The sequence below is a fragment of the Rutidosis leptorrhynchoides genome, chromosome 9, assembly GCF_046630445.1.
Source record: "Rutidosis leptorrhynchoides isolate AG116_Rl617_1_P2 chromosome 9, CSIRO_AGI_Rlap_v1, whole genome shotgun sequence".
Classification (NCBI taxonomy): Eukaryota; Viridiplantae; Streptophyta; class Magnoliopsida; order Asterales; family Asteraceae; genus Rutidosis; species Rutidosis leptorrhynchoides.
In genome coordinates, this window is record NC_092341.1 from 322,426,441 (window position 1) to 322,498,529 (window position 72,089).

Consider the following 72,089-nt stretch of genomic DNA (forward strand, 5'->3'; position numbering starts at 1 on the left):
TTCAAACGTACAAAAACGTTTTCAGTTTAAAAAGAACTTTATTATTAAAACGTATATAACTTTTATAAATATCTAGAACCACTTTTGACAACTCATTACTTAACTAGTATGATAAAGATAACGATATTTATATTTTATTTTATTAAATATATATAACGATTTAAATTAATATTATATATATTTATAAGCGTATAATACGTACATAGTTTTATACTTTTACTATACTTAAACTTTACCTTTACTTTATTTTTACTTTACTTTAACTTTAATAATTCATACTTTAATAATTCACTTTAATAATTCATACTTTAATAATTCACTTTAATAATTCATACTTTAATAATTCACTTTAATAATTCATACTTTAATAATTTACTTTAATAATTCATACTTTAATAATTCACTTTAATAATTCAAAAATCTATTATAAATAGAATTCAATAGGTTTCATTATTTCATAGAAACTTGAAAATAGTTTTCTCTAAACTCTCTCAATCGATTTACATATATATATTTACTCCGTATTATCTCAAGATATTATTAGTATACATAAAATATTACGACGGAGTACTGTCCGAGTGATTTCGAAGTTTTTTTTCGAGTGGGATAGGATTAAGAAAATTATGGGTTATAGCTATGGAGGTGATTGAGTATGGTTCATGGGTATGCTCGTGAGGTCAATATAGTGTTTATCATCTCCGGTGCGTTTACGTACCTTTCTTGCAATATTGAATCTCAATATTGATATGTGTGTACTCATAATTTAATTTTTACATACTAATAGTGTATCCCTAACTAGTGCTCGAGTATATAGGATTATGCATGCTTGTACTTTTGATATTGCCATTAGATAGGTTATGTTGATTCCTGAATTAGTTACATATACGATTGAGATAAGGAATAAGATATGCATGTCGTTGGAAATCTAGTGAAAAATAGTTGAATTTTGGTTTAAGAATCATTTGAATCCAAGTAACGGTTAGAAAGTTATGAAATAAACAAATTGCATAATTAATTTCGTAATTAAAATTGCTGATGATAATTAGTGAACTAATTTTTTGGGTTATAAAAAGTGGTTATTTGCATTCTACTCGTCGAGTAGATGAATTTTCATATAAAGCACGTCTCGTTTCGTTGAACGGTTGTCAAGTTATGGACAAAAGAAGTTTTGCAAATTTTGATGAAATGTCGAAACGGGAACTGAAATTCTCGCTGATCTGCGTTGTTTCATATATAAAAAAAAATACCACTGAATTCTTTGCTGTAAGGTCTAACAAAAGACTCTGGCCGTTTGTCAATTCGAGTCTCGATGATTTTTCTAAAAATCATCAAAGTTGACGGTTTGGTCACATTTTAAAATTCTAAAAAGAGCTGAAACTTTTTTTTATTTAAAAATGTCAGTTTTGTATCAGTTGTCATGGTCGGCCTGATATGTGTTTACTCTTGTCAAAAATCATGTTATATCTTTGTGGTAACGAGAATTTGGAGGCTTTGACCGTTTGTCAATACGAGTTTTGAGGAATTTTCTAAAAATCTCCAAAGTAGGCTACTCGGTCACTTTTGTAAATTTATTAAGGCTGAAAAATTTACTTTGAAACGCCGAAAACGCGTTGGCAAGTACGAGTTGTCTAGGTTTAGTTTACTTCTGTAATATTTATGCTTAATCTTTTTGGTAATGTGTAACTTTTATCTTTGGCCGTTTATCAATCGGAGTTCCGATAATTTTTCTAAAAATAGCTGAAGTGGCCCGTTTAGTCATGTTTGACCGAAAATCATTTTTGTATAAGTTATTATATATTTGCATGCGACCTCATTTTTACTTTGACCTTTGACTTTTGACTTTAACCTTTGACTTTTGACTTTGAACTTTGACTTTTCCTGTTAACTTTTCAGTTAACTTTTTGTGTTGATTTTCTCAACAAAAAAAAAAAAAAAAAAAAAAAAAAACCTAAAATACTATTTTATGATTATGAAACCATTTGTGTTACGTAGTTTCACACGTCACCTTTTACTAGAATCTTAATTGAGCATGAGTAATATAACATGTTACTATACTGTAGAGTCAGACTCGAGCTATAGGATAGGATTACACTATGACCTGACCTAAATTGCTATACAAATATTGACCAACATATAAATATATATAATTAATATAGGTTCGTGAATCCGAGGCCAACCTTGCACTTGTTCAATGACGTTATATGTATTTTTACTACGAAATACAGTATGGTGAGTTTCATTAATCCCCTTTTAAATGCTTTTGCAATATATATTTTTGGGACTGAGAATACATGCGCTATTTTTATAACTGTTTTACGAAATAGACACAAGTAATCGAAACTACATTATATGGTTGAATGATCGAAACTGAATATGCCCCTTTTTAGTCTGGTAATCTAAGAATTAGGGAACAGACACCCTAATTGACGCGAATTCTAAAGATAGATCTATTGGGCCCAACAAGCCCCATCCAAAGTACCGGATGCTTTAGTACTTCGAAATTTATATCATGTCCGAAGGAGGATCCCGGAATGATGGGGATATTCTTATATGCATATTGTTAATGTCGGTTACCAGGTGTTCACCATATGAATGATTATTTTTGTCTCTATGCATGGGACGTGTGACAACCCGGAAATTTCCAACCAAATTTAAACTTTAATCTTTATATGTTTCTGACACGATAAGCAATATTTGTTAAGTTAAATTGCAAGAATTTTAAACTATGTTCATACATTCATTCAACCTCGACCATGTTCCAACGATTCACGAACCATTAAACGAATATGATTATATATGTATATGTGTATATATATTATAACTTGAAACGTAAACAAAATATTAGATTAAATACTTTATATGATTGTATCTGTTTCAAAATATTTATCAATGGAATTAGAAGATAAGATCAAATGATTGAATTATCAGATATATTGAATTATGATTACAAGTCTCTGTTGAAAGGCCCACGTTGATTTGAGAAATCTTTCCGTTTTAACAATATTCGGAAAATGGTAAAGTGATTTATAAATAAGAACAAATTGTCAATCATTGAGAACTAGACAAAGGATAGTGGAAGATTGAATCTCATAAAGACTCGATTGATCTATTTAGTTTCAAACGTACAAAAACGTTTTCAGTTTAAAAAGAACTTTATTATTAAAACGTATATAACTTTTATAAATATCTAGAACCACTTTTGACAACTCATTACTTAACTAGTATGATAAAGATAACGATATTTATATTTTATTTTATTAAATATATATAACGATTTAAATTAATATTATATATATTTATACGCGTATTATACGTACATAGTTTTATACTTTTACTATACTTAAACTTTACCTTTACTTTATTTTTACTTTACTTTAACTTTAATAATTCACTTTAATAATTCATACTTTAATAATTCACTTTAATAATTCATACTTTAATAATTCACTTTAATAATTCATACTTTAATAATTCACTTTAATAATTCATACTTTAATAATTCACTTTAATAATTCATACTTTAATAAATCACTTTAATAATTCAAAAATCTATTATAAATAGAATTCAATAGGTTTCATTATTTCATAGAAACTTGAAAATATTTTTCTCTAAACTCTCTCAATCGATTTACATATATATATTTACTCCGTATTATTTCAAGATATTATTAGTAAACATAAAATATTACGACGGAGTGCTGTCCGAGTGATTTCGAAATTGTTTTTCGAGTAGGATAGGATTAAGGAAATTATGGGTTATAGCTATGGAGGTGATTGAGTATGGTTCATGGGTATGCTCGTGAGGTCAATATAGTGTTTATCATTTCCGTTGCGTCTACGTACCTTTCCTGCAATATTGAATCTCAATATTGATACGTGAGTACTCATAATTTAACTTTTACATACTAATAGTGTATCCCTGACTAGTGCTCGAGTATTTAGGATTATGCATGCTTGTACTTTTGATATTGCCCTTAGACAGGTTAGGTTGAATATTGAATTAGTTACACTTGCGGTTGAGATAAGGTATAAGATATGCATGTCCTTGGAAAGCTAGCGAAAAATTAAGGACTTTTCCTTTAGATATCGAATGGTTTCGATGAACGGATTAGAAGTTATAATCAATTGAATTTTCTATATTTTTATTAAAAATGATTATTATTATTATCGTCGTTTTTATCGTCGTTCTAGTTTTATCTTATTATTATCATTATTATTATCTTTATCAATAAAAGGGATTTATCATTAAAAATTGTTATTTTTTTATTATTACTATCGTTATTATCGTTAAAGTTATAATTAGTATTATTATTATTATCCAATTATTATTATTATTATTAGTATTATTATTATTATTATTATCATTATTAATATATATATCATTATTTAAAAATGGATATTGTCATTGTTATTATTATTATTACTATATTATTATTAAGATAATTATTAGTATTATCGTTAAAAATGTTATAGTAACTATCATTATTAATATTAGTGTAATTAAAACAAATATTTGTAACACCTAATTATTTTGATTACTATTATTATCTTTATTATGAACACGATATAAAAGACGATTAAATGCTATTAAACGAAACGATTAGGAAATAATGAGTAAGAGTATCATGATGAAATTAAAATATTATAAGATATTGATTTAGATAAAATTATCGTTCTTATTATTTTTATCATTACTATTATTATTAAAAATATCGTTAGTATTAAAACTATCATTTTAACAAAAATTATCATTTTAATAGAAATGTCATTGTTACTATAAAATATCATTATTATTATTATTTTAAATAGAATTATTATTTTAAAGATAATATTAAAAATTATCGTAAATATTAAAGTTATCATAATTAGAATTATCGGTTTATCATAATGTCATCTTAGTAATTATAAATATTGATATTTTTATAATAATAATTATTATTACAAAATAATACAACTTTTACTTACTATCATTATAGATATTATTTTATCAAATAAATATGTGATACAAACATATTTTACTACGTGTAATAACTTACTTTAATAATACCTATCATATTATCTTTATGATATTAAATGAACCCTATAAATTTTATTACTTAATATATATAAAAGTATATTATATTATATAAATTTAATATAAAATTTTATTTATTAATAAATAAATTATATTATTTACTCTAATAAATCTTTTAAAAATATTTAAAAATATAAAACAACGATATTTAAACTATATATTAATCATGTATAGATTTTTGGAAATTATTTTGAGTCAAATTTACTTTTGTTGACTTTTGCATATTAGTCTCGAGCATTAGGATTGTGGTACACTATGACTTGGCTTAATTTGTTAGACAAATATTGACCAACACATAATTATATATAATTAATTTAGGTTCGTGAATCCGAGGCCAACCTTGCACTTGTTCAATGACGTTATATGTATTTTTACTACGAAATACAGTATGGTGAGTTTCATTTGCCTTTTTACCCTTTATATTTTTGGGACTGAGAATACATGCGCTTTTATAAATGTTTGACGAAATAGACACAAGTAATTGAAACTACATTCTATGGTTGAATTATCGAAATCGAATATGCCCCTTTTTATTAAAGTCTGGTAATCTAAGAATTAGGGAACAGACACCCTAATTGACGCGAATCCTAAAGATAGATCTATTAGGCCTAACAAACCCCATCCAAAGTACCGGATGCTTTAGTACTTCGAAATTTATATCATGTTCGAAGGAGGATCCCGGAATGATAGGGGATATTCTTATATGTATCTAGTTAATGTCGGTTACCAGGTGTTCACCATATGAATGATTATTTTTGTCTCTATGCATGGGACGTATATTTATGAGAACTGGAAATGAAATTCTTGTGGTCTATTAAAATGATGGAAATAAATGATTATGATAAACTAATGAACTCACCAACCTTTTGGTTGACACTTTAAAGCATGTTTATTCTCAGGTGTTAAAGAAATCTTCCGCTGTGCATTTGCTCATTTTAAAGATATTACTTGGAGTCTTTCATAGCATATTTCGAAGAACGTTGCATTCGAGTCATTGAGTTCATCTAATATTATTATTAAATCAATTTATAGTTGGATAGTGGATATATGAAATGGTATGCATGCCTGTCAATTTTCGATGTAAAGAAATTTTGTCTTTTAAAAACGAATGCAATGTTTGTAAAATGTATCATATAGAGGTCAAATACCTCGCAATGTAATCAACTATTGTGAATCGTTTATAATGTATATGAACGGGTCATTTCAGGACGTATATTTATGAGAACTGGAAATGAAATTCTTGTGGTCTATTAAAATGATGGAAATAAATGATTATGATAAACTAATGAACTCACCAACCTTTTGGTTGACAATTTAAAGCATGTTTATTCTCAGGTGTTAAAGAAATCTTCCGCTGTGCATTTGCTTATTTTAAAGATATTACTTCGAGTCTTTCATAGCATATTTCGAAGAACGTTGCATTAGAGTCATTGAGTTCATCAAAGATTATTATTAAATCAATTTATAGTTGGATAGTGGATATTATGAAATGGTATGCATGCCTGTCAATTTTCGATGTAAAGAAAGATTGTCTTTTAAAAACGAATGCAATGTTTGTAAAATGTATCATATAGAGGTCAAATACCTCGCAATGTAATCAACTATTGTGAATCGTTTATAATGTATATGAACGGGTCCTTTCAGTTTTGGTCGTTGAAGTATGGGTTTATTGGTATCCAAACTCGCTTTCAAGATATTTTAATCTTTTGAGTTTATGGGTATTCAAACTCACTTATATATATATATATATATATATATATATATATATATATATATATATATATATATATATATATATATATATATATCATATACATATGAGTGACAATGTAAAACAAATGTATATGTTTGAATATGAAACTGTAGGTATACACATGATCATGAATCAAATGTTGAATCCTAGAGCTGCAGGCCTCGAATGGTCATTAATCGTCTCGAGCTTCGACCCGCACTCGGAATCGGTCTTTTTTTCAAGGTAGATATTGTCATTGTATTTTATTGATTTGTTTGATATTAGTTGGTCCTTTGGATGATGATGTGTTTTGTGATTGAAATGTGATCTGTCACGTTTATTTAGCTCATTTAGTGAAAAATCTTATATTTAAATGTCCTTTGATATAGTTAATAATTGTATGTATTAGAGAAAATGTTGCATGGCTTTCTGAAAGTAAGGTAGATGTTGCTTACGTTCGATCTAATTAATTTTAGTTTTATTGATCTTATGTGGTGTGGATCATGATCATGAACATGATTATATTATGTTTTAATCAGTAATAGGTCACAAAATTTTAAAATTTCCAATTTAAATTTATGACACATAAAAACATATGTGCTAATATGCTTATGATGCAATGAGTTTCATAAAACCTGCAACAACTATAACTTATAAAATATATACTGTTATAGATTGAATATGTACTGACAATTTTGACACGTGGAGATTATTTGAGGCACATATTTTTGCAATAATAGGATGTAATGTATATGTAACCTGAACACGGAGAATGAAGAGATAGATAGGTAATGGGGTCAGAAATACAAAAATATTTATTGGAGTTACATTTTCACCTATTTAAAGGGCTAGAAAAAATAACTCGATCTATACACACATTATTAATGTGAAGGTGTTGCATTTGGCGGGTCAGAAACATATCAAAATGGGTTTCGACATAAATGGGTAATATTTTTGCAATCGTCTTCCCTTATGTAATATTTTCTTTATTTTTTTCGTTGAACAAGTTCGTATATGTATTTATTCCTAATGTTCAAATTCATACTAAAGATTGTTTATTTGTAAATACTAGATGCTTGGATCCAATGTTTTGTAGGGCATTTTTTTGATAAATTGCCAGTGGTGACTATCCTTGATAAGTTGATTTATATTTACACTGTATTTGTTTCTTTAGTGGTGGTGGCTATGATTAATTTCCCATAAAAGGTACACTGTAATGTGACTAGAATGAATACGTTCAATTGTTTGACAGAAATTGGGCATATCGTGTTTTTTGTTTTGAAGTTCGTTTGCGAATTTGTAAAGATTGGTGTAATTGGAAAATAAACATGAAGCTACAATTTGCGAACATGTCAATGGTTAGCATGGCATTTTTTTTATACAAACTTATTGTTAGCTTTTATCTAGATTCTTATGTAGATACAATATTCTATGATTGTGTTCGTTACTGAAAACTACACAAATAATATAATGTTTCACATTAAGTATTTTCTAACTAATGCTTGTTTAGTCCCATAAAGTAGCCCCGCGAATTCGCGGGCATTAAGCTAGTTAATTAATAAATTATTAATTGATTGATTGATATCTGATATCCAAAATTTAATTATATTCAATGCAATATACTCTGTATATTATATTATATTGTAATCGTATTATATGTATTATTCAATATTCAACTAATTATGAATCGATTTGCGTGTTGCTGTAGGTACATTTTATTTAGTGAACATAGGTCGTGTTGTTGCGGTGATACGGCCGAAACAGACGGTCGTGTTGTTGCGGTGAACATAGGTTTTATTTGTGCGGTTTTATTCCGACCAAATTTAAACTTAATCTATATATGAAATCGACACGATAAGCAAAGTCTGTAACGTTGAGTCTCAAAAATTTTGAACTGTTTCATATATTCAATTGACCTTCGACCATCCTCGATGATTCACGAACAACTATTTGTAAATAGATACATATATATTTATATATATATATATATATATATATATATATATATATATATATATATATATATATATATATTATATTATATATAATAATTTGAAATTTATTTGAAATAAAATATGATTTAATTTTAGGAAACAAATATGTAAAATGATATGCGATGTAATGGAAACTATATTTATAAATATATAGATATATACATATTTATGTATATAAATATTACTTGTAAATATATAAAGTTATATTAAATTATTTGTTTAAAAATATATAATATATATTTGTTTTAGTAATTAAACTTGGTATTTTAAAACTGTTTATATATAGAAGGAGAACATATTAAAAATAAATAATTTCGAGCTTAATCAGTAAACGTCAGTAACACTCGGTTGACGCTTTGTTAGTTTTAATATAGATATAGTACATGTTCATGAAGGATTAAAATAAAAGTTGGATTGTAAATTGATTACGAAGATTTTAGATTTGTTAAATATATTTTTATTTTTTTTAGTTTAAATATTAGTACTCCATACATATTAATTGGTACAGAAAATAAATAATTATCGAACCTTTTTGATCAGGTTTCAAACAATTAATGAGTGAAATAATTAAATATATTTAATCTAAAAATTTAGGATTTTTAAGAACACTTTTATATTCTAACTGTTTAGCAATGGTCACGATATAGCACAGTCCGTGGAAACGGTCGGTAGAATAGCTCCTACATGAGGCCTCACTATTCGAGAGATGATTGATATTACTGTAATATCTTTGTGTTAGATTAATTATTGGATTTAATTATTATTTTACTAGTTGTCTTTTTTTTTCCCTCTAACTTTAATCCCACATGTTTCAACTAACTTCACCCGTGAATTTAAAAGTAAAATGATGGTTCCTTGTTGTTTTCCTCACAAAACAAAACATATCACATGTTGACATAAAATATACATATACATATACATATATATGGTTATAAATAAAAGAAACTCACCACTACTTTCATTTTAAAAACATTAACCATCATTCAATTTAGATTCTTAAAATCCGTATCATTTTTATTCGCTTTGTAAACATAACACCATCACCTTGAATCTTTACTACCTCATTTGATCACCCAACCCACTTATTCTACTTCTTCATGATATCAACCACCATCATCGACACACACGTTCTTGTGATATTTCTAACTTATCGAACACCCTGCAACATCATTCACCGCTACCATTTTCTACCACAATACCATCGTACCACCATGACCACAACCATTGAATCATCTTCGACTGTTTCATAATTTTTCTGTTGGCCGAAACAAATCAACAAACCAAATAGCCTCGCTGCCCATACAACACCATCGCCACCCTCACACACTCTACTCTCTCTCCCTTCTAACTTTGTTTGAGAAACCATATTAAAGCACCATTTTTGTTGCTATATACTGTACTACTTCTGTCCCGTTTGTTTTCTAATTCAGTTCAAGAATGACCCAAATAAACCCCACATACAACTCACGGATTGCTGCTACTGTTTTATTATCAAACCGCAACCGTAACATCACCAATTTCACGATAGCCTGCTGCTATTACTCGCAGGTTTCCTGTATCCTAATCGCAGTAAACCCAAATACAATATATACGGGATAAAATTTGAAGTAGCAGTCTTTACAATACGTACCTTTTAAAAAAAAACTGATGTTGCGTTTTTTTTTATCTTGTGGCCGACAATTATACAACACATAACCCCACTTGTGCTATTAATGATATATTGATGATAAAGTTGAGTGGATTACGTTCCTTTATAAATTCCAAATGAAAACCTGGTTAGTGAATTTCTTAAATTGGATAGAGATTTATTTGAATGTTGGGCCGTTATTAGTTATTGGGCTGTGACTTTGAGCTTGTGTTTTATTTTTGGCCCGAGAAGTTTAGTGAAGAGATTGTGTTAGCAAACTTTATGGGTTACGATTAATAGGTTGAATAAATGATGATGAAGAAGACGAGTGTGTGAAGATGATAAAATGATACAGTGATGTAGATTTGATGTAATAACGATGGATGAAGCTTGCCGTTTGAAACTATCATGAAGAATGATGACTTGATGGGAGGATGATACAAGAAATGATGATGACGAGGAAACATGAATTATGAAGATGGGAAGAAGACGATGAATAGTTGATAATCGATGATGCCGTGTGTTGATAATTATATTTTGATAATGAGTTACGTATGATGGTTATGTCACAATAATGATACAACTATGATGATGGATCGATTGATGATGATTTTATGAAAAATATAAACCATTATGCATATGTTAATTGAGTTTAAACGCGAAGTAATACAGAAAAACAACAGCAGAGACGTGGTGAGGCGTGTAGTCGTTTAACGAGAGGTCGCGGGTTCGAGTCCCGTTCGGGGCAATTCTTTTTACAAAAAGCTTCAAGGGTATATTTTATTACTTTTATTATAATTATAATTATTATTATTATAATTATTATTATTATTATTATTATTATTATTATTATTATTATTATTAGTATTAGGTTATTATTAGAATTGTTATTATAATGATTGTTATTATAATTATGACACTTAGTATTATTGTTATTATTATTATTATTGTTATTATTTTTATTATTATTTAACTAAAACAAAATATTAAAATTGTGATTATAATTATTATTATCATAAGTATGAGTAATATTGTTAGTAGTATTATTATAAGTTATCAATATAAATATTAGTATCATTATTATTATTAAGAAAGTCATTATTTTTTTAGAATTATTATTATTAGTAAACATTATTATTAAAAATTATTATTTTTATTAAAATTATTATTTTTTTTATTAAAGTTATCATTTTATCATTGATAATAAAAGTATCATTTTTAACTCTATTATCATTATGATTATTTTATCAATTCTAATATTATTTTAGTATAAAAAAAATATATATATATATATTCATATATATACAAAAATGTATTAAATACCTATAACATAACAAAATTAATATTTTATCTAATTTAAATATTCAAAATAAATATATGAAACATATAGATTACTAATATAAAAATGATATAACTAATAAATCCTTATATATATAAATTTGTTCAATTACAACTATGTGTGTTAATATATATACGTGATATAGGTTCGTGAATCCGAGGCCAACCCTATAATTGTTCAATGACGCCATATGTATTTTTACTACAAAATACAGTATGGTGAGTTTCATTTGCTCCCTTTTTAAATGCTTTTGCAATATATATTTTGGGACTGAGAATACATGCGCTGCTTTTATAAATGTTTTACGAAATAGACACAAGTAATCGAAACTACATTATAAGGTTGAATGATCGAAATCGAATATGCCCCTTTTTATTAAGTCTGGTAATCTAAGAATTAGGGAACAGAAACCCTAATTGACGCGAACTCTAAAGATAGATCTATCGGGCCTAACAAGCCTCATCCAAAGTACCGGATGCTTTAGTACTTCGAAATTTATATCATGTCCGAAGGAGGATCCCGGAATGATGGGGATATTCTTATATGCATATTGTGAATGTCGGTTACCAGGTGTTCAATCCATATGAATGATATTTTTGTCTCTATGCATGGGACGTTTATTTATGAGAACTGAAAATGAAAATCTTGTGGTCTATTAAAATGATGGAAATGATTATTTATGTTAAACTAATGAACTCACCAACCTTTTGGTTGACACTTTAAAGCATGTTTATTCTTAGGTACAAAAGAAATCTTCTGCTGTGCATTTGCTCGTTTTATAGATATTACTTGGAGTCATTCATGGCATATTTCGAAAGATGTTGCATTCGAGTCGTCGAGTTCAACAAGATTATTATTAAGTCAATTATAGTTGGATATATTATGAAATGGTATGCATGTCTGTCAACTTTCGATGTAATGAAAGATTGTCTTTTCAAAAGCGAATGCAATGTTTGTAAAATGTATCATATAGAGGTCAAGTACCTCGCGATGTAATCCACTGTTGTGAATCGTTTATAATCGATATGGACTTCGTCCGGATGGATTAGGATGGGTCCTTTCAGTTGGTATCAGAGCGGTGGTCTTAGCGAACCAGGACTTGCATTAGTATGTCTAACTGATAGTTGTTAGGATGCATTAATGAGTCTGGACTTCGACAGTGTCAGCATGTCAAAAGTTTTGCTTATCATTTTTGTTGGAAATCATCTGCTTATCATCCGTAGGAAATTACCTGTTTATCATTCTTAGTCTAGACACATCTTACTGCAATGATTGCATGAATAGTGTATAGACAAGATTCGTATCTTAGCGTATCTGCTAATTCATATCATAGCATATCTGTTACTGTAGACTTTGTCTGACAGCTTCCGTAGATTTCTCCGTAACTTATGAGATTTTAGTATTATATATGCATATGTTAATTATGTATTGCAGGGTACTAATCTACATTCTATAATCTATTTCTTATCGAAAAATATTTCATCTGATAGTACGAGATGAATCCCTCAACCAGTTCGAATTCCTCGGATTCCGACAGCTATTCCGATATGGATATTCACCTAAACTCCGAAAGCAGCGTCACCAGAATGAATCAACCAATCATCCATCCCCAATTCATCTGATGGGTTTGTAGTCGACTTAATCAATGGGGACAAGAAGAAGGAGATTCCTTCCATCAATCGAATTCACCTCTTGGCGATGAACCTGAAGCACTTACTGGCAAACCCATTCGAAACACCATTTTCACACTCATTTCCAGAGTATCTCGCCACGATTATATTCTATCTAAAATTCTAAACCTTATTCATCCGCTCGTTCCGACCGATAATCATCCCGGAAAAATGGAAGAAGTCAACGAACTTCGCACCCGAGTTGTAGCCTTGGAAAATATGGTGCAAAACGTACCAGCTTCAGCAACATCACCGGCACCAACAGTACCACCAACATCAATACCAGTACCACCAACAACCTAAGATTCAACATCCCATACCTCAACATCTCATTCTGTACTTCGAGTATAATCACCGTTTTACATGACATTCTACATCAATTATCTTCGTCCTTCATGGCAATTATGTAATCTCTAATGTTTTAGAGATTATATATTCTTGTTCTAACGGTAAATCAAATGAGTCTAATACCATATTGACTCATTAAATTCATGATTTCATTTGAAGAAAAATATATATGTATATATGTTTTCATAAAGATTGTAATTAAAAATTCTTTCGTACAAACTGTTAATGGTGAAAATATTTTAACGGGTAGGTAATACCCGAGGAATATTTAGATTTCACATTAATAAGTTACACTGTACATTCTTCGAAATCTGATTCAACAGTCATTTATTATCCTACTTACATCCACATATATACGTATCCGTTCACCACAGAATAACCATTCAATTTCATATTTAGATTTTGATCTATCAGAATCCAACAAGTGGCATAATGAAGAAAACATTTGACAAAATAAAATTTGTTAGAAACAAACGAATTAACTATATGAAATTTTGTTAAGAATCCACGCTAACAAAATCCTAGCTAACTGTTCCTAGCTAACTGTTAATTCTGTATTACATTTTATTTATCGCAATTTAATTATCGCAATTTATTTTATCGCAATTTTAATTCTCGCAATTTTATTTATCGTTATTTAATTTTTGTTATTTACTTTACGCATTTTATTTATCGTCATTTAATTTCTGTATTTATTTTACGCACTTTAAATATCGGGACACGTATACAAGGTTTTGACATATCATATCGATTCATTTATATATATTATTTGGAATAACCATAGACACTCTATATGCAGTAATGATCGAGTTCTCTATACAGGGTTGAGGTTGATTCTAAAATAATATATATAATTTGAGTTGTGATCGAGTCTGAGACGTATACGGGTCACGACACGTATTAATTAATTCGAATATTATATATTAAACTATATATGAATTATTGGACTGTTAACTGTGGACTATCGACTGTGGACTAATAATATTGGACAAATGAAAATGAATTAAAATATTGATTATAACCTATGAAACTAAACATTCTTCAAGCTTGCCACCTAATTTCATCTTAAACCTCATTTGTATCCTGACGATTACAATTTGCGTTCAAACCTTTCACGAATCTTGAAAACACCTCAATCGAGAAGATGAACCAACCGCACTTCATCTACGGGAGAAAAGATTGATGCATATAGTTATGTACCTGAAAAACTCTAGAAACCAGAGTCATAGTTTAACACGTATCCGCGTTAAATCTTTTGACATTTATTAGCAAAAATAACTTTGCGATTCCTTTGCAAATTAGCCAATTTTGTCACAGCTCCAGCAAATCAACTTCAATTTTTCATTCGAATAAGCCTTATTATAACCTTGATATATAAGTTGCCTTTCGTTATCGTTACAGGAGAATTTTTTATATTCCACCATATTACCATCAGCGTTTAATCATCTAAAAACACAATTCTCTGAAAACACCTCAGATAGATAATCGACGATTTAGATATGATAGCATTAAATGCAGAGGAAACAGTAAAATCGTAGATGGCCTAAACGGCCACGAGTTTGATAACAAAATAATGGAGTGTTGGGAACGCTCGATAGAAAATTTGGTACTGAAAAACGAATTGAGCTAACCATGAAGGAGACCAAGGACAAATACAAGGACCAAACCCTATATTCAAATGATTCAGGTAATTCTGGATCCGTTGAAATCTTTAGAGAATATCTTGCTCCGAAGTCATGTTAAAATCTTGCGGAAAATCTTTCTCTATCAACCATCGAACTTAGAAATTCCAAAATATCATCATCATTATCTTCGATATTTCTGAGGATATTTTCATAAATATTCTCGTCCGAAATTATATACCTCCTCGTGCTTCCTGTGTATCATTATATTGGAAACATTCAATAGAAAATTTAGTACCGAAAAGCAGATTATGCGAAACTAGGAAGAAAGCCGTGGACAAATCACAAAGAATAAGTTTGACTTCAAAGAATCCAAATGATTCAATGTCTGCTAAAGTCTTTAGTGAATATCTTGCTCCTTACTCTAAACCCTTGCAGATAATAGTTTCTATCATCCTGTGATCTTAGATATTCCGAGTTATTATCGTATCTTTCATTATAAATATCCTCCATATTTCTGGAGATATTTTTATAATTATTCTTATCTGAAATTATTAATCTCTTCGTGCTATCAGTATTACATCATATAGAAACTGTTAGTTTCTATATTCTGTAAACTTTCAAGCTTAAAATATGAATGTTATTGAAGTAATGTTAGGGGACTGAAGCATGAGTTAGTATAATATAATGACACTTGATCAATGTAATTATATTACAGTAAATCATGCTGAGTTTCTAAATGGAACATGATGATTCACAGATTATAACGTCATCATGTGTCATGTTACATAACTCTTTCATTCTGATTAACTTCTGAACATATCAAGAAAATATATTCTTGATAGTTCTATTCTCAATGATTCTGGTAATTTGACAAATCAAATCGTGCTATTAAGTTCTTTCTCGTTTAGAACATTAAGTTCATTCGAAACTCCATACTTACGAATTCTGGACCGTTGCTCACTTTACTAGAAGTAGAGAGGATAATAAAAACGCAAAGAGATCCAAAATATAAGAGAAAATATAAAGCCCAATAATAACACAGAAGTTACGAACCATGGATATTAATACGAATAGCAATATAAAGACACGGTAGAATTAAGAATAGTATCACCCTAAGGTAATAGTAGAAGTAAATAGATTTTTCTGGTGGAAGATTTAAAAGAAGTATGACAGAAATGGTAACTAGAAAAATATCAAAGATTAAAACGGGATTAATCATTTTCACAATCTTTTGGATGTATGATCTAAGAAAGAAAGTATATGAATGGTGAGAATAATGGAACGGAAGAGTTTAATTTATAAACGGGAGTATCAGACAGAATAATCGAGGTAGATCATCGTATTTAAGTATAGAGATCTTAATTTCCTTACTCGCCGAAGAATCAAATCTTTTAGATTTCGAAGATTTTCTTTAAATCACTTGAATTCCGAAATTCAACCCTGACTCTGTCAAAAGTTAAGATGAATCTTTACTTTCCTATTTCACTCTTTGGTGATAGCTTCACTCGTACTCTTCGAATAATCGAATTATTTTATTCTTATTACTCAATGGTAATAAAACTCTATTTATCAACTCATACTCGTCATGAAAACATTTTTATGGTTAGCCATGACCACCTCACTCAAATTTCGGGACGAAATTTCTTTAACGGGTAGGTACTGTGACGACCCGGGAAATTCCGACCAAATTTAAACTTAATCTATATATGAAATCGACACGATAAGCAAAGTCTGTAACGTTGAGTCTCAAAAATTTTGAACTGTTTCATATATTCAATTGACCTTCGACCATCCTCGATGATTCACGAACAACTATTTGTAAATAGATACATATATATTTAAATATATATATATATATATATTATATATAATAATTTGATATTTATTTGAAATAAAATATGATTTAATTTTAGGAAACAAATATGTAAAATGATATGCGATGTAATGGAAACTATATTTATAAATATATAGATATATACATATTTATGTATATAAATATTACTTGTAAATATATAAAGTTATATTAAATTATTTGTTTAAAAATATATAATATATATTTGTTTTAGTAATTAAACTTGGTATTTTAAAACTGTTTATATATAGAAGGAGAACATATTAAAAATAAATAATTTCGAGCTTAATCAGTAAACGCCAGTAACACTCGGTTGACGCTTTGTTAGTTTTAATATAGATATAGTACATGTTCATGAAGGATTAAAATAAAAGTTGGATTGTAAATTGATTACGAAGATTTTAGATTTGTTAAATATATTTTTATTTTTTTTAGTTTAAATATTAGTACTCCGTACATATTAATTGGTACAGAAAATAAATAATTATCGAACCTTTTTGATCAGGTTTCAAACAATTAATAAGTGAAATAATTAAATATATTTAATCTAAAAATTTAGGATTTTTAGGAACACTTTTATATTTTAACTGTTTAGCAATGGTCACGATATAGCACAGTCCGTGAAACGGTCGGTAGAATAGCTCCTACATGAGGCCTCACTATTCGAGAGATGATTGATATTACTGTAATATCTTTGTGTTAGATTAATTATTGGATTTAATTATTATTTTACTAGTTGTCTTTTTTTTTCCCCCTCTAACTTTAATCCCACATGTTTCAACTAACTTCACCCGTGAATTTAAAAGTAAAATGATGGTTCCTTGTTGTTTTCCTCACAAAACAAAACATATCACATGTTGACATAAAATATACATATACATATATATGGTTATAAATAAAAGAAACTCACCACTACTTTCATTTTTAAAACATTAACCATCATTCAATTTAGATTCTTAAAATCTGTATCATTTTTATTCGCTTTGTAAACATAACACCATCACCTTGAATCTTTACTACCCCATTTGATCACCCAACCCACTTATTCTACTTCTTCATGATATCAACCACCATCATCGACACACACGTTCTTGTGATATTTCTAACTTATCGAACACCCTGCAACATCATTCACCGCTACCATTTTCTACCACAATACCATCGTACCACCATGACCACAACCATTGAATCATCTTCGACTGTTTCATAATTTTTCTGTTGGCCGAAACAAATCAACAAACCAAAGAGCCTCGCTGCCCATACAACACCATCGCCACCCTCACACACTCTACTCTCTCTCCCTTCTAACTTTGTTTGAGAAACCATATTAAAGCACCATGTTTTGTTGCTATATACTGTACTACTTCTGTCCCGTTTATTTTCTAATTCAGTTCAAGAATGACCCAAACAAACCCCACATACAACTCACGGATTGCTGCTACTGTTTTATTATCAAACCGCAACCGTAACATCACCAATTTCACGATAGCCTGCTGCTATTACTCGCAGGTTTCCTGTATCCTAATCGCAGTAAACCCAAATACAATATATACGGGATAAAATTTGAAGTAGCAGTCTTTACAATACGTACCTTTTAAAAAAAAAACTGATGTTGCATTTTTTTTTATTATCTTGTGGCCGACAATTATACAACACATAACCCCACTTGTGCTATTAATGATATATTGATGATAAAGTTGAGTGGATTACGTTCCTTTATAAATTCCAAATGAAAACCTGGTTAGTGAATTTCTTAAATTGGATAGAGATTTATTTGAATGTTGGGCCGTTATTAGTTATTGGGCTGTGACTTTGAGCTTGTGTTTTATTTTTGGCCCGAGAAGTTTAGTGAAGAGATTGTGTTAGCAAACTTTAAGGGTTACGATTAATAGGTTGAATAAATGATGATGAAGAAGACGAGTGTGTGAAGATGATAAAATGATACAGTGATGTAGATTTGATGTAATAACGATGGATGAAGCTTGCCGTTTGAAACTGTCATGAAGAATGATGACTTGATGGGAGGATGATACAAGAAATGATGATGATGAGGAAACATGAATTATGAAGATGGGAAGAAGACGATGAATAGTTGATAATCGATGATGCCGTGTGTTGATAATTATATTTTGATAATGAGTTACGTATGATGGTTATGTCACAATAATGATACAACTATGATGATGGATCGATTGATGATGATTTTATGAAAAATATAAACCATTATGTATATGTTAATTGAGTTTAAACGTGAAGTAATACAGAAAAACAACAGCAGAGACGTGGTGAGGCGTGTAGTCGTTTAACGAGAGGTCGCGGGTTCGAGTCCCGTTCGGGGCAATTCTTTTTACAAAAAGCTTCAAGGGTATATTTTATTACTTTTATTATAATTATAATTATAATTATTATTATTATTATTATTAGTATTAGGTTATTATTAGAATTGTTATTATAATGATTGTTATTATAATTATGACACTTAGTATTATTGTTATTATTATTATAATTATTGTTATTATTTTTAACTAAAACAAAATATTAAAATTGTGATTATAATTATTATTATCATAAGTATGAGTAATATTGTTAGTAGTATTATTATAAGTTATCAATATAAATATTAGTATCATTATTATTATTAAGAAAGTCATTATTTTTTTAGAATTATTATTATTAGTAAACATTATTATTAAAAATTATTATTTTTATTAAAATTATTATTTTTTTTTATTAAAGTTATCATTTTATCATTGATAATAAAAGTATCATTTTTAACTCTATTATCATTATGATTATTTTATCAATTCTAATACTATTTTAGTATAAAAATATATATATATATATATATATATATATATATATATATATATATATATATATATATATATATATATATATATTTATATATATACAAAAATGTATTAAATACCTATAACATAACAAAATTAATATTTTATCTAATTTAAATATATAAAATAAATATATGAAACATATAGATTACTAATATAAAAATGATATAACTAATAAATCCTTATATATATAAATTTGTTCAATTACAACTATGTGTGTTAATATATATACGTGATATAGGTTCGTGAATCCGAGGCCAACCCTATAATTGTTCAATGACGTCATATGTATTTTTACTACAAAATACAGTATGGTGAGTTTCATTTGCTCCCTTTTTAAATGCTTTTGCAATATATATTTTGGGACTGAGAATACATGCGCTGCTTTTATAAATGTTTTACGAAACAGACACAAGTAATCGAAACTACATTATAAGGTTGAATGATCGAAATCGAATATGCCCCTTTTTATTAAGTCTGGTAATCTAAGAATTAGGGAACAGAAACCCTAATTAACGCGAACTCTAAAGATAGATCTATCGGGCCTAACAAGCCCCATCCAAAGTACCGGATGCTTTAGTACTTCGAAATTTATATCATGTCCGAAGGAGGATCCCGGAATGATGGGGATATTCTTATATGCATATTGTGAATGTCGGTTACCAGGTGTTCAATCCATATGAATGATATTTTTGTCTCTATGCATGAGACGTTTATTTATGAGAACTGAAAATGAAAATCTTGTGGTCTATTAAAATGATGGAAATGATTATTTATGTTAAACTAATGAACTCACCAACCTTTTGGTTGACACTTTAAAGCATGTTTATTCTCAGGTACAAAAGAAATCTTCCGTTGTGCATTTGCTCATTTTATAGATATTACTTGGAGTCATTCATGGCATATTTCGAAAGATGTTGCATTCGAGTCGTCGAGTTCAACAAGATTATTATTAAGTCAATTATAGTTGGATATATTATGAAATGGTATGCATGTCTGTCAACTTTCGATGTAATGAAAGATTGTCTTTTCAAAAGCGAATGCAATGTTTGTAAAATGTATCATATAGAGGTCAAGTACCTCGCGATGTAATCCACTGTTGTGAATCGTTTATAATCGATATGGACTTCGTCCGGATGGATTATTCTGTAACACCCCAGCTTAACATGACCACAATATTGTCCGCTTTGCCCGCAGGGGCACGGCTTTTTTCTTGGCGACCACACACGATAAGCACTTTCCCAGGAGGTCACCCATCCTGGTAGTGCTCTCGCCCGAGCACGCTTAACTATAACGTACTCGCACTTTTTACTCAGCCTGTGATCCCAAAACGCGTTGTGTCATTTAAGCGTGGGTATTACCTTATAATCCCATGATCACTCATGTATGTGGGCGATGTGGGATTTGCCTAGGGTGTTACATTCACCCCCCCTCAGGGACTCATCGTCCTCGATGAGGTTTGCCCCACCACCCCCAACGGCACATGAGTAGCTCTGATACCATTCTGTAACACCCCAGCTTAACATGACCACAATATTGTCCGCTTTGCCCGCAGGCGCACGGCTTTTTTCTTGGCGACCACACACGATAAGCACTTTCCCAGGAGGTCACCCATCCTGGTAGTGCTCTCGCCCGAGCACGCTTAACTATAACGTACTCGTACTTTTTACTCAGCCTGTGATCCCAAAACGCGTTGTGTCATTTAAGCGTGGGTATTACCTTATAATCCCATGATCACTCATGTATGTGGGCGATGTGGGATTTGCCTAGGGTGTTACACGCAGCACGTCAGAATCAACCACCAAGGGGGTGGGTACTGTTTTAAATTTATATTTAGCGGGGTCTAAATCGTACGACTCCTTAGTATGAGTAAGGGAAGTATGACCTAGAGTCGTATTTTTGAGATATCAGTAGAATCGAACCTATTTTTAAGCCTAAGATAGTTATGAAGGAGTAGTGGTTACTTAATTTTGGGATTTTTCTAATTTATAAGACAGATAAAGTAAATACGATAAAATTCGTAATTCATATAAGGTTAAAGTGAGTGCATACTATGATTTCATCAGTTATTCTGCTGAGATTATGGAATGCTAGCTCATGAATAGGCAGAGGCCTTGTATTCATTACACTGGTCCTAGACGCCCCTGTCATAAGACATGTCACTGGGTACTGCGTTAAGCTTGAAGATTCTGAATAGACGGCAACGTCCCTTACCCCCGACGCCCGTGCAGTCTGACTAAAGGCATACACGTTCAGACGGCTCATCCAATTGAGCGACTCGGTTGGGTGACGTATTAACATTCCACAATGGTCTAAACTTTCTTAAGCATAATAGAGTACATGGTTTACCATATTCGAGAGACGTGATGTGTTTCAATGCTTTCGTTATTGATTGGTTTTAAAAGGTAGTTAGACCCTTAAAAAGAGTTTAACCATAAAGAACACCATGGCCAAGTCAAGCTGACTTCCATGAACACGTTCGGTTATCCTAACGGTCCAATCCTTTATGTGTCTAAACAAACAGTTCCTTAATTAACTAAGAATCCCTCAAGCGGGGTGCAATGCTAAAAGCTGATGAAAGCTTATCCTAACCTCATTAAACACTTATTCATCTACCCGCATTCAATTTAGAGAGAGAGATTGAGTTTTAGAGTGAGAAAGCTTACATTGAGGAAGAAGGAGACCAAATCTCACCCGAGCCCAAGTTTTAAAGTTGTTCCCTACGTCTCTAGCTACGTCTTGATAGTGTTGGTAAGTCTTAATTCGTGTTTTGAGTTTAATTTGATTTATGGCTAGGGTTTGTTCATTTAAGGCTTGTAAGACCCATTTGGGGGTTAAATGGGTGAATTTGGGTTAAATTGATGTAAGGAAACCCTAAGGTTTTGTAATCTAGGGTTTGGTCTTGTAATTTGGTATTTAAAGTGTAATTGTGTTGTTAAATCACTAATACATTTATGTGTTAGTGAAAGTTTTGTTAATGGGTTCAAGTTTGACCAAATTATGAGTTTTTATGATAAAATGGGTTAAATGGGTAATTGTTGACCTAGTTGGGCAAGATGGGTATGAAATACCCTAAGTTGTATTAGTTGGTGTTGTTGGACCTTAATCACTAGCTTTTAGTGATTAATGATGAGTCTTGGCCTCGAATGGGCGGTTTTAGTGTAAATGAGTCATTTAATGCAATTGGGTCATTAAATGCACAAGAGTTAAGTGTTGGTGGTTAGTCCAACTAGTTTGTATGTTGATTATGTAGCGACCCGCCAAAATCGTCATTGACGACGTCGTTACTTAGGTCCCGTTACGTGGTCATAGTCCCTAAATGAGACACGTTTGACCAAAATTATGTCGCATTCATTTGAAACGTACAAGACTTACAAAGTTTAGTTTACCAAACGGCTCGACAACAAGTTTAAGTTTACAAAAGATGTAAAGTATAAATGAAATAACTTGCGACATAATATAAGTTGAAAATCACAGTTGCTATAAATAGCGTAAGTATGTATGCTTTAAGTTTGAATCCAAAAGTGCTATCGCTAGCGTATGCATGTATGCTTGACTCCAAGCAAGTAATCAAAGTGTGCGGAAGTATGTATCAAGTAGCCAAATATGAACCTGACAAACATATAGAAAACTGTCAACGAAAAACGTTGGTGAAATCATAGGTGTATTTGTAAACGTTGTTTTTGAACCACAAGATTTAATATAGTTGATTTTCCAAATCGTTTGCATTCCAAAAGTACATTTGCGAGCACCCAATTATCAAGGCTTAACTTTCCATCCATAGAACCCCATCACAATAGTGTTAGAACATACACTGTTTCTCGAAAATATATTTCATCCGTGTAACGGTAGCAAACCGTCCGAATGAGGGTTTGTCAAACCCATATGGCCATACAACATAAGTTCTCGCTTATACCCGGCAAGTGTAACTAATGATAATCGAATTGAGGATTTTTGTTCAAACTCGTTGTGGAATGTTTGTTTCTTCGTACTTGTGTTCAAAGCATAAAAGTAAGTAGTACAAGATATAACAAAGTATATGTTTCTCAGCCCACGATTTAAAAGAATAAAAGTTGTTGAAAAGGTGGGACTATGATCTCACATTGAGTGCACGAGTATAAAGGTACTTCATAAAGTAAACGTGTGCATGAAAGTTGTTTAGCCTTGACCTAAACAAGTAAGTTGTATCAATTACCGGTTATGACACAAGGTCGGGCGAAATGTGTTCAATTAGTCATATGGCTCGTTACGACTCGATTATATAGCATGTGAATCACGTTGTCAAGTTTCATGCAAGAATCAAGTATAAAATAAGATTAGAACGATTGCATAAGTGTTTTGTTAAGTTTGACTAAAAGTCAAACTTGGTCAAAGTCAACGAGGTCGGGTCGGGTATCCGACAATTTTTCTGAGGTTTTTAATCATATATAAGCATGTTGGCCAAGTTTCATGTTGATCGGGGGTGCGTAGCATAGTTAGAATTAAAAGAAAACGGGTATTTTTGGACAGCCGGGGCCCGGAGCTGCGCTCCAGGACCCTGAGCGGCGCTCAGTATGTCTGTTCAGCAAGTCTGACAGTTTTTGAACACTCAAGCATGAATCCAACTTCAAACAACCATAACTTATGAACCGTAAACATTCAAAAACACGTATCTTATATCGTTGGAAAGGTAATTTGACGAGGAATACAATTAAACACATTTCATCAATCAAATCCATCATTATCAACAATGAAAACCTCAATAAATGATCATTATTTAACGTTTCAAGCTCAAAAATGCAAACGGTGATTCGGGAATCCAATTTACGCATACGATACGCCGTTTCGAAGGTAATTAAACATACATTGCAACTAAATACTTACTAACAACATGTCATAGAATTCAATGTATCAAAAGTTCATTTCAAATTTCATCAAACCCTAACCAAAATCAAGAATTCAATCATTTTGTAAATGAAGCTTTTCTAAATCAACCTACATACCAAAACGAAGCTAATGATGCTAGTAACACATTTAATACATGAACTTTAACATTTAAACAACATTTAATCATCCAAAATCAAAGATTAAACTAATCCATTTAAAGTGTTCATGCTAGTTACTCCAAAACAACAAATCGAGCAAACAAATCATATATTCATGTTAGACTTGAGCCATAGACACTAACTAACACCATTTCAAGTTCATAAATCGAATTAGAGAAATCTAGAGTTTTTAGAAACCTTACCCCAAGTAGTGAAATTGGTACCAAAACGTAGAGGATGAATAGAGGATTCCAAAAGTACGATTCGTTTTGTTGTAAACTTCCTTGAAATGATTTAGATGATGATTTTGTGATGAAGTTGAAAAGAATGCAAGTTTGGAAGAGATAAAAGAAAGAAAATGAAAAAGAAAATGAAATGAGGAAAATGGTGGGAGGTGGGTGACTAGTTGTCCAAGTTTGGTCAAGTGACGAGATTAGTCCCTCAAGTTTGTAGTCGGGTGCGGGAATTAACCAAACGAATTAATTTAAATACGCGAGAATAAATGGGAGATGTTATAATCGAATAACGGAAATATTGAGAACGTTAGTTAACGAAAGATACGAATTTAGATAACGAAAGATATTATCTAAAAAAATACGGTGTTAAAAATAAATTTAACGGAAAAACGCGGGATGTTACAATTGAGTACTTGTTGTATTAGGTACTTTTCTTTGAAGCTTACGGAAGTATTTAATCATCACCGACGTGTTAAGGTGTGTGGAATAATTATATATGTATGTATATGATTTATTTGCTTGTGGGGTATGAGTTTAAGTTCGATGTTGACGATACCATATCCTAGAGTATATTGTTTGTTTTGATGAGGGTTAAAGTTCGATGTTGACGATACCTCATGTATGGATTTAAAGTTCGATGTTGACGAAGCCATACCACTATTGTAGTGACATTTGATGAGGGTTTAAGTTCGATGTTGACGATACCACATTAATTCTTTCGATGAGGGTTTAAGTTCGATGTTGACGATACCTCATATGTGGGTTTAAGTTCGATGTTGACGATACCACATTATTTGGGACATATGGGAATTAAGTTCGATGTTGACGATACCATTCGTTGGGCTAGCCTTGAAATCTTGAATACTAATGGATGTTGTGAACATCAATGTTGGTGTGTTGTAGTGTATCATATTATATTGTTCGTGTTATATGTTATTGTTATACTAGCTTGTGTTATCGGAGATTTAGCGTTATACTTTGCGATGGTATGCTATTATATTGCTAGTATGTATGCGGAAATTGTGTAAGTGATTGCAAGTGAGTAAGTTATATATGTATATGTATAATTATTGCATTCACTAAGCGTTAGCTTACCCCTATCGTTGTTTACATTTTTAGGTACAAGTATGGAGAAGCGAAAAGGGGTTGCCGGGAATTAGATATTCCCATGATGATTATGTAGGCATAGCTTTTGAAAGACGGCCTATTGTTTTGGGTAGTTTAGCCCCAAACCATGCTCGTGTGTTGTTTGGTTTAAAACTATCATTTTGAGGTCGAACTTGTAATGCTTTTGTTTAAAGGCCTTCGTGCCTATCGTGTAACTTTAAACTTGTTGAATGTTTAAACGATTCGTATAAACCGGTCGACATCATGTAACCATTTAAAATGGCGTGTGAATGGTTTAATTATTTATAAAAAAAAAATTTGTCGGGTTAAATACGGGTTGGGATGTTTCATCCCCTCCTCACAAAAAAAAAAAAAAAAAAAAAAAAAAAAAATGCCACCATTTTTCCCTGGGCCGAACTTATAGGTTACAGTTGCGCTCTTCGGTTTTTCTTTAAACACCAAAACAAATCAAAGATGCCTGGAACAACGATGGATCCTGAACTTCCGGTGGAGCCACAATCTCTGAAAAAACTCAGTTTTAAATCTCTAAAACGTTCTCTCGATCTTTTTTCTCCTACTCATTCTCAGTTGCCTCCTCCAGATCCCAACAGGTTTCCTCTTCTTTCTAAACCCTAATTTCAAATTTTCAGTCTACCTACATAATTATTTATATCCATTTATTATTATTATTATTATTATTATTCTGACGTAATCGTTCGTTACTTGTTATCCTACAGCAAGAAGATACGCTTAAGCCACAAGGTTAGCCGTTAGCCTCACATTCCCTTTTTTATATGTGATTATTCGTTTAGTCGATGATTCTAGGGTTTTATCTTACTGTTATTGATTCAAATTCAGTTACATTTTATCTTACTAATCATCTTTTTATGTGTATGTGCTATAATGATGATCGATGATTAGTTACATGTTGAATACGGTGGAATAAAAACCGGTTCCAATCAGCCTGTGAAGCATTCACTGCATAATTCAATTGCGCCTTCGAGCTCAAATGCGCTTGTACTAGCAGGTATGCTTAAAGTTTTGTTATGATTATTAGAAATTAAGTTCTATGGTAAGTGTGTGTAAGCTTGATTGCATGCATTGAATTGTTGATTTATGTTAAAAAAAACTTATGATGTCTGAAAGATTATTGGGCTTCATGAAGTACTAATACGCTCATAAAGTTATGCTAATTTTACTCATAGGGGAATCATACACTTACCAAACGTCTCCATGGATATATAGTTCAGGTTGTGTATTGTGTAATGTGTACGTTGATACAGAACTGGGGAGTGTATTGTAGCACACTAGCACCCATTGATGATTAGTTGCTCTCTAATTAATTTGGCTGTTCACACACAGTGAATTTGGTAGATTATTAGCCTGTAAAGTTGTTAGTCTAAGAAAAAAGTTGAGTTCCAAATACGGTTACCCGTGGGCCATGGCAATTTGAGTTTATCTGCTTTGCCTGAGCAGAAATCATTGTTACTTTTGGAAGCATGATACGTGAAATTACAATCCCACCTATTATGAATGTTCTGAAAAATATGCTTACGTAAATGATGGATTGACTCAAGTAACCTCTTACTTTAAAGTTATGAGTTATGACTCTTTTTTGGGATCAATGTTTGAATTTTCTGATATGCATACAACTTTGGATGTCAAAGGATAAGCGATGTTAAGAAGTTTACTTTCCATAATCCCTACTGAATAAAACATAAGTTAAGCTAAATCAAAGTGTTACCATGAACAAGTAATATTATGATAGTGATAGTAAAGACTAATAAATAACTGAAGCCTTAAAAAATATCAATTTGACGAGTAGAATCATCATATCTTGACATGTTCTAAACTCTGTGTAGGAACTGGAAGTTCTAAAAAAGCTGGTACACAGAGCGATTTAATTACTACTCCTGCTCAACAAAAGAACCTGTAAGCATTAAAACACTCATTCCAATGTTCATGAACCCAATAAAATTGTCTTTGCTCCCAGCATTGTGTTACTACATATTTTTTTTTTGCTTTAGTTTTATTAATCCATAAACTGATTATATAATGTGTTTTACTGTTTTACAGTGGATATGGTAATTTGACTGGCAAGAGTACTGCTGTTGTTCCTGTTCATGGGACTTCAGAAAGGTTGGGATTTCCTTTGACTCCTACATATAACAAGGACCATGTCTTTTTATTTAATCGATTCATGCAAGATCATATTTTACAGTTGACTAGAATATATTTTTTACTCACTATTATTGTAATGATGATGAGAACAATGTACATTGTTGCATGTTGACCTATTTGACTTTTTTTTTTGGCAGGAATCTTTCAACTGCAGCCCTTATGGAAAAAATCCCTAGTAGGTGGCCACGTCCTGTATGGCATGCTCCGTGGAAAAATTACAGAGTGAGAATCTTGATCTACTTTGTAGTTATGAGCTTTCTTTGTATCATATTAAATAAGAATTTCATATATACATACTTGAGTGACAATAGAATCTAGGTCAAAAATGGGCTGTACGTCTGTAAAAAATTCCACTTACACATGATGAATAAAATGGATTAATTCCTCGATAAAAAATTGATTTTTTTAGGATGAATAAACCGTCTATTCCCACTATTATTTGGTTCTTGGCATCTGATCATAATTGAAGTAGTTTTAATATTACTATTTTTTTATAATCTTATGCTTGTGTCTATGATTTTTTTCTTCTACATTGTTAGGACCACTAACATTTTTCTATTTGAAACATTGTTTATAAATACTAATAATGTGAATTAATATTATGTGTGCAGGTCATTAGTGGCCATTTGGGATGGGTGAGATCTATCGCATTTGATCCTAGTAATGAGTGGTTCTGTACAGGCTCTGCTGATCGAACGATTAAGGTAATTATCTGATTGTTTTATTATTATTATTATTAACAGATATGGAACTACACAATAAGCAAATTGTGGTAAGTTATTTATTGTATGTGATAAGTTATTTTCTCTTGTTATTCTGCTGCATATCTTGCATAAAAGGAGTCTGTATCAGTTTTATTTACACTATGTTAGAATCCTAGTTTGGGCTTAATGTATCTTGCCAACAATGGAATACATAAAACGCTATATTCAACATTTAGTGGATATAAAATAGAACGAATTTGCTTTATATCTGTATGTACAAGATGGAAGATGTATTTTCCGAATACTTATCTATCCACATTAAATGGATATGTAGTATCTACAATTGAATTTCAGTATATCATTGACATCCCAAATTACACTACTATATATACAGATACTTGGTACAGTTCTCCAAGTATGTTTAGTTTATGTATAGTGTATAAATGGGAACCTATAGTTTACTTTATAATGAGTTCACAACGTATTCATGTATCTGTCTTATTTAAATTTTCACATAATGATAATTATTTCTTATGGACAGATTTGGGATGTTGGAACTGGAGAATTAAGGTTGACACTAACTGGGCATATAGAACAAGTTCGAGGTTCGATTTCTAAATTAAGCAGTTATATACTTATATCTGCTGATTGGTAATACATACCTATTTAGTATTCAGCAACCATATTGTTTTTTATTCGACCCATTGACTTGTGTGTGTCTTGGCTTGGCTATCTGTAATTTTTTATTTCTAGCAGTTTAAACAGGTAAAGTAATTGAATTGCTAAAAGTAATAGGCCAAAGGGGGTAATTATCACCCTTAGTGTATTTGTAATGCATAAGAATTCTTAGATTGTAAATCGTTATATTCAAGCTACTTTATTTTTGAAAAGTATATTAATATTTATTTTCCCTTCTATATTGTCCTTAATTTTGTACACTTTTCTTACAAAATATCCAAATCTGTGTATTGCAGGTCTTGCTGTTAGCACCAGGCATACTTACATGTTCTCTGCTGGTGATGACAAACTAGTTAAATGTTGGGACCTAGAACAGAACAAGGTTTTTTATTAACCAACTTCAAAACTATTTTTGTTTTTCTTTTCTGTATATGCGAGTAACATGGAGTAAGAAAGATTTCTAAAATCTAGGTTTTGTATTGAAAGGTTATTCGGTCATATCATGGCCATCTTAGTGGTGTATACTGCTTGGCCCTTCATCCCACTATCGATGTTTTGCTAACAGGGGGTCGTGATTCTGTTTGCCGGGTATGAAATTCTGGATTCATTAATATGTGAAGTTATGAATTTGTGAACTTTTGAAGTTAACATTTCGACACAATGACAATTTCAGGTATGGGACATTCGCAGCAAGATGCAAATTCATTCTTTATCAGGACATGATAATACAGTGTGTTCAGTTTTTACTCGACCCACAGTAAGCAATCCTATTAGGCTGAATGGTTTCTAATTTCTGTTTGTTGGCCATTTTAATCATATTTGGTTTACATGCAAAAAAGTAGTTTTAATCAAAATGGGTCAAATGGGTTGCCCAATGTGCACTTCCAATGCTTAAACAGTCCCCAATAATCTTTTTCTCTAAAATTTACATGCTTTATTGAGATAATATAATGTTCGTACTCAAGTTTGAGATAATATTTTCTCTAAAATTTACCTCCATTTTTTGCTTCGCACATAACTTTTGACTATTCTGACCCGCCAACAAAGTATACTATCCGCCCCTAGTAATTTTAAAATACTAAAATGGTAAATATATTATTCAGGATCCTCAAGTTGTAACTGGCTCCCATGATTCAACGATAAAGTTCTGGGATCTTAGATACGGTAATATATATTTTTTTAATTTCTTGTTGAATATTAATACTACAATTTTTGATTGCAAGTTTGTATTCATCATTATGATCTTGATTTAAACTGGTCACTATGTTTAGGTAAAACAATGGCTACTCTCACTCATCACAAGAAATCTGTCCGTGCATTGGCCCAGCATCCTACCGAGTATGTAACTCTTCTTTATATACATTTATTATTAACCACCTAAACTATACATTAGATCATTTATCATCTCATATTTTGAATAATTTCTTTTTCTTTAATTTGACATTTTCTAATTGTGTTGCAGGGATAGCTTTGCTTCTGCATCAGCCGACAACACAAAAAAGTTCAGCCTTCCAAAAGGAGAGTTTTTGCACAACATGCTGTGAGTTTTCACCCTGTCAAGTCCAGTTTATACCATTTACCATTAAAATTTCATTTCAGAGAGTGTTTTTTCATATTTAGTGTTTATGGTTCATTAATCAAATAGTTGTTTGATTAGCAAGCACATGTTAAGTTTGCCTAAAAATATATTTGCTATGAAGAAAAAAACTCAAATGAAACGAACATAAAGTGTTTTTTTTTTTCCTGGATAAAGAATAGTTTAAACTTGATCAATTGAATCATAGAGTTATATAGGGCAACATTTTACCATACCCATGAAATCCACAACATACTTGTAGTAATGATATGTAATACATACATTACCCATTAAGAATCGAGTATATCTACCTGCCATATCCGTTTAAAATTCTTTTATGAGGTTATTAATGCAAGGGTGTATTTCTCTAAGACATATTGCAAATACGTCAGTAATTACTTGTGAAAGAAAGTGTAAAATGAAGACGCATTACTCAAAATAATTGTCCTTTTAGGTTTATTATATTATATTATATTTAATATTTATATCATATATTTTCTCTTGTTTGTCATGTGCAGTTCGCAACAGAAGACCATAATCAATGCAATGACGGTCAATCAAGACGGCGTCTTGGCTACTGGAGGTGAGGGTTTCTTCAATATTATGTCCGCACACCAACAACTATTATGCTTATTACAAACAAAAAAGTTTACTTGTATTAATTATAATATTATTATTATTATTATTATATTATTCAGTAAGTAATTAACGATGAACTATTTGATGATAGGTGATAATGGGAGTCTGTGGTTTTGGGATTGGAAAAGTGGTCATAGCTTCCAACAATCCCAAACAATCGTGCAACCTGGTATGTTCCTTATTTATTTATCCATTCAAATACCAAACATCTACTTTTGCATGTATATAGAGGTGTCAGTTCCTGCCCATTCATTTTTATGGAATGGGTTGGTTTAGGATATGTTTTATCGACGGGTCGAAATAGGAAAATAAAGTTTATTGAATTATATAGTAGGCATGAGAAGCTTCTTATCATTTTTATTAAAAGTAGTTAGAGGCTGGTTGGTTACTAATTCGTATTTGAAACACGTGTTTGATTAATGTTTTAATTAGGGTCATTGGACAGCGAGGCTGGAATTTATGCACTAGCTTACGACCAAACAGGCTCTAGGCTGGTTACATGTGAAGCAGACAAAACAATTAAAATGTGGAAAGAAGACCAAAATGCTACCCCTGAAACTCACCCTGTCAACTTCAAGCCCCCGAAAGATATTCGTAGGTTTTGAATCAAGTTATTAGTAGGTGATCGATCTCACTTCTTTACAAAGTATATTTTGGTTGTAATTTTCGTTTTTTGTTAATTTTATTGTAATTGTAATGTTGAGCTGATTATAGATAGTACTTGAAATATAGTGGCATTCTGTTTTTATCTTTTATTTTGATTTTGATAAAATAACTTGATCAGTGGTTTTTTTTTTTTTTTTTTTTTTTGACAAGCACGGGCTTGTTTCTTTTCAACTTAATGACCCTTTTTACGTACAGATTAGCTTTAAATGTAGACAGGAAAATTCATGTTTCTTTTGCACTTTATGCAAAGCTAAGCTGCTCAGGTCTGAATATGAAACCGCTCTAAAGTGGGAGGTGATCCTGACCATTATACCTTCTTATTAGAACACATGCAAGTTCATTATTTCAAGAGAAAATTGCGCGGATAGTCCCTGTGGTTTGTAGCACCCAGCGTGGATAGACAAAGTTGGTGATTTGAGGAAGGATAGTCATTCTGATGTGTTTCTTGTGCAAGGATAGTCCAAATGACTAACGTCCGTCAACTTTTCTGTTAAATTTGATCATGTGCAAAGCATGTGAGGGTAATTTCGTCCTTTCATTTATTATGACTTTGTTGTTAATCTTCCTCCTCAATTATCTCAATCTTCAACTTTTTTCCACCAAAACCCTAAATTAATAACTCCAAATCAAAACCCTATATTTATAACCCCAAATCAAAACCCCAAATTCATAAACTCAATAAATCTAATAAGGTTTTCAGTTCTTCTTCATTTATACACGATAACATAGATATAAGAAGCAAACTCGAGCCATAGACGTTTATAATCACTGTGCTTACCAAAATCAAATTAAATAATCAAGTCAGTACCTCTATCTCATTTTGATTTACGCTAGCTTTGTTTCATCCAAAACAAAAACCCCAACTCTTTTTCCCCTTTTGATGAAAATAAAATTAATCGCAACTCTTTTTTTCCTTTATATACGGATCTGATAGATTAAGCCTCCGGCCACCTGCAACTTCGATTGAACCTAGATGAAGGTGACAGTGGCGGATGAAGGTGAAAGTGGCGGAGCTTACAAACCTTGCCGGAAGTTTCGAAACCGGAAGGTGGCGGTGGCGGTGGCAGAGCCTGTAAACCGGAAGTTTAATTAGGGTTTTAATTGTGGTTTAGTAACCCATATTCATAAACCCTTTAAAGAATCACGAAGGAGATGGTGAAACTGGTGACGAAGACGGAGATGGTGACTGACAGTGGGGATCGAGAGAGGTGATGGAGTTGCAATTTCACGATGTATGATGATAGATATGATGTTCTTGATCTTGTTTTCAACTTATAATTTGAGATTTCCTGTATATTGTGTGGGATGAAGTTATAATTCGAGGTTCCCTGTATTTATATATAAATATAATTTGTTTTTTAATTTATAGTTTGATTATAGATATAAATATGATATGATGTTCCATGTATAATATAATATAATTTGTGTGAATTCATATTTATTAAATGTATTTTCAATTTGGGGATGAAGGTGAAGGTATGGATGAAGTTGGGATGAAGGTTGGGATGAAGATGATTGTAAAATGACATATTTACCTTCATGTGCTTGTCACATGACTAACTTTAATGGAAAAAATTCACGGAGTTAGTGAATTGGACTATCCTCGCTCCACTTGCAAACCACAGAGACTATCCAACCCCAAATCACCAACTTTGTCTATCCACGCTGAGTGCTACAAACCACAGGAACTATCCGCGCAATTTTCTCTTATTTCAATTAGACCCTAAAATAAAGTATAATGTGTTTTCCATTGATAATGTGATTTACGTTTGATGGGTTGACATATATATATATATATATATATATATATATATATATATATATATATATAGGAGCAGGATCAATGGGGAAAGTAACCAATTGGGGGGAAGCAAAATTTTTTTTTTTCGTTTTTTTTGGAATTTTTTTTTCCGGCATCAAGATCACACGAAAATATGAATATTTAGAAGAGACACTTCGTGATAAATGTTATTATTTAGGCGGGAAAACGATCGACAAAAATAACATTCAAGATAATATTGTTCGTGAAGAATATGAACGTTTTTTTCTCTCCATGTTTTGTAAAGTAAAATTTAGCCCGATTTAGAGTTTAGGGTTTAGGGTTTGGTGTTTTGGGTTTATTCCATAAACCTAAAACACCAAACCCTAAACCCTAAACCCTAAACTCTAAACCGTTCGTGTTAAAAACTCAATCTAAATCCTAAATCTAAACCATAAACCCTAAATTTTTAAACCCTAATATCTAAACCCTATAAACCCTAATATCTAAACCCTATAAACCCTAATATCTAAACCCTAATATCTAAACCTCAATAGCTAAAACCTCAACATACGCTCGAAAAATACGATAATTGTTATATATTACTTCTTCGAGCGTTTTCCCGCCAAAATAAAAACATTTATCCCAAAGTGTCTATACTAAATATTCATATTTTCATCCATCTATAATGTTCGTGAACAAAGTTTTTTCAAAAACTTTATATATATATATATATATATATATATATATATATATATATATATATATATATATATATATATATATATATATATATATATATATATATATATATATATATATATATATATATATATATAGTGGTATATATATATCAGCAAATTTTGTACAAAACATTTATCAGCAAAATCTTTTTTTTCTTCTTCAGTTTTTTGAAAAACTTTGTACACGAACATTATAGATTGGATGAAAATATGAACATTTAATAAAGACACTTTGTGATAAATGTTTTTATTTTGGTGGGAAAACGCTCGAAGAAGTAATATATAACAATTATCGTGTTTTTCGAGCGTATGTTGAGGTTTTAGATATTAGGTTTTAGATATTAGGGTTTATATATTAGAGTTTATAGGGTTTAGAAATTTAGGGTTTAGGGTTTTGATTTGGGGTTTAGATTCAGGATTTAGATTGAGTTTTTAACACGAACGGTTTAAAGTTTAGGGTTTAGAGTTTAGAGTTTAGGGGCAGTCAGTCCCCATTGATCCTGCCCATATATATATATATATTGGACCAATCCATGCACTAAATGGGGTACAAACTGGATAAGTGAATATGGGCCGCACATTTTAGAAATTTTAATTTTATACTAAAAAAAACCCGGAGGGGTATTTTGGTCATTTTCATAATTTAATTTTCGTATTTCTTTTTTTTTAATCAGCATCTGAAAATCCTTCGCCCTCAATTTTCATAAACCCTAAATCAATCTTAGAGCCCGTAGTTCTGAATCGGTTCTTAAATTCAACAACTTGTGATGTCCAGAATAGTGTTGATGATCGGAGAACCACCGGTAAAAACTCTAGTATGGAATTCAGATCTTCGCGGTTCTCCATTTTATGAGTTGATTGTGCTAGAATTTTTAACGGCTTTCAACTTCAGAACTACGGCGTATTAACCGATTCAAATTAAACGATTGATGAATCAATCGATCGATTGAATCTTAGATCAATCAATTAGGTATAAAAAGTTGAATTTAAGTTCTGAATTTAAGAAATATTAATTTTCTCTATGTTTAGACTGTTGTAACATGTATTAATCTAGAGTTCATTGCAGTAGAATTAGTAGTTAGTTAGATGATGTTGATCACATCTTTTTGAACAACTTGAGAATATGAATCCCGAGCTTAAATCGATTGAAGCACGATTGCAATCTTTCCTTATTCAACTTCATTCAGAAGTAGGAGTGCTTGATAGAATCGTTCACAGAAATAAAAACCAGCATCGAAGAAGCTCGTATTTCCAGTACCTATCGAAGGTATAGTTATTTTGTTTGGTAATTGGTGAACCAACGCCCTGGTTTTGGTGAATTGCAGATAGGTTTCATGCCTGTTTTTTGTTTCTTGTTAATTGTTATGTAGGTGAGTAGAGACTGTAAGCTTCTTCAGTCGACCAATGTGGTTGAACTCGTTAACTCGTGTTTTCTTGTTATTAACGGGAATCGACCAAAGCAAAAGGTGCAACTATTAGAAAGGTATTAGCACTCAGGTACTCGCTTGCCCTTTTTTGTTATAATAATAAATCATCATATGAAATGTGGTTGCATCTTACTTTGTGTTTGAATGTGGATCCAATTTAGTTTCTGAATTCAAGTTAATTTAATTATGTATTAATGTTTTGTAGTTTGAAGAGAAGAAAATGTGATGGTGGCAAATATAACTTTCTGATGCGACTTCAGGGTGTTGCACGCCTACTTTCACAGGTGATTTTTACAATTGTATACATTTGCATTGTATATGTCCCATAATTGTTACTTGAAGTTAAACACATATACATTTGCATTGTATATGTCCCATAATTTTCATCAGTCCATGAAGCCACCGTCAGCCGCCCCAACCGGAAACGAACATCAAATCGGTATGCCGTGATATTTGATTCTACAAATTATATGTATTTCAATCAATTTGTAGCTTAATTTAGGTTAAACTTCAATTTCTCGTACCTTCATTTTTGCGTTAATTTCATATATGTATACGTACTCCTTAGATCTTGGAATATAATTAAAGTTATTATTTGTGTATTTCTTGGTCTTCTATAAATTTGAGATTGATTGATTTTAGGTCTTTTCACCTGAAGTTAAGGCTCTTATCTTTGCTCTTGTTTATACATGAAGGAGACTTCTCTTTTTTATAGTAATGCAATTAGGTTTTAGTTTATGCTACTGATTAAAGCAAGTTGCCTTTTTAATGCACAGAAGCAAATAAGGTGATTACGGAATTGATATTTATTGTACGTCGTAGTACAAATGAACTTTAATAAGCCAAGAAGTCAGCCAAAGCCTACCCGGTCTTATGCTTTAGGAGGTAATGTTTTACATATTCATTCATTAATTTCATTAAACCTATGCAATATATGATTTTAATTCTTATAATGTAATTTATTCAGGAAATGTTTTCCTTTCTTATTGCAAACACATTAAATTTATTCTATTGCTTATATGGACAAAGTATCCTGTATTTGAAGTTATTGGTGGTTGTAGGTGTGGATCATACAGAGCCAATCAAGAAAAAAGGATTTGTAAGAAAGATTGCATTGGCTACAACCCTTATAGTATTGTGCATTTTCATGCTCAAACAATCCCCTAGTTTTAGAACCCCTAGCCCAGTAAGTTTAAGTGATCCTTTTTTTTTTTTTATTTAATTAAATGTCTATGAATTTTATCCATCTTGTTATTTTCAGTTTAACGATTTGATTGGTAGCTATCGTGATGTTTCTATTTTATAGTTCTCACAGCACGAAACAGGAATAATTCACGTTTTAGTAACTGGAGGTGCTGGCTATATTGGTTCTCATGCTACATTACGCCTTTTGAAAGACTCTTATCGAGTGACTATAGTGGTAAAAAATATTTTTTACTATATGTTTTTTATGATATTAGCATGTTGTTTTACGTGTTAGTGATGTAATTTGGAAAAATGTTGTTATAGGACAATCTTTCTCGTGGAAGCATAGGTGCGGTTAAAGTCTTGATCTTCAAGACTTATTTCCAGAACCTGGGAGACTTTAATTCATTTACGCTGATTTGGGAGATGCAAAAGCCGTATCCTTTTAAACATTGAAACCTATCATTTGTTGTGCTGAAAAATTACCAGGTCTAGTGGCATATGAAATTATGAAACTGCTGTTCACTTTATTATGTTTCTCTCATGTTGTTAACTTTAACTTTCAACTATTGGCTTTTACTTTTCACATCTAAAATTGAACTTGTAGATGTTAGCACAGATGAGGTCGTCTATGATGTCCAAACTCTTTTACTAATACGCCACCACCTTTGTAATTTTGTTGGTTTCGATGTTTATTTTATTTGTTTTGATATGTGTTCAAATGTCACTCTTAAAGAAGTGTTCCCTGTCCTGATTTTTATTTGTTTACATTTTTATTTGTACATGAAGTCATTAGTCATCCTAGATTTTATTATTGTGTGCTTTGTTTTTTTTTCTGGATTTTTATGTGCTTTGCATTTTGTATGATAGTAGATAGATGATATGACGAGAAAGCAGCTGCTGAGACTAATTGATGAAATATATGGTTAACTTGTAGAGATTTAGTTGGTGAAATTTGAAATTGGAGTTTAAATTATAAGGTTGTGGTGTAAGGAACAGTGTTACCGAGATGAGGGCAGACATGTTCAAGATTCTTGTCATGTATACCTCGAGTAGCTGCTGCGACGATAGGAATTTGCTGATCAGGTATGCATTGATTGTTGTTTTCGTTATTGATCCATGATTTTTGGGTCTTCCTTTTCATACATGATCCCTCTATAACAGTTTTTATCAATCAAATATTGCCAAATAGATTTTAAACTTACCATTGATCAACATGGAGATACTGAATGGTACAGAGAGATGCTACCATGTAGATGATTAATGATGCTTGTGAAAACTGGGGATTCTTTGATGTATGATATGTTACATTTTTTTTAGAACGGGTATGATATGTTACATGAATATGTGAATAATCAGACCATCACCATATATGTATTTAATATTTTTTTTTCTTTCTAATCTTGTTTATGATTTATGTACATGTTTTGGCTTAAGAAAAGGAGACGGGTGGTATGTCTGCAAAAGGAACTGGATCAGCTGCATAGTACTCGTAATCAATAGCCTGACGGACTATAATCATCTTTGCCGTCATATCATGGTTGATTCTCTCACAATGATCAAACACATTGACGGACTATAATCATCTTTGCCGTCATATCGGGTATTTTTTTATCATTCATTGGGTATTTTTTATCATTCATCAGCTACTTTTATCGTTCATTTGGCATTTTTATCATTCATCGATTATTTTTGTCATTCATCGGGTATTTTTTTTTTTTTATCATTCATCAGCTTTTTTTTATCATTCATCGGGTATTTTAATGAATGATAAATGCTTGATGAATGATACTATTTTTTGATAAATGAGAAGTGTATGATGAATGATAGCATTATGATGACTGATAACCGTTTTTTGATAAAAGATAAGTGTTTTTTATATGAATGACAACAATTATATGAATGATAATTGTTTGATGATTGGGCATTTGATCTAGTGGTATGATTCTCGCTTTCGATGCGGGAGGTCCCGAGTTCGATTCTCGCAATGCCCCATTCTTTTTTATAAAACTAATCATGATAATGGTTTGATGAATGATAATTGTTTGATGAATTATAACATTTTGATGCATGATAATTGTTTTGTGATGAATGATAACTGTTTTGTGATGAATTATAATTAATGATAAATATTTGATGAATGATGATTGTCTGATGAATGATAACTATTTGATGATTGATAATTGTTTTCGGATGAATGATAAATGTTTTTCGATGAATGATAAATTTTTTCGATGAATGGTAAATATTTGATGAATGATATTTGTTTTTATATGAATGATAGATATTTATGATGAATGATAAATATTTGATGAATGATAATTGTCTTATGAATGATAACTATTTGATGAATGATAATTGTTTTTCGATGAATGATAATTTTTTTTCGATGAATGATAAATTATTTTCGATGAATGACAAATATTTTCTATGAATGATAAATGTTTTTCGATGAATGATAAATGTTTTTTGATGAATAATAAATGTTTATCGATGAATGATAATTATTTTTCGATGAATGATAAATGTTTATGATGAATGATAATTTTTATGATAAATGATCATTGTTTTCTGATGAATGATCATTGTTTTCTCACGAATGATAAATGTTTATAATGAATGATAAATGTTTTTCGATGAATGTTATCATTTTTTTATGAATGATAATTGTTTGATGATTGATAATTCTTTTTTGATGAATGATAATTTTTTTTTCTGATGAATGGTTGGTGGTGGTGGGTGGTTGGGTGTGGGTGGTGGTGATAGTGGTGGGTGGTGGTGGGTGATAGTGGTGGGTGGTGGTGGGTGGTTAGTGGTGGTGGCTGGTGCTGGTGTGTAACATCCCGTTTTCTTCATATGTGTCTTAAGGTACTTAGTTAATCGTTCGAACGTTTATATTTCGCTTGTTTATGTGATTAAACGATATAAAGTGTTAACTCGATGTATACGAGGTATATTCATATGTATATGATTGAGAATGTATGTATGCATGTATAAGTATATGCATGGGTTTTGATGGTGTTAAGTCATGTGAGACTTAAAGACGAAGTTTAAACGTGTGTAGGAAGCGTGAACGAGGTGTACAAGTCGAATAAATCATTGTTGTATTAAGTTGTCAAAATGACCAGTCACAGGCCATTGCCGCGCCGCGGAGATCTTGGGCGCGTCGCGACAAACAAAGCAAATCAAAGTCAGGAGTGAATTAACGCATCTCGAAAATCCAGTGTATTTTCGCGCCGCGACAATTGAGGTCGCGACGCGACAAAGCTGCAGATCTGATCCGTTTTTCACATTTAAAAAGGGGTGGTCCAAGGGTATTTTTGTCTTTTCACATATGGATCTGATTGGAGCATTAAACCTCAACCACTTATCTCATTTAATTCATTTCCTTTTTCCTTTTCTTTCCATTTTCTCTTCCAAAACATAAAACCCATTTGGATTAAAAGTGAGATTCGAAGGTGAAGACTTGTGATTCGATCTTTGGAGCAAATAGGAAATTTGTTCTCCTCGTTCTTAGCTACGAATTGATAGTATTGGTAAGTCTTAACTCCATGTTTTGAGTTTTAGTTAAATTATGGCTAGGGTTTTGCCATTTGAGTCTTGTGAGACCCATTTGGGAGTTAAATGGGTGAATTTGGGTTATATTGATGTAAGGAAACCCTAATAACTATAATCTAGGGTTTGGTTATGTAAATCGAGATTAGTAAGTGTTAGATGGTGTTGTTAGTCACTAATACACTTGTAAATGATGAAAGAATTTTTAATGGGTGATGTTGACTAAAATTGCAAGTGTAAGTATCAAAACGAGTCAAATGTGTAATAGTTGACCTAATTGGGTGAAATGGGTATGGAATGCCCATTGTTCGGGTTAGTTGGTGTTAGTAGACTTACATCACTTGTTCCTAGTGATTTATGACAAGTCTTAGCCATTAATGGGCGGTTTTGGTGTAGTTGAGCCATTTAATGCAAATTAGGTCATTAAATGCTCAAGTGTGAGTATTGTGGTTAATTTCACTAGTTGTGTATTGAATATGTACTTAATGTATTAGGTACCTTGCTCGAAGCATACAGAAGTGTTAAATCATCACCGACGTGTTAAGGTGAGTGGAATAATTATATATGTAGGTATATGATTTATTTGCTTGTGGGATATGGGTTTAAGTTCGATGTTGACGATACCATATCCTAGAGTATATTGTTTATTTGGATGAGGGTTAAAGTTCGATGTTGACGATACCTCATGTATGGATTTAAAGTTCGATGTTGACGAAGCCATACCACTATTGTAGTGACGTTAGTTGATGAGGGTTTAAGTTCGATGTTGACGATACCTCATATGTGGGTTTAAGTTCGATGTTGACGATACCACATTTATTGGGACGAATGGGGATTAAGTTCGATGTTGATGATACCATTTGTAGGGCTAGCCTTGGGATTTGAGTATTAACGGATGTTATGAACATCAATGTTTGTGTATTGTGTTATAGTATATTATATTGCGCGTGATTATATGATATTGCTATACTAGCGTGTGCTATCGGAGGTTTAGCGTTATACTTTAAGATGGTATGCTAATTGTAATGCTAGTATGTATGCGGAATTGTGTAAGTGTTTGCAAGTGAGTAAGTTATATATGTATATGTATAATTATTGCATTCACTAAGCTTTGCTTACCCCTCTCGTTGTTTATTTTTTTTAGGTACGAACGCGGATAAGGGGAAAGGGGTTGCCGGGAATTAGATATTCCAATATTGATGCTTGTGGAAGTCTTTTTTTGGAAGTCGACCTAGCGATTTGGGTAGTTTAGCCCCAAACCATGCTCGAGTGTCGTTTGGTTTAAAACTACCAATTATGGGCCGAACTTGTATTACTTTTGATTAAGGGTCTTCGTGCCCGTGATGTAAACTTTAAAAATGTTGTACGTTCAAGTGGGTTGTGTGAAATGGTTTACGTTATGTAACCAATTAATTTGGGCGTAAATGGTTGTTTAATTTTAATTTTTTTTTAACCCGGTTGATTACGGGTTGGGTTGTTTCAAGTGGTATCAGAGCATGGTCTAAGGGATTTAGGCGACTTGAGATAGGTGCCTAGACTTAGACTTTATTGTGGATGCGCGTTATGCGGGACTTGTAGGAGATGGGTCGGACCTGGGATTTGGTTAGTGCCTAGGTTTAGGTGGACTAACTATGCGCTAATTGTTTTGTGTTGTGTTTTGCAATCATCAAGCAAGATAGACGTTGTACTAGCGAGTTAATGCGACGTGCTCGCGTAACAATGATTAGCTACCATTGTTACGGGTTCAAATCGTGTCAAACAAGCGATGTACGATGATTGTTGAGCAAGATGGGGCGGTGTGGTGTTCATGTATATTGTGTCATGTCTTATCGTTCGTTATTTAATTTACTTCGTTTTATAGAATGAAGATGAGAAATGGACATGATACCAATGAAGGAGGCACGAGCGAGGACGTTGAACTCACGGCCAAGGTTGAGGCCATCTTTAAAAGGCTAAAAACGGAATTTCTTGACGATGTTCGAAAGGTTTTTCAAGAATCGATTGATGGGCAAGTAACCGAAATGATAAATGAGCGAATGAATGCCGCGATCGAGGAGGCATTAGAAGCTAGAAACATTCATCCTCGTGGCGAAGGGGTGATGGTAACAGTGGGAATGAGAGGCGGGGCTTCCATTACAAAAATTTCAAGGATGCTCAACCCCCGATGTTTAATGGGGTGCGAGATCCGTTGAAAAGCACATGTTGGATTTCCGATATCGAGGGAGCTTTCCGTACCGCGGAATGTCCTCCCGAGAAGAAGGCGAGGTATGGTTCTAGCATGTTACGAGAAGAGGCGAAGTTGTGGTGGGATGATAAAATCCAATTATATGGTGAAGAGCAATGCATGAGCTTGACGTGGGAGGAGTTTGAGAAAGAATTCTTCATAGAATACCGAACTTCTTCCGACCTTGATAGAATCCGGGACGAGTTGCACAATTTGCGACAAGGTTCAATGGACTTGGTTACTCTCAAGTCTACCTTCTTGGCAAAGACTCGTTTTTGTCCGGAATATGTTGGCAACGATCACAAGTTGATGAAGGATTTCTACCGTACCATGAATGATGAGATTAAGGGTAAGATTAGTCGAGGAGCAGCTAAGTCTTTTGAAGAGTTATTTGAATTGGCTCGGGGTTTTGAGCCGGAGGTTCCAAGAAAAAGCGATTTCACTTTTTCTAAAAGAAAATTTGAAGGATCAAGTCATTCGAACTTTTCAAACAAGAAGTCAAAGAAAGGTTCCGAAAGTGTAAATAGTGTGAAGAAAGGAGGTTTCGGGAGCTTTATCCCTACTTGCTACAATTGTGGGGTACGAGGTCATTTGGCTTGTGATTGTACAAAGCCTCCTTCAACAAACAAGCTCACTTGTTTTAATTGCAACAAAGAAGGGCACCGAAAGTCAGAGTGTCTCGACTTGAACACCGATCATGTTAAACGGTTGGAGAAAGTGGCGGGCACGGCTAGGGGTCGCAACTATTTGATGACGAATGAGGAGGCCAAGCAATCCAACGAAGTCGTTTCAGGTACTTTCATGGTTAACTCTAATCCGGCACGGATCCTATTTGATAATGGTGCTAATTTATCGTTTGTTTCTCCAAGATTTGTGCCTAAGTTAAATAAACCGCTAGTTAAGTTAAGTCGTCCGGTAGAAGTTGAAATAGCGGATGGCAAGACGGCGCTAGTGGTTGATGTGTGTAAAAATTGTAATGTTGTGTTTGGTGCCGAAAGTTTTAAAATCGATCTCATTCCGATGACTTTGGGTGATTTTGATATCGTCGTTGGTATGTTTTAGCTCTATCGTTATAGAGCCGATATTGCATGCCATGATAAGTTTATTCGGGTAAAGACCCCGAGTGGGGGAGAGTTAATTATTCACGGTGATAAACGAAGAAGACTTGTGTCGATATGCACTTTTGCACGGGCACGTCGTTTTCTTGTTAGTGGTGGCATGGCTTTTCTTGCCCATGTTGTTGATACTCGTGATGAGCCTCCACCCATTCGTGAAATTCCGGTAGTGAATGAATTTGAAGACGTTTTTCCGGAAGAGTTACCGTGTGTTCCGGCGGAAAGACAAGTTGAATTTCGCATTGAGTTGGTTCCGTAGGCTACCCCAATTGCTAAAACTCCTTATCATTTAGCACCAACGGAAATGCAAGAGTTGTTAAATCAAACCCAAGAGTTGCTTGAGAAGGGTTTCATTCGACCGAGTGCTTCGCCATGGGGCGCTCCGGGTTTATTTGTGAAGAAGAAGGATGGTAGTATGCGGATGTGCATAGATTATCGGGAGTTGAATAAAGTGACGATCAAGAATCGTTATCCATTGCCTCGGATTGACGATTTGTTTGACCAACTCCAAGGTGCAACGTATTTCTCTAAAATCGACCTACGTTCCGGCTATCACCAAATGCGGGTCCGTGAGGAAGACATTAAGAAAACGGCTTTCCGAACGCATTACAGGCATTTTGAGTTTGTAGTTATGCCTTTTAGTCTTACGAATGTACCGACGGTATTCATGGATCTTATGAACCGAGTGTGCCAACCTATGTTGGACAAGTCGGTAATTGTGTTCATTGACGACATACTTGTCTATTCGAAGAGTATGAAGGAACATGAACATCATTTGCGGGGTGTGTTGAAGACGTTACGAAAGGAGAAGTTGTATGCTAAATTCTCCAAATGTGAATTTTGGCTAAGGGAAGTTCAATTCCTTGGCCATATTGTGAACGGAAATGGTATTCAAGTAGATCCGGGGAAGATTGAGACGGTAAAGAGTTGGGGACGACCGACTATGCCTACGGAAATCCGGAGTTTTCTCAGATTGGCCGATTATTATCGTCGGTTTATCCAAGACTTTTCTAAGATTGCTTCTCCATTGACGAAATTGACAAGAAAGAATGTTAGATTTAATTGGGAGAACGAGCAAGAAATTGCTTTTCAATTGTTAAAAGAGAAGTTATGCCAAGCTCCGGTGTTAGTATTGCCGGAAGGTGTAGAAGACATGACGGTTTATTATGATGCATCTTTAAATGGGCTCGTGTGTGTTCTAATGCAAAGAGGTAAAGTCATCGCTTATGCCTCTCGACAATTAAAGGAACACGAAACGAGATATCCGACTCATGATCTTGAGTTGGCGGCGGTTGTGCACGCGCTGAAAATTTGGCGCCATTACTTGTATGGTGTTAAGTGTACGATTTATTCGGATCATAAAAGTTTGAAACATCTTTTTGATCAACGAGATTTGAATTATCGTCAACGTAGATGGATGGACGTGGTGAAAGATTACGATTGTGAGATACTTTATCATCCGGGCAAGGCGAATGTGGTCGCGGATGCGTTGAGTCGAAAGAGTCAACATCCGGCGATACGAGTAGGATCGTTACGCATGGTTATTAATAACGATTTTCTTGTAAAGCTTGGTGAGATTCAAATCGAAGCTTTTGTTAACAACAAACATGAGGAGCGAATCGTGGGCCAAACAGAGTTCATTACCTTAGGCCCGCATGGTTTGTTATCCTTTCAAGGATGAGTGTGGGTGCCTAAAATGGGTGATAATCGACGAGTGCTACTTGATGAAGCGCATAAGTCAAAGTATTCCATTCACCCGGGCGCAACGAAAATGTATCTTGATTTACGAAAGGAGTATTGGTGGCCGGGCATGAAACGTGATGTTGTTAAGTATGTTGAACAATGCGTCACGTGTTTGCAAGTTAAGGCCGAACACCAAAAGCCGTATGGTATGTTACAACCGTTAGAAATCCCGAAATGGAAATGAGAGCACATTACCATGGATTTCATTACAAAGTTACCAAGGACGGCGAGAACCTAATTTGATTCGATTTGGGTGATAGTTGATCGGTTGACGAAGAGTGCCTTGTTTCTTCTCATTCGGGAAGCGATATCATCGGAGACTTTGGCTAAATTGTTCATCAAGGAAGTGATATCAAGGCATGGGATTCCTATATCTATTATTTCTGATAGAGATACCCGTTTTACATCTCGGTTTTGGGAAAAGTTTCATGAAGATATGGGTACACAATTGAAATTGAGCACGGCGTATCATCCTCAAACGGACGGTCAAACCGAACGTACGAATCAAACATTGGAGGATATGTTACGGGCGTGTATTATCGATTTCGGTGGTAGTTGGGATGAGCACTTGCCTTTGGTGGAATTCTCGTACAATAATAGCTATCATGCTAGTATTGGAATGCCACCGTATGAGATGCTTTATGGGCGAAGGTGTCGAACTCCCATTTGTTAGGGTGAAGTGGGTCAAAGAGAAATCGGGAGTACCGATTTGGTTTTAGAGACGAATAGCAAGATCGATATGATTCGGGCTCATTTGAAAAAGGCTCAAGATAGACAAAAGTCGTATGCCTATTGCTATACTCGATGAAAATGTAAAGAGGTTGAGACATAAAGAGGTGAGAACTTTTAAAGTTCAATGGAGTCGTAGTAAAGGTTCCGAGTTTACATGGGAACCCGAAGAGTTTGTATTGGTGTATCTTCCGGCTTGTCATGCGGCTTGGATCGCGAGGACGCGCTCCGATTCAAGTGGGGGAGAGTTGTAACATCCCGTTTTCTTCATACGTGTCTTAAGGTACTTAGTTAATCGTTCGAACGTTTATATTTCGCTTGTTTATGTGATTAAACGATATAAAGTGTTAACTCGATGTATACGAGGTATATTCATATGTATATGATTGAGAATGTATGCATGTATAAGTATATGCATGGGTTTTGATGGTGTTAAGTCATGTGAGACTTAAAGACGAAGTTTAAACGTGTGTAGGAAGCGTGAACGAGGTGTACAAGTCGAATAAATCATTGTTGTATTAAGTTGTCAAAATGGCCAGTCACAGGCCATTGCCGCGCTGCGGAGATCTTGGGCGCGCCGCGACAAACAAAGCAAATCAAAGTCAGGAGTGAATTAACACATCTCGAAAATCCAGTGTATTGCCGCGCCGCGACAATTGAGGTCGCGATGCGACAAAGCTGCTGATCTGATCCGTTTTTCCCATTTAAAAAGGGGTGGTCCAAGGGTATTTTCGTATTTTCGCATATGGATCTGATTGGAGCATTAAACCTCAACCACTTATCTCATTTAATTCATTTCCTTTTTCCTTTTCTTTCCATTTTCTCTTCCAAAACATAAAACCCATTTGGATTAAAAGCTAGATTCGAAGGTGAAGACTTGTGATTCGATCTTTGGAGCAAATAGGAAATTTGTTCTCCTCGTTCTTAGCTACGACTTGATAGTATTGGTAAGTCTTAACTCCATGTTTTGAGTTTTAGTTAAATTATGGCTAGGGTTTTGGCCATTTGAGTCTTGTGAGACCCATTTGGGAGTTAAATGGGTGAATTTGGGTTATATTGATGTAAGGAAACCCTAGTAACTATAATCTAGGGTTTGATTATGTAAATCGAGATTAGTAAGTGTTGGTGTTGTTAGTCACTAATACACTTGTAAATGATGAAAGAATTGTTAATGGGTGATGTTGACTAAAATTGCAAGTGTAAGTGTCAAAATGAGTCAAATGTGTAATAGTCTACCTAATTGGGTAAAATGGGTATGGAATGCCCATTGTTCGTGTTAGTTGGTGTTAGTAGACTTACATCACTTGTTCCTAGTGATTTATGACAAGTCTTAGCCATTAATGGGCGGTTTGGTGTAGTTGAGCCATTTAATGCAAATCAGGTCATTAAATGCTCAAGTGTGAGTATTGTGGTTAATTCCACTAGTTGTATATTGAATGTGTACTTAATGTATTAGGTACCTTGCTCGAAGCATACGGAAGTGTTAAATCACCACCGACGTGTTAAGGTGAGTGGAATAATTATATATGTAGGTATATGATTTATTTGCTTGTGAGATATGGGTTTAAGTTCGATGTTGACGATACATATCTTAGAGTATATTGTTTATTTGGATGAGGGTTAAAGTTCGATGTTGACGATACCTCATGTATGGATTTAAAGTTCGATGTTGAAGAAGCCATACCACTATTGTAGTGACGTTAGTTGATGAGGGTTTAAGTTCGATGTTGACGATACCTCATATGTGGGTTTAAGTTCGATGTTGACGATACCACATTTATTGGGACGAATGGGGATTAAGTTCGATGTTGACGATACCATTCGTAGGGCTAGCCTTGGGATTTGAGTATTAACGGATGTTATGAACATCAATGTTTGTGTATTGTGTTATAGTATATTATATTGCACGTGATTATATGATATTGCTATACTAGCGTGTGCTATCGGAGGTTTAGCGTTATACTTTAAGATGGTATGCGAATTGTAATGCTAGTATGTATGCGGAATTGTGTAAGTGTTTGCAAGTGAGTAAATTATATATGTATATGTATATGTATATGTATAATTATTGCATTCACTAAGCTTTGCTTACCCCTCTCGTTGTTTATTTTTTTTAGGTACGAACGCGGATAAGGGGAAAGGGGTTGCCGGAAATTAGATATTCCAATATTGATGTTCGTGGAAGTCTTTTTTTGGAAGTCGACCTAGCGATTTGGGTAGTTTAGCCCCAAACCATGCTCGAGTGTCGTTTGGTTTAAAACTACCAATTATGGGTCGAACTTGTATTACTTTTGATTAAGGGTCTTCGTGCCCGTGATGTAAACTTTAAACATGTTGTACGTTCAAGTGGGTTGTGTGAAATGGTTTACGTTATGTAACCAATTAATTTGGGCGTAAATGGTTGTTTCATTTTAAATTTTTTTTTTAACCCGGTTGATTACGGGTTGGGTTGTTTCATGGTAGTTGTGGTGGGTGGTAGTGGGGATAGTGCTGGTTGTTGGTGGTGGTTAGTGGTGGTTGGTGGTGGTGGTGGTTGGTGGTGGTGGCTGGTAGTGGTGGTGGCTGGTGGTGGTGCATGGTGGCGGTGGTGGTGGTGGTTAGTGGTGGTTGGTGGTGGTGGTGGATGGTGGTGATGGGTGGTGGTGGTTGGTGGTGGTGGTCGGTGGTGATGGGTGGTGGTGGTTCGTAGTGGTGGTTGGTGGTGGTGGTGGGTGGTGGTTGGTGGTGGTGGTGGCTAGTGTTGATGGTTAGTGGTGGTGGGTGGTGGTGGTTAGTGGTGGTGGTGGTTAGTGATGATGGTTAGTGGTGGTGGTGAGTGGTGGTGATGGTAGGTGGTGGTGGTTGGCGGTGGTTGGTGGTGGTGGTGAGTGGTGGTGATGGTAGTGGTGGTGGGTGGTGGGTAGTGGTGGTGGTGGTTGGTTGTGGGTGGTAGTGGTGGGTGGTGGTTGGTGGTGGTGGATGATGGTGGTGGGTGGTGGTTGGTGGTGGCGGTGGTGGTTGGTGGTGGTGGATAGTGGTGGTTGGTGGTGATGGTGGTGGTGGGTGGTGGTTGGTGGGTGGTGGTGGGTAAGGGTGGTGGTGGCTGGTGGTGGTGCATGGTGGCGGTGGTGGTGGCGGTTAATGGTGGTCGGTGGTGATGGGTGGTCGGTGGTGATGGGTGGTGGTGGTGGTGGTGGCGGGTAGTGGTCGTTGGTGGTGGTCGGTGGTGATGGGTGGTGGTTGTTGGTGGTGGTGGTGGTTCGTAGTGGTGGTTGGTGGTGGTTGTGGGTGGTGGTTGGTGGTGGTGGTAGTTAGTGTTGATGGTTAGTGGTGGTGGGTGGTTAGTGGTGGTGGTTAGTTGTGGTGGTTAGTGGTGGTGGTGGTGGTTAGTGATGATGGTTAGTGGTGGTGGGTGGTGGCGGTTGGGTGGTGGTGGTGGTGGTGGTGGTGTGGGTGGTGGTGGCTGGTGGTGGTGGTGGTGTGTGGGTGGTGGTGGTGGGTGGTGAGTGGTGGTGGTAGTGGTGGTTGGTGGTGGTGGTGGTTGTTGGTGGTGGGTGGTGGTGGTAGTTAGTGGTGGCGGGTGGTTGGTGGTGGTGGGTAGTGTTTGATGGTGGTGATTGCTGGTGGGGGGTGGTGGTGGTAGGTGGTGGTGGGTGGTGATGGTTGATGGTGGGTGGTGGATGGTGGTGGTGGTTGGTACCACCCAGCGCCATCACCACCGCTACCACCATCCACCCACCACCAACCACCACCAACCACCACCAACCACCCACCACCACCACCACCACCAACCACCACCACATACCACCAACCACCATAACCACGCACCAACAACCATCACCACGCACCTCCAACCACTACCACCGCCAACCACCGCCATCCACCACCCTACCACCACCCACCACCACCGCCACCACCACCACCCACCACTACCCACCACCAACCACCCACCACCACCAACCACCACCACCCACCACCAACCACCACCAACCTCCACCACCATCAACCACCACGAACCTCCACCACCAACCTCCACCACTACCTACCACCACCACCACCACTTACCACCACTAACTACCACCACCCACCAACCACCACCAACCACCACCCACCAACCACCAACCACCAAGCACCACCACCCGCCACCATCACCCACCACCACCCCTACCACTACCAACCACCACCACCACCATTCACCACCACCCACCACTACCAACCACCACCACCAACCAACAACCACCACCACCCTCAACCACCAACTAAATGAAATTATGTAGTCGTCGCAGATTATTTCTTCAACATAAATGAAATTATGAATCAATACTTCATTATTCATCTTTATTGATTTTTCCTCGGTGAATGATATTAGTGTCTGTGGAATTCTTGCGAACTTCGCAAGATACGAATGATGTTTTCTTAGAAAGTTTTGAGTACATTGAAGATGAAAGAGTAAAATCAAACATATAATTAAATAATACACTTGGTTTATTATGAAATGGAATTCATTGAATTGAAACAGGGATTGTAGTTAACGATGGTTAAGTTGTCAACGAAGGATGTACATCATTGCATATTAGTAATATGAATTAACTGAGTAGTATCTACCCTTCTTCAATTCATATATAATAGCTTAGTACGAAAAGATTTATTTTGATCTCAATATATATATATATATATATATATATATATATATATATAAATATATATATATATAATATACATATAATTTCTTCAGAGGGAATGAGTTAATACTCCATAACTCGTTGATACAATATACACGCTGATGATTTGTGATGATGTTGGTGATTATGGAATTGACGGAGTATGTAGTGCTACAGGTTTTGCCGGTGTTGGTGATACTAACGGTACTGTTGATGCTGCTGGTAAAACAAGTCTAGCTTGTAATCGTGCACCATCCCTTGTCAGGGTTTTTTACTCTTTCTCTTATCATCTCGGTCTGCACATCTGATTTATGGTTAAGGATAGAATATATAATCTCTAAGACTTTGGAGATTACATAATCGCCAGATAACATTTCTCCAATGAAGTCATAGATTAATACTTCATCGGTTATTGTTGTTGGTACTCCTTGGTATCTATGGTGCGTATGACGTTGATGCTCGAGGCACAGATTGTGATGTTGAAGTGTGGGATGCGGATGTTGCTGTTGGTGGTTGTGATGGTACTGTTGCTGCCTGTGCTGCTGCTGGTGCTTGTAGCTTTTGCACCATATTCTTCAAAGCCACTACCCGAGCGCGAAGCTCGTTGACTTCTTCTATTACACCGGGATGATTGTCGGTTCGGACGAGCGGATGAATAAGATCTAGAATTTGAGATAGTATATAATCGTGACGAGATACACTAGAAATGAGAGAGAAAATGATATTACGAACAGGTTCTCTGGTAAGTGCTTCAGGTTCTTCGCCAAGAGGGGAATGTGGTGGATGGAAGAGATCACCTTCTTTTTGTCTCCAATGACTAAGTAGGCTACGAACCCATCTCCAATTCATCCAGAATAGGTGATGGCTGATTGGTTGATCCATTCCGGTTACACTGTCTTCGGAGTTCAGGTGAATATCCATATCGAAATAGCTGTCGGAGTTTAAGGAATTTGAACTAGATACGAGATCCATCTTGTATAATTAGGGAGATGATTTTTGATATGAAATAGATTTTAGATTGGTACACTTCAATATATAATTTACATATGTATATATTGAAATGTCCCGTTCTTATTGATTAAAAACGTTCCATATTAATTGATTTCGTTGCGAGGTTTTGACCTCTATATGAGACGTTTTTCAAAGACTACATTCATTTTAAAACAAACCATAACCTTTATTTCATCAATAAAGGTTTAAAAAGCTTTACGTAGATTATCAAATAATGATAATCTAAAATATCCTGTTTACACACGACTATTACATAATGGTTTACAATACAAATATGTTACAACGAAATAAGTTTCTTGAATGCAGTTTTTACACAATATCATACAAGCATGGACTCCAAATCTTGTCCTTATTTAAGTATGCGACAGCGGAAGCTCTTAATAATCACCTGAGAATAAACATGCTTAAAACGTCAACAAAAAAATGTTGGTGAGTTATAGGTTTAACCTATATATATCAAATCGTAACAATAGACCACAAGATTTCATATTTCAATATACATCCCATACATAGAGATAAAAATCATTCATATGGTGAACACCTGGTAACCGACATTAACAAGATGCATATATAAGAATATCCCCATCATTCCGGGATACCCTTCGGATATGATATAAATTTCGAAGTACTAAAGCATCCGGTACTTTGGATGGGGTTTGTTAGGCCCAATAGATCTATCTTTAGGATTCGCGTCAATTAGGGTGTCTGTTCCATAATTCTTAGATTACCAGACTTAATAAAAAGGGGCATATTCGATTTCGATAATTCAACCATAGAATGTAGTTTCACGTACTTGTGTCTATTTTGTAAATCATTTATAAAACCTGCATGTATTCTCATCCCAAAAATATTAGATTTTAAAAGTGGGACTATAACTCACTTTCACAGATTTTTACTTCGTCGGGAAGTAAGACTTGGCCACTGGTCGATTCACGAACCTATAACAAATATGTACATATATATCAAAGTATGTTCAAAATATATTTACAACACTTTTAATACATTTTGATGTTTTAAGTTTATTAAGTCAGCTGTCCTCGTTAGTAACCTACAACTAGTTGTCCAACGTTAGATGTACAGAAAAAAATTGATATATATTATCTTGAATCAATCCACGACCCAGTGTATACACGTCTCAGGCTAGATCACAACTCAAAGTATATATATTTTTGGAATCAACCTCAACCCTGTATAGCTAACTCCCACATTACTGCATATAGAGTGTCTATGGTAGTTCCAAATAATATATACACATGGGTCGATATGATATGTCAAAACATTTGCATACGTGTCTATGGTATCCCAAGATTACATAATATATTAGAATACATGTATAATACAATATAAGTTAGCTAGAATATGATTAATATAGATTTGTTACCAATTTTCACGTTGCTACAACAAGAAAAATTATCCAATCTTGTTTTACCCATAACTTCTTCATTTTAAATCCGATTTGAGCGAATCAAATTGCTATGGTTTCATATTGAACTCTATTTTATAAATCTAAACAGAAAAAGTATAGGTTTATAGTCGGAAATATAAGTTACAAGTCGTTTTTGTAAAGGTAGTCATTTCAGTCGAAAGAACGACGTCTAGATGACCATTTTAGAAAACATACTTCCACTTTGAGTTTAACCATGATTTTTGGATATAGTTTCATGTTCATAAGAAAAATCATTTTCCCAGAAGAACAACTTTTAAATCAAAGTTTATCATAGTTTTTAATTAACTAACCCAAAACAGCCCGCGGTGTTACTACGACGGCGTAAATCCGGTTTTACGGTGTTTTTCGTGTTTCCAGGTTTTAAATCATTAAGTTAGCATATCATATAGATATAGAACATGTGTTTAGTTGATTTTAAAAGTCAAGTTAGAAGGATTAACGTTTGTTTGCGAACAATTTTAGAATTAACTAAACTATGTTCTAGTGATTACAAGTTTAAACCTTCGAATAAGATAGCTTTATATGTATGAATCGAATGATGTTATGAACATCATTACTACCTCAAGTTTTCTGGATAAAGCTACTGGAAATGAGAAAAATGGATCTAGCTTCAAAGGATCCTTGGATGGCTTGAAAGTTCTTGAAGCAGAATCATGACACGAAAACAGTTCAAGTAAGATTTTCACTCGAAATAAGATTGTTATAGTTATAGAAATTGAATCAAAGTTTGAATATGAGTATTACCTTGTATTAGAAAGATATCTCACTGTAAATAAGAAAGATTTCTTGAGGTTGGATGATCACTCTATAAGATTGGAAGTAAGCTAGCAAACTTGGAAGTATTCTTGATTTTATGAAACTAGAACTTGTAGAATTTATGAAGAACACTTAGAAATTGAAGATAGAACTTGAGAGAGATCAATTAGATGAAGAAAATTGAAGAATGAAAGTGTTTGTAGGTGTTTTTGGTCGTTGGTGTATGGATTAGATATAAAGGATATGTAATTTTGTTTTCATGTAAATAAGTCATGAATGATTACTCATATTTTTGTAATTTTATGAGATATTTCATGCTAGTTGCCAAATGATGATTCCCTCATGTGTTAGGTGACTCACATGGGCTGCTAAGAGCTGATCATTGTAAGCATTTTTGTTAAGTAGAAGTATTTTGATAAGTGTCTTGAAGTCTTTCAAAAGTGTATGAATACATATTAAAACACTACATGTATATACATTTTAACTGAGTCGTTAAGTCATCGTTAGTCGTTACATGTAAGTGTTGTTTTGAAACCTTTAGGTTAATGATCTTGTTAAATGTTGTTAACCCAATGTTTATAATATCAAATGAGATTTTAAATTATTATATTATCATAATATTATGATGTACGAATATCTCTTAATATGATATATATACATTAAATGTCGTTACAACGATAATCGTTACATATATGTCTCGTTTCAAAATCATTAAGTTAGTAGTCTTGTTTTTACATATGTAGTTCATTATTAATATACTTAATGATATGTTTACTTATCATAATATGATGTTAACTATATATAACCATATATATGTCATCATATATTTTTTACAAGTTTTAACGTTCGTGAATCACCGGTCAACTTGGGTGGTCAATTGTCTATATGAAACCTATTTCAATTAATCAAGTCTTAACAAGTTTGATTGCTTAACATGTTGGAAACAATTAATCATGTAAATAACAATTTCATTTAATATATATATAAACATGGAAAAGTTCGGGTCACTACATATATAATATCAAAATTCCATAAATCACGGAGGTATTTTCGGAAGATGTCAGGTAAGGTTTAAAGTAATAGATATGCTAAGATATAAATTCGTCTGTACACTATGTATGCAATAAATGCAGGAAACGTGTCTAGACTTAAGATTGATAAGCGTTTAATTTCTAACAAGAAATGATAAGCAAAACTTTTTGACATGCAGTTAAGGTCGAAGTCCAGACTCACTAATGCATCTTAATAACTATCCGTTAGACACACTAATGCAAGCCCTGGTTTGCTAAGACCACCGCTCTGATACCACATGAGACGACCCGTCCTAATCCATAAGGATGAATACAATAACATATGGTTACATTGCGAGGTATTTGACCTCTATATGATACATTTTACAAACATTGCTTTCGTTTTAAAAAGACAAACTTTCATTACATCGAAAGTTGATAGGCATGCATACCATTTCATAATATCTGAACTATAAATGATCTAATCTGTCATTTACTTAATAATAATCTTTATTGAACTCAACGACCTGAATGCAACGTCTTTTGAAATATGCCATGAATGACTCCAAGTAATATCTTTAAAATGAGCAAATGCACAGAGGAAGATTTCTTTCAAACCTGAGAATAAACATGCTTAAAAGTGTCAACCAAAAGGTTGGTGAGTTCATTAGTTTATCATAATCATTAATTTCCATCATTTTAATAGACTACAAGATTTCAGATATTTAATTGTACACGTAACCCGAGTACAAGATAACACGCATAACCTGCGAATTAAAAATTATTCATATGGTGAATGCTTGATAACCGAACTGACATGATGCATATAGAATATCCCCCACATACAGGCATTTCGCAAACTGCATGCTATATACCGGCTGTTGCAATCAGTATATATCGTCGAAGTACTAAAACATTCGTAACCCGAATGGGACTTGTCAAGGTCTAAAGATCTATTTTTAGGATCCGCATCAATTAGGGGCCATTTCCCTAATTCTTAGGCTACCAAGCTAAAAGGGGCGATATTCGATTTCGATAATCCAACCATAGAATGTAGTTTCGATTACTTGTGTCTATTTCGTCAAACATTTATAAAAGCATGGCATGTATTCTCAGTCCCAAAAATATATATTGCAAAAGCATTTAAAAAGGGAGCAAATGAAACTCACAATACTATATTTCGTAGCAATTTTGCATATGACGGCACTGAACAAGTGCAGGGTTGGCCTCGGATTCACGAACCTATATTAAGTATATATATTTATATGTTGGTCAATATCTATCTAACAATTTAGGTCGAGTCGTAGTGTGTCACAATCCTAATGCTCGAGATTATCATGCAAAAGTCAATAAAAGTCAACTTGACCCAAAATGACTTCCAAGATTTATACATGTTTATTAAATAACTTAAATATAGTCGTCTTATATATTTAAATATATTTATTTGATTTTATTAAATTAAATACTAAAAGTCATTTATAAATAAAATTTATATTAAAATTTATATATGATAAAAATATACTTTTATATATCTCAAGTAATGAAATTTATATAATTTGTTCAATATCATAAAAATATAGTGGTATGTATTATTAATGTAATTATATTACGTGTGGTAAAAATATCTTTGTATCATATATTTATTTGATAACATAATATTAATAATAATAATAATAATAATGAGTAATAGTTATATTTATTTTGTAATAATAATAATTATTATTATTCTTCATATTTTAAGCAATTAATATTTATATAGAATATTTCTTAAATTATTTCATCATTTATTATATGGTATTAACGATAAAAATTTATGTTAATATATGGTAAAAATATATTTTATATATTAAATATTATAAATTGTATATCGTTCACATGATATCATTTTAAATGATAAAAACGTAGTAATATGTATCATAAATATATATTTGTATCAAGTATTTATTTGATTAAATAATATAATATTGATAATAATAATAATAATAATAATGAATCACATATTATTGTATAATAATAATACTACTAATTATTTTAATAGTAATAATAATAATATTACTATCAATGATGATGATAATAATAACTATAAAATTTATAACAATAATATTAATAATAATAATAATATTAATTATAATAATACTAACTTTATTAATGATAATAATAATATTAGTAATAATAATTCTATAATAATTTATATATATCAACTTCATATCTATATGTTATATATTGAAAATAATAATATTAATAATACTAATTTTAATTTTTAACAATAATATTGATAATAATAATTTTGATAATAAATAATAATCTCATATAGTAATACTAATATCATAATAATAATAATATTATTAATAATGATAAAAATAATGAAAACGATATTTTTATCTAAGTCATAATCTTAACAATATTTTAACTGAATCATGATACTCATACTCATTATTTCCTAATCGATTTGTTTAATAGATTTTAGTCCTGCATTAATAATAATGATAATAATAATAGTAATCATAATAATTAGATGATACTAATAATAGTTTTAATGATAATGATACTAATAATAAATATTATAATAATATTAATGATAATACTAATAATAATATTAATAATAATAATAATAATAATAATAATAATAATAATAATATTAACAATAACCTTAATAATAATAACGATAGTAATAATAATAATAACAATTTTTAATGATAATATCTATACTAATAATGATAATGATAATAATAATATTAATAATTATTAGATAATAATAATAACGACGATAGTAATAATAATAATCATTTTAACAATAATACTAAAATTCAGTTGGCCATATCTTTTAATCCGTTCATCGAAACCATACGCTTTCTAAATGAAAAGTTATTAATTTTTCGTCAGCTTTCCAACGACACGCATATCATATACCTTATCTCAGTAGCATATGTATTAAATTCATGATTCATCATAACTATCTAATGACAATATTTAGCATACAAGCATGCATAATCCTATATACTCGAGCACTAGTCAGGGATACACTATTACTATATAAAAGATAAGATGTGAATTCTCACGTATCAATATTGTGATTCAATATTGCAGGAAGTATATAGACACAACGGAAATGATAAACGCTAGGTTGACCTCACGAGCAATTCCCCCGAACCATACCCATAACCTCCATAGCTTTAACCCATAATTTCCTTAGTTTTATTCCGCTCGTAAAACCCGTTTTGAAATACTAATTGTGATGACCCGAAAATTTCCGACCAAATTTAAACTTAATCTTTATATGTTTTCGACACGATAAGCAAAGTCTATATTATTGAGTCTCAAAAAATTTGAACTGTGCAATTGACCTTTAACCATCCCCGACGATTCACGAACAAATGTTTGTAAATAAATATGTATAGGTATATACATATATAAATGTAAGTATATATATACATATGAAATTTGATAAGCATAATTTGTTATATCAATTTTGATAGTACTACTCTTATTATTGTATTAATATTAATATTAATATTATTATTATATTATTAATATTACATAATATATATATATATATATATATATAATCGAAACATGTAACTTGTATTACTAGTATCATTAATAAATATTATGATTAAGAATCATTATTATTACTATTATAGTTATCATTATTATTATTTATTATTAAATTTATTATTATTATTATAATAGAACTTATTAATATTATCATTAAAATTGTTACTATTATATATATATATATATATATATATATATATATATATATATATATATATATATATATATATATATATATATATATATATATATATATAATCGAAACATGTAACTTGTATTACTAGTATCATTAATAAATATTATGATTAAGAATAATTATTATTACTATTATAGTTATCATTATTATTATTTATTATTAAATTTATTATTATAATTATAATAGAACTTATTAATATTATCATTAAAATTGTTACTATTATTAATATCAGTATTGACAAAATTATTAATAATTACTCTTATAATTTCGATTTATATCATTATTGTTATTATTTTTTTTACTATTATTATTAATAATAAAGGTATAGGTATTAGTATTAGTATTATTATTATTATTATTATTATTATTATTATTATTATTATTATTATTATTATTATTATTATTATTATTATTATTATTATTATTAGTATTAATGTTATATATATAAAAATAGAATAAGATCGAATTCAGTTTTCAGTTTCTATCAATCTTTAATCCTGTCTCTGATTGGGTCGAATTCAATTCAGAAAAAAAAACAAACAAAATTCTTTAACAAACGAATTCACCTTTTATTTATTTATTTTATTTATTTACCTATTACTGATTTATTCTAATCTATCTATTTTTTTATATACGATTATATAAATCAAAAAGGGGAAAGCAGTTTTCACGTAAACATCAATCTGTACCTAATTTTGCTTACTGTATGTGATTTGTACTGAATGATTCCAGTCGATATATGTTACCAAAAACAATCCAAATTCAGTTTGCAATCGCATTCAACCTTTATCATTATAATTATTTATTTTGTTGTCTGATGAAAAGAAATTCGACAACCTTTATGCTATAATACAAGTAATTAACCTATGTATTGGAAACACATATTCAGTCTCACATATCCATTATCAATTACCAACTAAAAAAAAACCTTTATACCGATTTAAATTCAAGCAGAAGAAAACAGGAACCCAGTCCCGTCCCCTGTTTTGCTTTCGTTTTTCAAATTTAATGATTTTGAAATCAATTTCAAAAATTGTTAATGAGGTTTTGTTAGGAATTCCATAGGTAAACTATCTGAAATGTTTCAATTTCCAATTCTTCATATCGAGTCCCAATTTCAGAGTCAAACTTTTGGGTCAAAAAGTCAAGTGAATTAATTTTGGCAAAATTCTAATTCATATTATTGTTTTAAGTTAAATTGATGATGAGGAAAGTTTTCAGGAACAATTTAAAACCTATTTCATTTAGAAGTCGTGGTCTAAAACATCTCAGAATCTGAGATTGATGTTTGAGTTTTGTATCGTGTATATTTACTGTTTTATTTTCTTTCTTGATCATCTGGTATCCGTTAATGAATAAAAGTAGTTATCAAATGATGTGTTTCGTTTAAAAGTCCAAAAAATTTGTTATGCGAAGGGTCGTAAACTAGAATCGACCCCTGGTCTTGTTAATTGAAATTTTGAGATGAAAAGGAAAGGGAAACTGTTAATTCGTAGTTAAATATAATTGAAACCCAATATAAATGAGAAAAGAAAGGACAGACGGATGGTTAGGCATTAGGATGTGGAATGAGAGGTTGCGGGTTCGAGCCCGACTAGTGGCATTTTTTTTTATCCAAGCATTTAAAGGTAGTTCTTTATTAAAATTATTGTTATTATTATTATATTTATTATTAGCAATATTATTATTATTATTGTTATTGTTATTGTTATGGATATTATTATTATTATTGTTGTTATTATTATCATTAGAGTTATAATTATTACTAATATTATCATTTAAATTTTTATTATTAACTAATATCATTAAGTATTACTACCATTATTATTAATATTAACATTGTTATGATCATTAGGAATATTATTAAGTGTTATAAATATACAGATTAAAGATTTTGGAATAATAATATTATTTTGTCATTATTATTATTTGTAATATCATATTTATTGTTAACATAAGTACTATTATTACTAATATATATCATTATCATTATTAGTAGTGTTATTATTAAAAATTTATTACTTTTACAACTATATTATTATTAAAAGAATCATTAATAATAAAAATATCATTTTATCATTTTTATATTCAGATATTATCACTATTATCTTTACTTTAGTAGTATTATAATTATTAATTTTACAAACAAAAGAGATTTATATATCAAAAGTATATTATATACTATATTTTTATATGATATATTATTAATTATAATAAGAACTAAATTACATATAGGATGTAAAAATATTTTAAAGTATTATAAGTAAACACATATATAAATATAAGTATTAAATTTTGTATATTATATATACATAACAATAAGTTACCATTTAAAAATTTTATTATAATAAATATATATACAACTTTGTTCGATTACAAGTATATGTTTTAATACATATATGAATGATATAGGTTCGTGAATCCGAGGCCAACCCTGCATTATTCAATATAGTCATATGTATTTTTACTACAAAATACATTAGGTGAGTTTCATTTGCCTTTTTACACTTTATATTTTTGGGCTGAGAATACATGCGCAATTTTTATAAATGTTTTACGAAATAGACACAAGTAATCGAAACTACATTATATGGTTGAATGATCGAAGCCGAATATGCCTCTTTTTGCTTGGTAGCCTAAGAATTAGGGAACATCACTAATTTTGAGAATTAGTGCACGCCTAATTGACGCGAATCCTAAAGATAGATCTATTGGGCCTAACGAACCCCATCCAAAGTACCGGATACTTTAGTACTTCGATGTTGTTTTATCATGTTCGAAGGATTTCCCGGAATGATAGGGGATATTCTTATATGAATCTTGTTAATGTTGGTTACCAGGTGTTCAATCCATATGAATGATTTTTGTCTCTATGCATGAGACGTATATTTATGAGAACTGAAACTGAAATTCTTGTGGTCTATTAAAATGATAGAAATGATTATTTATGTTAAACTAATGAACTCACCAACCTTTTGGTTGACACTTTAAAGCATGTTTATTCTCAGGTATGAAAGAAATCTTCCGCTGTGCATTTGCTCATTTTAGGGATATTACTTGGAGTCATTAATGGCATATTTCAAAAGACGTTGCATTCGAGTCGTTGAGTTCATCAAGAATATTATTAAGTCGTTTATAGTTTGGATATATTATGAGATAGCATGCATGTCTGTCAACTTTCAATGTAAAGAAAGTTTGTCTTTTAAAAAACGAATGCAATGTTTGTAAAATGTATCATATAGAGGTCAAATTCTCCGCGATGTAATCAACTATTGTGAATCGTTTATAATCGGTATGGACTTCGTTCAGATGGATTAGGACGGATCTCTACACTAATATAGACTGAAATTGGAACCCACTGCTCCGCGATCGTGGTACTTTTCAAGCATACACCTCCGCAATCGCGAAGGTTCCTATCCCAGTTCATCCATGATTAAAAACGTGGGCGGCCGACAGTTTTTATATTATTATATATATAATATATTTAATTTATATAATTACTTATATATTATATTATATTTACTTGCATAGTTAAAAAGCGTATTTAATGAAGTAACATTAGATTCAAAATTATATGTGTTATACATAATTACATTGTGAGTGAAATAATAGGCCTTTAAACATTACGTACCATGCTAAGTCATGCATACAAAAAAAGAATTATATGAAAGAAATTTAAAACGGTCAAAATCGAGAAAAGGCAAAATTGAAGGCTTTCGAGGTCTCGTTTATAAAAATATTTAGGACAAACCACCTAAGACAGTTTGCCAACGGATAGATCTCGAAAAAATACACGGTTTAAAAAAACGGTGACCAAATGGGATCTACGAGTCAAGAGATATGATAGATCTATCATTTTAGCCAAAGACACAAAACACCAAGCACCACAAACCGTCGGTGGTGTTTGGTGCAAGGTGCGAATTTGCGAGGAAAGATGTCTTTTTCGGAGTCTAGATGACCTCAAATGGCAAGCACGTTCAGAGAGTCTTGATCGTTCGACCGTTTTAGGCTGATCTCGAGAATTTCAGCACGATCTGAAACCAAAGGTTATGCGCCGCCAAATGTAACTCCATCTGGCGGCGCATATTAATGTTTTAAAAAGCGTGTTTAAAGAAGTGACAATATATTCAAAATTATATGCGTTATACATTATTCCAAGGTGATTGAAATAATAGGCTTTAAAACTAAATATACCATGCTAAGTCATGCATACAAAAAGGAATAATAGGATCTAAATTGAAAACGTTCAAAGAGAACATTAAAAATGAGTAAAATGTTTTTTTCCGTCATCCTGATGACCTCGAATGGCAAGACACTTTCTGAGAGTCTTGATGTTAGGGTCGTTTTAGGGTGATCTCGAGAATTTCAGCACAATCTGAAACCAAAGGTTATGCGCCGCCAAATGTTACTGCATTTGGCGGCGCGTATTAGTGATTTAAAAAGCGTATTTAATGAAGTGAAATTAGATTCAAAATTATATGTGTTATACATAATTACATTGTGAGTGAAATAATAGGACTTTAAATAATACGTACCATGCTAAGTCATGCATTTAAAAAAGGAATTATATGAAAGAAATTCAAAACGGTCAAAATCGAAAAAGGCAAATTGAAGGCTTTCGAGGTCTCGTTACGAAAAATATTTGGGACAAACCGTCCACGGCAGTTTGCCAATGGATAGATCTCAAAAAAATACACGGTTTAAAAAAACGGTGACTAAATTGGAGCTACGAGTCAAAAGATAGGATAAATCTATCATTTTAGCCAAAGACACAAAACAAAAAGCACCACGAATCGTCGGTGGTGTTTGGTGCGTGGTGTGAATTTGCGAGGAAAGATGTCTTTTTCAGAATCTAGATGATCTCAAATGACAAGAACGTTCAGAGAGTCTTGCTCGTTAGGATGTTTTAGGGTGATCTCAAGAATTTTAGTACGATCTGAAACTGAAGGTTATGCGTCGCCAAATGGTACTCCATCGGGCGGCGCATATTAATGTTTCAAAAAGCGAGTTTAATGAAGTGACATTAGATTCAAAATTATATGCGTTATACATTATTACATTGCGATTGAAATAATAGGCCTTAAAACTAAATATACCATGCTAAGTCATGCATACAAAAAGGAATAATACCATATAAATTAAAAACGTTTAAAGAGAACATTAAAAATGAGTAAAATGTAATTTTTCGGCATCCTGACGACCTCGAATGGCAAGCCACTTTCTGAGAGTCTTGATGTTAGGGTCGTTTTAGGGTGATTTCGAGAATTTCAGCACAATCTGAAACCAAAGGTTATGCGCCGCCAAAAGTTACTCCATTTGGCGGCGCGTATTAGTGATTTAAAAAGAGTATTTAATGAAGTGACATTAGATTCAAAATTATATGTATTATACATAATTACATTATGAGTGAAATAATATGCCTTTAAATAATACGTACCATGCTAAGTCATTCATACAAAAAAGAATTATATGAAAGAAATTCAAAACAGACAAAATCGAAAAAAGGCAAATTTGAAGGCTTTCGAGGTCTCGTTTCAAAAAATATTTGGGACAAACCGCCTACGGCAGTTTGTTAACGGATAGATCTCGAAAAAATACACGATTTAAAAAAAACGGTGAATAAATCGGAGCTACGAGTCAAAAGATACGATAGATCTATCATTTTAGCCAAAGACACAAAACACCAAGCATCACTAACTGTTGGTGGTGTTTGGTGCGTGGTGCGAATTTGTGAGGAAAGATGTCTTTTTCGAAGTCTAGATGACCTCAAATGGCAAGCACGTTCATAGAGTCTTGCTCGTTCGTCCGTTTTAGGGTGATCTCGAGAATTTCAGCACGATCTGAAACCGAAGGTTATGCGCCGCCAAATTGTACTCCATCTGAAGGCGCATATTAATGTTTTAAAAAGCGTGTTTAAAGAATTGACATTAGATTCAAAATTATATGCGTTTTACATTATTACATTGCAAGTGAAATAAAATGTCTTAAAACTATATATACCATGCTAAGTCATGCATACAAAACGGAATAATACGATATAAATTGAAGACGTTCACAGAGATCATTAAAAATGAATAAAATGTCTTTTTTCATCATCCTAACGACCTTGAATGGCAAGACACTATCCGAGAGTCTTGATGTGAGGGTCGTTTTAGGGTGATCTCGAGAATTCTCAGCACAATCTGAAACCAAAGGTTTTGCGCTGCAAAATGTTACTCCATTTGGCTGCGCGTATTAGTGATTTAAAAAGCGTATTTAATGAAGTGACATTAGATTCAAAATTATATGTGTTATACATAATTATATTGTGAGTGAAATAATAGGCCTTTAAACAATGCGTACCATGCTAAGTCATGCATACAAAAATGGAATTATATGAAAGAAATTCAAAATCGATAAAAGGCAAAATTGAAGGCTTTCGAGGTCTCGTTTATAAAAATATTTGGGACAAACCGCCTACGGCAATTTTCAAACGGATAGATCTCGAAAAAATACACAGTTTAATAAAACGGTGAACAAATCGAATCTACGAGTCAAAAGATACGATAGATCTATCATTTTAGCCAAAGACACAAAACAACAAGCACCACGAACCATCAGTGGTGTTTGGTGCGTGGTGCGAATTTGCGAGGAAAGATGTCTTTTTCGGAGTCTAGATGACCTCAAATGGCAAGCACGTTCAGATAGTCTTGCTCGTTCGGCCGTTTTATGGTGATCTCGAGAATTTCAGCACGATCTGAATCGAAGGTTATACGCCGCCAAATGGTACTCTGTAGTGACCCGAACTTTTCCATGTTTATATATATTAATTGAGATTGATATTTACATGATTAAATGTTTCCAACATATTAAGCAATCAAACTTGTTATGACTTGATTAATTGAAATAGGTTTCATATAGACAATTGACTACCCAAGTTGACCGGTGATTCACGAACGTTAAAACTTGTAAAAGCTATATGATGACATATATATGGTTATATATATAGTTAACATGATATTATGATAAGTAAACATATCATTAAGTATATTAACAATGAACTACATATGTAAAAAAAAGACTACTAACTTAATGATTTTGAAACGAGACATATATGTAACGATTATCGTTGTAACGACATTTAATGTATATATATATCATATTAAGAGATATTCGTACATCATAATATCATGATAATATAATAATTTAAAATCTCTTTTGATATTATAAACATTGGGTTAACAACATTTAACAAGATCGTTAACCTAAAGGTTTCAAAACAACATTTACATGTAACGACTAACGATGACTTAACGACTCAGTTAAAATGTATATACATGTAGTGTTTTAATATGTATTCATACACTTTTTAAAGACTTCAAGACACTTATCAAAATACTTCTACTTAACAAAAATGCTTACAATTACATCCTCGTTCAGTTTCATCAACAATTCTACTCGTATGCACCCGTATTCGTACTCGTACAATACACAGCTTTTAGATGTATGTACTATTGGTATATACACTCCAATGATCAGCTCTTAGCAGCCCATGTGAGTCACCTAACACATGTGGGAACCATCATTTGGCAACTAGCATGAAATATCTCATTAAATTACAAAAATATGAGTAATCATTCATGACTTATTTACATGAAAACAAAATTACATATCCTTTATATCTAATCCATACACCAACGACCAAAAACACCTAAAAACACTTTCATTCTTCAATTTTCTTCATCTAATTGATCTCTCTCAAGTTCTATCTTCAAGTTCTAAGTGTTCTTCATAAATTTCAAAAGTACTAGTTTCATAAAATCAAGAATACTTTCAAGTTTGCTAGCTCACTTCCAATCTTGTAAGGTGATCATCCAACCTCAAGAAATCTTTGTTTCTTACAGTAGGTTATCATTCTAATACAAGGTAATAATCATATTCAAACTTTGGTTCAATTTCTATAACTATAACAATCTTATTTCAAGTGATGATCTTACTTGAACTTGTTTTCGTGTCATGATTCTGCTTCAAGAACTTCGAGCCATCCAAGGATCCATTGAAGCTAGATCTATTTTTATCTTTTCCAGTAGGTTTATCCAAGGAACTTAAGGTAGTAATGATGTTCATAACATCATTCGATTCATACATATAAAGCTATCTTATTCGAAGGTTTAAACTTGTAATCACTAGAACATAGTTTAGTTAATTCTAAACTTGTTCGCAAACAAAAGTTAATCCTTCTAACTTGACTTTTAAAATCAACTAAACACATGTTCTATATCTGTATGATATGCTAACTTAATGATTTAAAACCTGGAAACACGAAAAACACCGTAAAACCGGATTTACGCCGTCGTAGTAACACCGCGGGCTGTTTTGGGTTAGTTAATTAAAAACTATGATAAACTTTGATTTAAAAGTTGTTATTCTAAGAAAATGATTTTTATTATGAACATGAAACTATATCCAAAAAAATTATGGTTAAACTCAAAGTGGAAGTATGTTTTCTAAAATGGTCATCTAGACGTCGTTCTTTCGACTGAAATGACTACCTTTACAAAAACGACTTGTAACTTATTTTTCCGACTATAAACCTATACTTTTTCTGTTTATATTCATAAAATAGAGTTCAATATGAAACCATAGCAATTTGATTCACTCAAAACGGATTTAAAATGAAGAAGTTATGGGTAAAACAAGATTGGATAATTTTTCTCATTTTAGCTACGTGAAAATTGGTAACAAATCTATTCCAACCATAACTTAATCAACTTGTATTATATATTATGTAATATTGAGATACCATAGACACGTATACAATGTTTCGACCTATCATGTCGACACATCTATATATATTTCGGAACAACCATAGACACTCTATATGTGAATGTTGGAGTTAGCTATACAGGGTTGAGGTTGATTCCAAAATATATATAGTTTGAGTTGTGATCAATACTGAGATACGTATACACTGGGTCGTGGATTGATTCAAGATAATATTTATCGATTTATTTCTGTACATCTAACTGTGGACAACTAGTTGTAGGTTACTAACGAGGACAGCTGACTTAATAAACTTAAAACATCAAAATATATTAAAAGTGTTGTAAATATATTTTGAACATACTTTGATATATATGTATATATTGTTATAGGTTCGTGAATCAACCAGTGGCCAAGTCTTACTTCCCGACGAAGTAAAAATCTGTGAAAGTGAGTTATAGTCCCACTTTTAAAATCTAATATTTTTGGGATGAGAATACATGCAGGTTTTATAAATGATTTACAAAATAGACACAAGTACGTGAAACTACATTCTATGGTTGAATTATCGAAATCGAATATGCCCCTTTTTATTAAGTCTGGTAATCTAAGAATTAGGGAACAGACACTCTAATTGACGCAAATCCTAAAGATAGATCTATTGGGCCTAACAAACCCCATCCAAAGAACCGGATGCTTTAGTACTTCGAAATTTATATCATATCCGAAGGGTGTCCCGGAATGATGGGGATATTCTTATATATGCATCTTGTTAATGTCGGTTACCAGGTGTTCACCATATGAATGATTTTTATCTCTATGTATGGGATGTGTATTGAAATATGAAATCTTGTGGTCTATTATTATGATTTGATATATATAGGTTAAACCTATAACTCACCAACATTTTTGTTGACGTTTTAAGCATGTTTATTCTCAGGTGATTATTAAGAGCTTCCGCTGTCGCATACTTAAATAAGGACGAGATTTGGAGTCCATGCTTGTATGATATTGTGTAAAAACTGCATTCAAGAAACTTATTTTGTTGTAACATATTTGTATTGTAAACCATTATGTAATGGTCGTGTGTAAACAGGATATTTTAGATTATCATTATTTGATAATCTACGTAAAGCTTTTTAAACCTTTATTGATGAAATAAAGGTTATGGTTTGTTTAAAAATGAATGCAGTCTTTGAAAAACGTCTCATATAGAGGTCAAAACCTCGCAACGAAATCAATTAATATGGAACGTTTTTAATCAATAAGAACGGGACATTTCAAATAGTACATACATCTAAAAGCTGTGTATTGTACGAGTACGAATACGGGTGCATACGAGTAGAATTGTTGATGAAACTGAACGAGGATGTAATTGTAAGCATTTTTGTTAAGTAGAAGTATTTTGATAAGTGTATTGAAGTCTTTCAAAAGTGTATAAATACATATTAAAACACTACATGTATATACATTTTAACTGAGTCGTTAAGTCATCGTTAGTCGTTACATGTAAGTGTTGTTTTGAAACCTTTAGGTTAACGATCTTGTTAAATGTTGTTAACCCAATGTTTATAATATCAAATGAGATTTTAAATTATTATATTATCATGATATTATTGATAATGCTAAAAACGAACATATATTTCATAGCATTATTCCTCAAGAAAGACAAGATTTTAGTTGGTATTGTTCGATTTACAAGCAATATTCGTTTAAATATTAAAAAGTGAATAGAAAAGGCAGAATCGACAAATTTAAGACAAAAAGGTCCAAAGAGCTAAAAAGTACAAGATACAACTAAAAAGGTTCAAAATATTGATGAGGAACGTCTCAAAATGACAAGAGTACAAGTTACAAGACGCAAAGTACACGATATAAAATAATACGCGAAGACGTCCGAAAATCCGGAACCGGGACCTGAGCCTAGAAGAAACGCCCGACGCAACGGACCAAAAATATCTAGTCTACTATGCACAAGAATATAATATAATATATATATAATTATATATAATTATATATTATATTATATATTATTATTATATTACGTCGGCAAGAAGAAAACAAATCAATTTGGCTGGATCCAGGGTGGCCATGCGACTCGCATGGCCAGAGGCACAAATCCATGCGAGTCGCATGGAGTGAAAATGTTGGTCAGGTCCTATATAAAGCCAGTTTTCTGCCGAGTTTGATACACATAATTTTAATCTCTCTCAATATATACGATATATATATATATAATTTATATTTTAATTTTAATTTTAATTATAATCCTAATAATAAGGGTATGTTAGCGAATGTTGTAAGGGTGTAAGTCGAAATTCTGTCCGTGTAACGCTACGCTATTTTTAATCATTGTAAGTTATGTTCAACCTTTTTACATTAATGTCTCGTAGCTAAGTTATTATTATGCTTATTTAAAACGAAGTAATCATGATGTTGGGCTAATTACTAAAATTGGGTAATTGGGCTTTGTACCATAATTGGGGTTTGGACAAAAGAACGACACTTGTAGAAATTAGACTATGGGCTATTAATGGGCTTTATATTTGTTTAACTAAATGAAAGTTTGTTAATGTTAATATAAAGATTTACAATTGGGCGTCCCTATAAATTACCATATACACTCGATCGGACACGATGGGCGGGGTATTTATATGTACGAATAATCGTTCATTTAACCGGACACGGGAATGGATTAATAGCCACTAGAATAATTAAAACAGGGGTGAAATTACATTCAAGGGTAATTGGTGTAATTGTTAACAAAGTAGTAAAACCTTGGTTTACACGCAGCCGATAACCTGGTGTATTCATTAAACAAAGTATTAAAACCTTGTTACAATTCGAATCCCCAATTAGTTGGAATATTTAACTTCGGGTATAATAATAATTTGACGAGGACACTTGCAATTTATATTTATGACTGATGGACTGTTATGGACAAAAACCAGACGGACATATTAAATAATCCAGGACAAAGGACAATTAACCCATGGGCATAAAACTAAAATCAACACGTCAAACATCATGATTGCGGAAGTTTAAATAAGCATAATTCTTTTATATCATATTTAATTTCCTTTATTTTATATTTTATCGCACTTTTAATTATCGTACTTTTTAATTATCGCAATTTTATTTTATCGCATTTTTATTATTCGCAATTTCATTATCGTTATTTACTTTACGCTTTAATTTAAGTCTTGTATTTATTTTATATTTTACATTAGGTTTTAACTGCGACTAAAGTCTTAAAATCGACAAACCGGTCATTAAACGGTAAAAACCCCCCTTTATAATAATAATATTACCTATATATATATATTTGTAT

At 32.3% G+C, this 72,089-nt stretch overlaps 2 protein-coding genes across 11 annotated transcripts; both read left to right on the forward strand.

Moving 5' to 3' along the window:
- Positions 1 to 26,908: 26,908 nt before the first annotated feature.
- LOC139866122 (protein pleiotropic regulatory locus 1-like) lies at positions 26,909 to 33,051 on the forward strand. The gene is made up of 17 exons (XM_071854258.1): positions 26,909 to 27,088; positions 27,215 to 27,239; positions 27,399 to 27,504; positions 28,340 to 28,409; positions 28,554 to 28,616; positions 28,796 to 28,880; positions 29,270 to 29,362; positions 29,904 to 29,967; positions 30,337 to 30,422; positions 30,527 to 30,628; positions 30,714 to 30,797; positions 31,144 to 31,204; positions 31,312 to 31,378; positions 31,503 to 31,580; positions 32,135 to 32,199; positions 32,347 to 32,424; positions 32,688 to 33,051. Exons 1-17 carry the CDS (start codon positions 26,952 to 26,954, stop codon positions 32,858 to 32,860), a joined length of 1,437 nt encoding a protein of 478 aa, XP_071710359.1. The 5' UTR covers positions 26,909 to 26,951; the 3' UTR covers positions 32,861 to 33,051.
- Positions 33,052 to 36,133: 3,082 nt separating this feature from the next.
- Positions 36,134 to 43,003, forward strand: LOC139866557 (UDP-arabinose 4-epimerase 1-like). Of its 10 annotated transcripts, none has more exons than XM_071854828.1 (12): positions 36,134 to 36,393; positions 36,490 to 36,690; positions 36,794 to 36,920; positions 37,056 to 37,134; positions 37,241 to 37,289; positions 37,627 to 37,735; positions 37,912 to 38,036; positions 38,157 to 38,270; positions 38,360 to 39,121; positions 39,228 to 39,360; positions 39,473 to 39,638; positions 42,735 to 43,003. In XM_071854828.1, exons 6-9 carry the CDS (start codon positions 37,678 to 37,680, stop codon positions 38,489 to 38,491), a joined length of 429 nt encoding a protein of 142 aa, XP_071710929.1. In that variant the 5' UTR covers positions 36,134 to 36,393; positions 36,490 to 36,690; positions 36,794 to 36,920; positions 37,056 to 37,134; positions 37,241 to 37,289; positions 37,627 to 37,677; the 3' UTR covers positions 38,492 to 39,121; positions 39,228 to 39,360; positions 39,473 to 39,638; positions 42,735 to 43,003. The 10 variants fall into 10 exon arrangements, with proteins under 10 accessions (XP_071710929.1, XP_071710925.1, XP_071710920.1 ...); XM_071854824.1 differs by having other exon boundaries at positions 36,794 to 36,906; positions 39,200 to 39,360; XM_071854819.1 differs by having other exon boundaries at positions 36,794 to 36,906.
- Positions 43,004 to 72,089: the final 29,086 nt, after the last annotated feature.

What these genes read in the sequence shown, in the direction of transcription:
- LOC139866122 (XM_071854258.1), top strand. Translation starts at nt 26,952, where the DNA reads ATGCCTGGAACAACGATGGATCCTGAACTTCCGGTGGAGCCACAATCT. An exon ending in GTCGTGATTCTGTTTGCCGG is followed by an intron (nt 30,629 to 30,713) that starts GTATGAAATTCT and finishes TGACAATTTCAG; the next exon opens with GTATGGGACATTCGCAGCAA. An exon ending in CAGTTTTTACTCGACCCACA is followed by an intron (nt 30,798 to 31,143) that starts GTAAGCAATCCT and finishes TATATTATTCAG; the next exon opens with GATCCTCAAGTTGTAACTGG.
- LOC139866557 (XM_071854821.1), top strand. Translation starts at nt 36,547, where the DNA reads ATGAATCCCGAGCTTAAATCGATTGAAGCACGATTGCAATCTTTCCTT. An exon ending in ATTTCCAGTACCTATCGAAG is followed by an intron (nt 36,691 to 36,793) that starts GTATAGTTATTT and finishes ATTGTTATGTAG; the next exon opens with GTGAGTAGAGACTGTAAGCT. An exon ending in TTGCACGCCTACTTTCACAG is followed by an intron (nt 37,135 to 37,240) that starts GTGATTTTTACA and finishes AATTTTCATCAG; the next exon opens with TCCATGAAGCCACCGTCAGC.